The sequence below is a fragment of the Panthera leo genome, chromosome C1 (genome assembly GCF_018350215.1).
Source record: "Panthera leo isolate Ple1 chromosome C1, P.leo_Ple1_pat1.1, whole genome shotgun sequence".
Taxonomy (NCBI): Eukaryota; Metazoa; Chordata; class Mammalia; order Carnivora; family Felidae; genus Panthera; species Panthera leo.
Genome location: NC_056686.1, coordinates 167,983,889 through 168,055,977, shown reverse-complemented (window position 1 = coordinate 168,055,977; position 72,089 = coordinate 167,983,889). Strand labels below are relative to the sequence as shown.

Genomic DNA, 72,089 nt, shown 5'->3' with positions numbered 1-72,089 from the left:
GGTGGGCTTTAGGATTTCAACACGGAGATATGGTAGAGATACAAACATTTAGACTATAGTAACTATATTCCTATTATATTTTTCTTCAACATTCTAGTATTTTCAGAAAAGGCGGATGTTGAAATTTGCATTTTTTACCACTGGACAAACTGAGTCAAAGAGAATCATGGCTTTCCAAAAGCCACAAGGGGGGTTAGCCCCACAAAGAAACCAAGAAGTCATATCTCCCAAATCTTACTGGCCTGCAGTTGGGCAAACTTCTTTCTGTTTCTCTTGTACTAAATAAGTGAAAAACAAATAAACAACAACAACGAAAACAAGTATAATTCCAATAGTACATCAACTCAAAGCTTCTTTAAAAAAAAAGAGCTATAAAAGTACAATGTGATCAGCCATTTTAATTCTGTGTATATATAATCTATAAAAAGCTTATGAAACTAGTTACCAGTCACCTCAACCCTTTCTGTGTGTCCTTATGAAAAAATTCCCAGATGTCACAATTGTCACACCTACTTGTTAAATTGGAGAAATTCTTGAACCACAGTAAGCAGATGCTAGAACAGATGGAAAATTTCTTTTTGGGCTGACAAAAAGAAATTTCCAATTAAGAAATGCCTGGACACTATTTTATCTCCCTTCTAGTTGACTGAACTATGAGATTTCCTTATGTCACCATTTAGAATTTTAAAAAAACTTTCTATTTCCTCCAATATTCTTTATTTCTTCATTATATCCATAAGCATTAGCTTAACATCTGCTCATTTTTATGTCCCCCTCATAAAACTGCTACGGTGCTTTCCAAAAAAGTAGGAAATTAATAAAAGATTTTCATGTGGTGTTTATATTTAATGCTTTTATCCTTATGCACATTGTATCAAATTTGCCTCATACATTTTCTCTCTGTTCCTGTACAACTGTATACAGTATCTATTAAGTGCCTAACACTTGTTTCGTCAGTATGTTATCCCCAAGCTACCCCAAAAGAAGCATTACAAAAAGCAAAATGTTTTCCTTGAACAAATAAGGAAGCAGAGGTCAGCTTTTCTACCAACTATCATCCCAGCCCCCCAGATGCAATCTCCAACCAACAGTTACCTTCCTTAGTATCTTTCTGGAGGAGAGGTGAGCTGGTTGACTCCTGAACCAACCACCTGGCAACTGCTTCTCTGACAGGTACTCTTGCCATGCCCTGATTCTTCTTGTGAGGCCTTTCATGCTTCACTGCTGGCACAACCCCAAGCTCTTTCCTCCCCCGATTTACCACTAATCAGAGGATACAGAGAGCAGCCTTCCTAGAAGGTCTGTGGCATTTCAATGTCCCCAGCCATTTCGATGTGCTTAATTTTGTAGTGCAGTTTTACTTTCACAGCAAAACTGAGCAGAAAATAGGGAGAGTCCTCCTATACCCCCACTCCCACACACGCTTGTTCCACTATCAACACCAGCACCACAGTGGTATGTTTGTTAAAAATCAATGGACCTACAATGACACATTACTCCAAATATATGATTTACATTACACTTCACTCTTGGTGTTATGCATTCAATGGACTTTGACAAATGCATAAGGACATGTATCCACCATTGTAATATCACACAGAATAGTTTCACTGCCCTAAAAATCCCCTGTACTCTGCCTATTCGTCCCTCCCTCTGCCTACCCCTGGAAACCACTGATTGTTTTACCATCTCCATAGTTTTGTCTTTTCCAGAATGTCATATAGTTAAAATCATACAGTATGTAGCCTTTTCAGTTTGGTTTTATTTTCACCTAGTAATATAAATTTAAGGTATTTTCATGGCTTGATGGCTCATTTCTTCTTAGCACTGAAGATTATTCTACTCTCTGGGTGTACCACAGTTTATTTATCCATTTACCTCCCAAAGGGCAACTTGGCTGCTTCCACGTTTGGTTCATGATGAACATTATGAATAAAGCTGCTATAAACATCACTGTACAGGCTTTTTGTGTGGACAAAAGTCTTCAGTTCATCTAAGTAACTACCAAGGAACACATGTGCTAGATCATATGGTAAGAATATATTTAGTTTTGTAAGAAACCACCAAACTGTCTTCCAAAGTGGAAGACCATTTTGCATTCCCACCAACAATGAATGAAAGTTCCTGTTTGTTCCATATTTTGTCCAGTGTTTGGTGTTGCTGGTGTTTTGAATTTGATCCATTCTAATAGGTATGCAGTGGTATCTCACTGTTGTTTTCATTTCTAATTACCTAATGACATATGATGTTGAACATCTTTTTGTATGCTTATTTGCTATCCATATATCTTATTTGGTGAGGTGTCTGTTCAGGCCTCTTGCTCATTTTTTAATCGGGTTGTTTGTTCTATTGCTTTATTGTTTTCAGAGTTCTTTGTATGTTGTGGATACCAGTCTTTTATGAGATGTGTCTTTTGCAAATATTTTCTCCTGGTTTGTCTTCTTGTTCTCTTGACATTGTCTTTTCAGGAAAATTTTTCATTTTAATGAAGCCCAGTTTATCAATTATTTCTTTTATGGATCCTGCCTTTGGAGTTGTATCTAAAAAGTCGTCACCACACTCGAAGTTGTATAGATTTTCTCCTTTGTCATCTTCTAGGAGTTTTATAGTTTTACATTTTTCATTTAGGTCTAGGATTAATTTTGAGTTAACTTTTGTGAAGGATGTAAGGTCTGTGTCTAGATTCATTTTTCTGCATTTGGATGTCCAGCACCCTCAGTCATTTTTTCAATGACTGCACTTCCAGATTCCCTGTGCTTCCCAAATTCCTGTTTTTTTTTTATTGTAAAATAGTTTTCCTATTTTTCATCTCCTCAGTTCTTCCAGAGGGTTTCATTTTTATAACCAAACACACTGATCCAAAGAAGCAAGACACTCCCTTATGACATGTCCTCCATTAGCATGTTAAGGAACATGTGGGTAGGAGGGATGTGCTCACTGACTTTGCCATAATTTTGTTCCAACTACAGATAAAACAGATCCAATGATATCATATAAAAAAAATAAGAAATTATTGTGCTGGCGTATTTCCAATTTTCATCTTGTGCTTTTTCATTCTTATCTTTCTTTCTCCTCTTTTTCAATGTTTTGTGAAATAAAACCACAAAGAGCCTTGATAATTAAATCCTGATTAAAGAATTTAAGAACTGATGGGGCACCTGAGTGGCTCAGTCAGTTGAGCATCTGACTCTTGATTTCAGATCAGGTCATGATCTCATGGGTTCATGAATTTGAGCCTCAAATTGAGCTCCACACTGATGGTGTGCGGCCTGCTTGGGATTGTCCCACTCTCCCTCACACTCTCTCTCTCTCTCTCTCTCTCTCTGTCTCTCTGCCCCTCCCCCACTCTTCCTCTCTCTCTAAATAAATAAATAAATAAACTTAAAAAAAAGAATTTGAGAATGAGATTACTTGCTGTGTTTCATTTACATATATGGCCTCTATATTTTATACTTTATGTATCTGTTTGCCAATATTTAATAAACCCTCTTAATTATCAACTTTCAAATGTTTACTTTTGTATCAGGATTCTGGCATTTCTTAGCATCATGTTTTCTAAGATATATTTTTTATATTATTTTATTTGAGAAAGAGAGAGAGAGAGAGAGAGAGAGAGAGATGGCAAGTGGGGGAGAGGGGCAGAGGGAAAGAGAAAGAGAATCTTACCCAGGCTCCATGTTCAGCACAGAGCTTGTTATGGGGCTTGATCCCACAACCCTGGGATCACGACCTGAACCGAAATCAAGAATCACATGCTCAACAACTGAGCCACCCAGGCGCCCCGTAAGATATATTTGAAATAAGTCAACACACTGTAGGAAATCTTTTAGTAAGTGATAAAGCACCTTCTTCCCACTTGCTTTCCAACTTCAAGAGAGCCACTGTAAAGAACAATTATTACATTTCTTACACAATTCGAGAAAAGATTTGAGGTGCCAACTATTGTGATTCGTTTGCAAGGTATAGTAGAAAAGTTTCTTAAGAAATTATATGTCATTCCTATCCCTGATGACATCATAAAATATATGAGGAAAAATAAAGTAGTGAGTGAGAGTAAGAAGTGCCCACCACATAGGAAGTGAACGCTGGGAAACGTGAGGGAGCGTTACAACAAAGTATCTGTGTAAATAAGGAGTTGACGGTCAGACAGCGGGAAACGTTTTCCTGGGGTTCCACCTGTGTCCGAGCCCATTAATTTTGGGTAAATGAAGTTCCGCTCAAGTTCCTTAGAGTCTTCAGCTTTGAGCTTCTATAAAAATATGCCTTAATTGATTTTGAAGAGTTAGGAATATTTCACAGACACTAACACTTATTATTCATTTGTGTTTCAGCCTTTACTTTCACAGGCCTTATAACAACTTATTGAATAAGTTGTTATAAATATTTATAAAGACACTTCTCATATCCTGGAGTAAATTTGGTGTTCTCCTGCCTTCTATGAAAGCAGGTAAACAGAAACAGAGAGGAATTAAATTAATTTTTTTAAAAAGATAAGAGAAGCTTGAAGATACACAGGCAATCATTCTAAACTATCTTCCCTAGAAACTATTTCCTTTCTACCAAACTTCTGAAAATGAAAGGATTTTCCAGTTAAAAAGGAGGAAATGTCTGAAATCCAACGAGGGCCACATATAAGCATCAACACATAATTTTCCTCTAACAATTTAAACATTAATTGCCAAGGCTCTATAAGACTGGTGATAAATTAAGATTTAATACCAAAGAAAAAGTTAAAAAATAAAACTTTAACCTCATTACAGAGTTAGGCTTTATATATTTATCCTTTTTTCCTCTTTAAATTCTGTTTAACTTTATACGTAATTTGTAGGTTCTCTGCTATTTTTCAATAATGCCTTTGTTTTCCCAAATAAAAGATGTAATGATCTCATGAATTCGCTCTAAATTAAAGTTTTACAGAGACGCCTAGGTGGCTCAGTGAGCATCCAACTTTGGCTCAGATCATGATCTTGCAGTCTGTGAGTTCAAGCCCCGCGTCGGGCCCTGTGCTGACAGTTCAGGGCCTGGAGCCTGCTTCTGATTCTGTGTCTCCCTCTCTCTCTGCCCCACCCCCACTCATGCTCTGTCTCTCTCTCTCAAAAATAAACATTAAAAATAATAATAAAAATAAATAAAGCTTTACAGTAAAACTCGTTACCTCTTTATGTTGTTCGTTGCTTTTCTTCAGAAAACAAGTTTGAAAGTTAAATACCTCCATCACAAGCCAACAAAATATGATCAGTTTTTTTTTTTTTTTTAAACTACTGCCCAATGCTGCATTTGGGGCCTCTTTCGCAAATGTGTGATTACATTTTTATGCAATTGAAGCAATAACAATTTCTCCTCCAAATTACTTTGTATCCCCCAACCAAGTGGGCTTTAGTGTATAAAACAAAAGTTTACTGAGGTTTGAGAAGACTGTCCGAGACTGTCCTATTCAGAGACTTGGCGGATTTAATCTGAAATGAGTGCGTCTCCATTTTTTACTCACTGCAAACAAAGAGCTCCCAGCTTTTTGGTAGCAACAATGAGAAACAATTAAAGACTGGTGAGTCACTGTTCAAATCATCAGCCCAGCTGAGGAATTGGCCATTGACAGCTGGACTGACGGAATATTATGAGTCGTCAAAGGAAGCCCATAAGAACCATATGGAGTGACATACCAACACTTTTAATGTGCCCATCAGAAACTCCCACAGCTGATGGTGTTCACACAGCTGTAGGTTATTAGGAAGGAGCCTTAAATGAATGAGGGAGCCCTCTTTAGGGTCATTCGCTATCATAATAATGTTAACTAAAACCTGCTGGTGGCAAAGCAACTTCATAGGGAGGAACCATATATCACAGTTTTTTGACACCTGACATAAGCTATAGGGAGTTCTATCTTTTGTGTGTTTTGAGAAATTAATTTTATGTCGGAGTTTTATAGTGATCTCCTAGGGCTAATAAATGTAGCTTTTTTACCTGACTTGCAGAGCTCTTAAAATTTCAAAACATGCCTTTATTAAATACATAAAATTTTACTTAAACTACACGTAAAAAAAAAAAAAAAGAGCTAAAAAAATAAACACAAAGAGCCTCTAAATAATTTCTTGAATATCTCAAGTAAATAACCAAATAAATTTTTTGGTCTACAACCAACATGAAAGTTTTGAAATATCATTCTGAGTAGCCAAGGCTCCATTTGAAGGGAAGATATAGGAGTAGGTGCACTTCTCTGAAAATTATTTCTATAATGTTACCGATAACAGGTTAAGGATATATTACTTATTAGTAAAATCAATCACTAAGTAAAGAGTAGTTTTAGGATAAACCCAACCTGTAACTGTCATTCTACAGTGGAGAAGCCAGGTTCTTTGCCCATTTGAATTTCAAGTATGCCAGAGTTTAGAAAATAATGGTAAAATAAGTCTCACATATCATAGTCCAAAAACATTCTGTGACCCTCTCTACCGTTCTTTCAACAAACACTTAGTAAGCACCTGTTATGTGTAGGATCCCAAGATCCCCATAATTAATAACTCTGACTCAATTTAAGAGCTTCTGTTTCTGGACATGGCTAAGAGAAATGAAGTCAAGAATTAGGCTAAACATATTGGCCTCTGCCAATAAGGAAAGCCAGAGAACCACTCATGGCTCATTGTAAGATAATGATCAGATTTTTCTCATACGTATAGATGCTTTACTCAACAAGGTTAATATGGTTGAATCAATAAAGCACTTAATCAAAAAGCACCACGAAGAAACCTATTAACTAAAAGAAAAAGAAAGTTTTTAAGGTTTCCTTTTCCATTATAAGGCTTCTCTATAGACGAATAGCACCTGAATTAGGACCAAGGCTAACAGAAAGCATTACTTTGATGCAATACCATTTTTTCCTCTTTCCTACGCACAGCTGTCACTTCATCCACAGACCACCACATGTGGCATTCACATAGATGAGAAGCTGCAGCCTCAAGCAGGTTTAGCTGCTGACAATCCAACGAGCAAATGTCTAAGAAGCATATTCAGGGGAAACTTGGTGGAAAGTGACTCCCAACTCCAGGACATTCCCTTGATTCCCCTCTTGATTTTTAAGTTTTTCCGTTCTCAAATTTCTGTTTTGTATTATTTTATGACGTGGTCAGGGATGGCCACAGGAGGAGACAGAGGAGGGACTCAGGAAAACAACATTCACTGTACTCACAGGTGGTAGAGACAGGAGGCACGGCAGGGCAGGGCACGGTGTGCAGAGCCACAGGGAAGCTCACCAGGTGGCCAAGAGGCAGAAGACAGGAATGAGGGCAGAGCTTGGGCCTCAGAATTTACTGGGGTTTCTGCAGAAAAAGCAAGCCAGGGCAGATAAATGGTTTGGGATTGGCTTGTTTGAATAATTTCAGCAGTCTGTGGACTATGGAGATGCTTCTCCAGCTGTTCAGGACCCGGCCCTGGGATGAGTAAGGCAAAGAACTGTTATTCCCGGGGTGTAGGAGCCAGATAGAGATGTGGCTCTGGGTTGGATGGTTTGTATATAAAGGCATGCTCTGACTGGGCCCTCTGCTATGCTGTCTCTTAAGAATTCTCTAGTCCCAAGAGGAACAGAGTCTCCCCAGCCAGAAAGATTTTTGTTAAAATGTCAAAACATCATAATATACAGAAGATATATATATATATCCACAGACAGACAGACACACACACACACACACACACACAACACATTGCCTTAGAATGAGCTCAAATAAGGAAGAAAACCCTTACATTAATTTATCTTTACACAAAAACAGTAAATGATGGCCATTTATACATTAGGCTTTTCGGGGTGCTTTAATAAGACTGATATTGATTTCTTCCCCATCCACCTTTTTTAAGCAGCAATTTTTTTCATAATTAAGCAGCAATTATATCATAATTCAGCAGGGGGCGCCTGGGTGGTGCCAGTTGGGTGTCAGGCCCTTGATTTCAGCTCAGGTCATGATCTCATAGTTTGTGGTATGGAGCCACCCATTGGGCTCTGCGCTGATAGCAGACTCTCTCCCTCTCTCTCTGCCCCCCAAAATAAATAAACATTTTTAAAAATAATAATCAGCAGAAAAACCAAATAAAGACTCAGAAGTCCCATGGTCTTAACCTCACTTGTTCTCTCACCTTTGAGCTGTGTTTCCAAACCCCATTTTTCTTTCCTTCCTCGTACACTACATGAAGACTTGGATACGTAATGTTTGTTTCTACCTAAAATGGAGCACAGCATAACAACCAACTCTTTTGACACACACAGGTTGAGCACAAAGTGTTCTCTGGCTGAGACTCAGACTTCTATGGAGAAGACAAGCAAGGAATTTTTGAGGCCCACTTTGGCGAGGCTCCAGGCTCTGGGGAAAATGTGTGAATAAGTGCTCAAGGCTGAAGAGAAAGGGACTAGCTGAAAATGTTCACATCAAAGGATGTAAAGACCCACAAGAAATAGATTATGTCCATTATTTCTGAAGTGATAAAGACTCTGGGAAGATTTGCCTTCTCTATGCTGCATGGCTAGGTGGTCACATATCTTGTTGGCCCCTTTCCCTGCCGGTTTACACCTGTTGTTCCCGGGAGTTTGAAAGTGTCCTGATGCTTTTAATTTAGACTCTAGCTCCACTGTTTTCTAGGAAAACTGGAGCAAGTTTCTTGATGTCAGTTTTATCATGTGTAAGTGGTAACAGTGGTACCTCCCTCATAGGAGGCTTATGAGAACTATATAAATGCCTGTGATGTGCTCAGAATAGCGTCTTGTATTTAGCAAGTACTAAATAATAGTTATGATTTTCTGTCGTGGCATTTTTTTTATGAATCAAGAACTATTATGTGGTGGTTTCTTACATTTTGGAGTCATCATGGGTTATCTGCCTGTAAATGTGAAATAAATATCAGATTTGGTTTCTAGAAAGAATACACATTCCCATGGTCTATAATGTGTAATTTTTTGGCCAGAGGTAAATTAAAAAAATATATTAGTTGATTCTTTTTTTTCAAGTTTTTATTTAAATTCTAGTTGGTTAACATGTTAGTTTCTCTGATTCATCACTTACATACAACCCTCAGGGCTCGTCATATGAGGTGCCCTCCTTGATACCCATCACCCATTTAGCCCATCCCCCACCCACCTCCCTCCATCAACACTCAGTGTGTTCTCTATAGTTAAGAGTCTGTTTTATGCTTTGCCTTTTTTTCCCCACTATGTTCATTTATTTTGCTTCTTAAATTCCATTTATGAGTGAGATCATATGGTATTTGTCTTTGACTTTTTTCACTTAGCATAGTACTCTCTGACTCCATCTACATCATTGCAAATGGCAAGATTTTATTCTTCTTTGTAGCTGAGTAATATTCCAGTGTGTGTGTGTGCGTGTGTGTGTGTGTGTGTAGGTTAATTCTTTTAAATTGGAGTTTTTGTATATAAGTAAATGTAGAGTATGCTATTCAATACGAAGATGTATTTTTCTTTCAATAACTCTCAATTCAGAAAATAGCTTGCAATCAATGTATATAAAAGTGTGGTATTCCCTATTCCATAAATTTGTTTTATAATCATGAGATTTAGAATCATGAAAATAATATTTGGAAATATATACACACACTTATATATATGTATATATTTATATTATATGTGTGTATATATAGCAAATATCACCTTTTCATATGTGTGTGGATATGTGTGTGTAAAGTGGCTTAATTAATAAAGATACTGACACATTTGACCATATTAAAATTAAACAACATTTTAAGAAAGTGATAAAACTAGCCACAAAATGGGAGAAGGTGCTTGTAACACATATAACTGAAGGTGACAGTATCAAGAATATATAAAAGGCATACATATCAACAAGAAAAAAAATAGAAAAAACAGGGGAAAGTCAGGAATAAGTATATCATATACAAGAAACACATTTGGCCAACAAACAGATGAAGTTGGTCGCTGTCATGAAACACCTTGACAATGTATATTAGACCACAGTGCAACATCATCTTTCAAAATATGCAGCCAAAATTAAGAAGCCTGAAAATACTTGGGGCGCCTGGGTGGCTTAGTCGGTTAAGTGTCCCACTTCAGCTCAGGTCATGAACTCATGGTTCGTGAGTTCGAGACCCACATCCAGCTCTGTACTGACAGCTCAGAGCCTGGAGCCTGCTTCAGATTCTGCGTCTCCCTCTCTCTCTGCCCCTCTCCCTCTCATCTGTCTCCCTCTCTCTCAAAAATAAATAAACATTAAAAAAAAAAGAAGTCTGGCAATACCAAGTGTTAGAAAATGAAACTATCTCAGCAGTCTTATGAAAGCAACTTGTAAAGTTGTAGGTCTTGTAGATTTGAACATTTGTATCCCCAAGGCCAGCAAGTGACTTCCAAGGCGCACATGCAGGGTAAATGTTTGCATGTGTGGACCAGGCACCAACACGAGAGAGCTCCTACACCACACTTCAGGGTGGCAAAAGCTTTGAAGATGCCAAATGTCCATTTGCAGGAAAATGGGCTCATTGTGGTGCATGTTCATGTGGTGTATGTTTGTTATAGACTAATTTAAAAGTGAATGAATTACAAATACGACAACATGGATGAATCCTAGTTACATACATGTTGAAAAGAAGCAAAAGTAAACAGAATCAAACAATGGGTTGTATAGATATATGCAGATCTTCATGCTTATGTATTTATGATGAAACTATTTGTTAAAGGGGATAAGTTGGGGTGCCCGGGTGGTGAAGCGTCTGGCTCTTGATTTTGGCTCAGGTCATGATCTCATGGTTACTGAGATCAAGCCGTACGTTGGGCTCTGTGCTGACAGGGCAAACCCTACTTGGGATTCTCTCTCTCCTTCTCTCTTCCCTTACCCCGCTTATGCGTGCATGTGTGCGTGCTCTCTCTCACTCTCAAAAATAAATAAATTTTAAAAATAAACAAAAGGGATAATAAATAAATATGGGATATCGGTTCCCTCTGAGGCAAGCGACGAGGGTCGGAAAAGAGTGTACGGATTAATTTAAGATAAACATAATATTCCGGTTTTGGGCTTAGGTTGTAGGCTCATGGGCATCTTTATGTTATAAAACAAACAAAAGAAGGTCATGCTTATTCAAATGATGATAGTATATCCTGGAGCAAAAAGTATGACTAACTCAATTCCAAGCATCTGGGGTCAAGAAAAGACAGCAATTGGCTTTAAAGGATTAGTGGTGAGTGGGTTATTTGCTTTTACAGACTTCGCTAGCATTTTGTGTCATACTGAGTATCTTACGAGAGTCATTCCACATGTCATTACTTTGCCTTTTTGTAACCAATGTCAAAAGTTAGAGTTTTACAGAATAGGAAAACATGTGCTTTGACATTTTACAGTATCTACTATGGTGATCACTGCTTGGCAGGGTGTGGAGAGCAGAGGTGATGCCTTCAAACCTGTTTGGGTAGCATAAAATAAGACAGAACAAGCAAACAGACTAAAAATAATCTAGAAAAGTCTATTTGTTTTTCTTAATTTTTCTTGCCAGTCACATTTATTTGGCAGATCTTTGGGTGCTGCGGCTGCCATGTGTTCCGTGTTCCCAGTGAGAAGCACAGATCAGGTGGAGGTGAATAACGTCCATTGTCAAATTTGAAAATATGAACGTGGGGGGGTACCTGCGTGGCTTGGTCAGTGAAGCAACTGGCTCTTGATCTCAGCTCAGGTTGTGACTTCACGGTTCGTGAGACTGAGCCCCATGATTGGTTCTGTGGTGACAGTGTAGAGCCACCCTGCTGGGGATTCTCAGTCTCTCTCTCTGCCCCTCCCTGGCTCTCTCTCTCTCTCTCAAAATAAATAAATAACCATTTAAGATACAGGTTTATATTTTCTTCCCCCCCCCCCCCCACGTTTTGGTTTAAATTCCAGTTAGTTAACATAGAGTATAACATTAGTTTCTGGTGTAAAATTTAGTGATCTATCACTTACCATAGAACAACCAGGGCTCGTTACGAAAAGTGCCCTCCTTAATACCCACCTGTAGGTACAATCGGAGAGAAAAATGTATGGCACAAAATGGTTTTAAAAAGACTCAAGGAGAAAGAGCTTTTGAAATTCATTAATCTTCTAATTATTACTCCCTACATTCAGAATAAGATGTTACAGAAAAGCACAGCTTTAGACACATTATGTTTTGTACTTGGTCATTTAAAGTTTAAAATTAAAATTCGCTACTGTGATCAACTGAACTCCTGGCAACAGAACAAAGAATACATAATTTCGAGGTGTCCTAAATGTAATAAAATATCGTAGGCAGATCAATATACTGAAGATAAGAACATAAAACCCTGAATTCGAGCCAACCTAACAAAACCTGTTCATAAACACCTAATTATTTACTCTACATAGAATAATCTTGACTAATTCCAGAAATGAAAAGGCAGCACTTTTCTCAGAACTTTAAGACTATGACAACAGACTTGGCGTTTGATCAAAATCTCCAAATTGGTGATGTCAAAAAGTTCAGCTGAGGAGCACATGTGCATCTGTTTCCTCACATGGTCGCTTCCGCGGCCACGCTTCACGAGTCATCTGTGCTTAGCCAGAGAGCTTTCTATCTAGTTCAAGAGGAGTTGGGAGTGGGGATATAATGAGCAAGAAGGGGGGAAAGACCTGTGTGGCATTCCTTCATTTGTGCAATAAATATTTATTCTGTGTCTTCCACGTGCCACATGCTGTGCCGGTTGCTAGCAAAACCGGCTGAGCAAAAACAGCAAGCCCCCTCCCCCCACGCCCTGCAGCTCACCATCCGGGAGGGGCGGGGGGGGGGGGGGGGGGGGGGGGCTGCAGCCCGGAGAATGGAGATGCAGACTGCGGAGACACGTGGGCTGTGACAGAAGCACCGGGGGCTATAATGCTTGCAGCAGTCTGAACTTTAACAGTCCACAAGCACAGGGGTGCCTGGGTGCCTCAGTCGGTTTAGCGTCTGACTCTGGTTTTGGGTTCGGGTCATGATCTCATGGACATAAGATGGAGCCCCACATAGGATTGATTCTCTCTCTGTGTCTCTCTCTTTCTCCCCCTTGGCATCTCCCTCTCTTTCTCTCCAAAAAAAAAAAAAAAAAAAAAGACAAAGAAAGAGAGAAAGAAAGAAAGAAAGAAAGAAAGAAAGAAGAAAGAAACCCACAAACATAGTCTCAAATCCAAGTGTTCTTGTGTAAGAGTAAACCAATGCCTGCACATTAGGACCACCTAGGATTGTTTATTTATTTATCTATTTATTTATTTGAGAGAGGGAGAGAGAGACTGTGTGAGCTAGCGGGGTCTGGGGGTGGGGCAGAGAGAGGAGGACAGAGGATCTGAAGCAGGCTCCATGCTGACAGCAGCTGTCAGCACAGAGCCAGATGTGGGGCTTGAACTCACGAACCGCAAGATCGTGACCTGAGCTGAAGTCCGAGGCTCAAGTGACTGAGACACCAAGGTGCCCTATCTCCTAGGACCTTTTTAAAATTGCAAAAGCCAGGGTCACCCTCCAGATTGACCTAAATGATAAGCTCTGAGGATGGAACACAGGCATTGGCAAATTTTTAAGTCCCCCCAAGGGATACTAATGTGTCCACAAGTTTGGGAATCGCCAATCTAAAAACAGGAAGATAAACAAAAGCCAACTGGAAATGAGCTCTGCATAATGGACTCGGTATCATTTTCAGACTACGAACTACAAACCCTGTGTAAATGACTGCAACTTCTCTTTTAAGGCCCCAATTGCACAAGGTGGCTGAAGTTTCTCTTACATCTTCCCTTTGTTCTCAATTCACTAGGGCTGGGGATGGGGAGAACGATAAAATACCAAAGCAGCAGAGAGGAGTTGGCAGTGATGAGGTTCCATCTCACCTCCAGCTAACCTCCACCCATGTTGACTCCACTGGGTCCCCTCAACACACATCTTCTCCAGTGTCAGTTTCTGAGACCCTAGTGCGGCTGCTAGGGTCATGCCATCCACAGGGACTCTGGGGCCCCTAGGTCTGCCGCTCCCAGCCTCACCGCTCCTGGCCAAGGCCCAGACATTCTGCTCCACCCCACTTTATACTGATGTTCAAGGGGGCAGGGTCGCCTTTAAAAACAGTGTAGGAAGGAATTACTGGGAATGAAGAGCACTGTTTAATAATATATCAAAATAAATCTTGATTCTTGTTTCTCCCTATCCTCCATTAATTAGGCAAAGAAACTTTTACATTAAAATGTGCTTTGTCTGTATTATCAATATTATCTTCAACCCTCTGCTTCTTGCCTGAACTGTTTTTTAAGCCACTTGTCCATTTGGTCAGGGATGATTTTTTTTTTTAATTTAAAATACAATCCATAAACCTCCTTAATTGAATGCACAAAGCTGCAATACTGTGCAATATTCTGAAAGTTACCAAGCTGGGAGGATGGCTCCATCAGACTGTCCACTTCAGAGAACTCCCAGGATGCCCTCCAGAAACCTCCTGAATCCCAGGTGACTCAGACCTGGTTAATAAGGCAACAGTGTCAATTCCTTAAGAGCAAATTTTTCATAAATGCAGGTTAAGCCCATGTAAAGATGAATACTGGCCAGTTTCCGTCTCACAGTACTTTAGTTCCTGTGTGAATCTCTATTTTGCAAACTCGTATCAGGATTGTGTTTCCAGCATCAGCAAATAATAAATGATTGAAGTGAGAGCCTGTGTCTGTGGTTGGCGAAATTATTGTTGATTTGTGATTTTGTGATATTTAAGCTTTTAATTTCATTAAAAGAGGGAACAATCCACTGGAATATACCAGGATCATTTTTGTTAGGTGAGGAAATATTTAACATGAAACATAATAGCAGTTCAGCGAAACTTTTACCAAGTATGCTTACCACAAGGTAAAAGGTGTTTGCAGATTTGGAAAAATACTAGAAGGAAACAAGAAATCAAATTAGTGATTATGTGTAAGGTAGCAGGGAAATGGGCATTTTTCTTTGAGGTGTCCTTGAATCCTTTAGTGATTATTATAACACTCCATATTTTTAATAGTGTCTTGATGCTTATTATGCTAGATATAAACACAACTACAACTCTGCTCACTAGAATATAGTTTAGGGCGTGTCCAGGCTTGAGTAAAGTTTCTTAAAGTAGACTAAAACTCCCAAACTGTTTATAGTCTGTGGTACGAGAATTATGATAGTCCTAAGCATCAGCATTGTAAAGGACTACTGCTTTCTACACAGGCTTGTCTACATCTGAGAAGTAAGGGTTCAAAATGGTAGGCTTATTTTTAAACCGCAATATGGTGGTAGGGCATGCCAAAGCATTTATCATTCATCAATAAAAATTGTGCTCAGGCTGAGTGCTTTTAAATATGCATGACTAAGTTCCCAGTGTACTCTGTGGCCGTTTATTTGCTATGTGGCAGCTTGCCTGATTGCCTGTTATCTGATCAGAAGCAGTCCAGAACTCGAGGTAGAATAGCAGAGAAAGTTCAGGTTCAGAACACTAATTCTGAAGAGTGAGTGCTACTATATGGTGTCTGAAAGAGGAAATAAAAAGTTCTAGGTGAGAACAAGAATGAGCAAATCCGTTGCCTTTGCCTTTTTACTGAGAAAGGAATGGGAGAATCATCTTGGCTAGGATCAACTTTCCAGGAGCATCACCCTGGCTAGGATCAACTTTCCAGGAGCATCACCCTGGCTAGGATCAACTTTCCATCTCCCAGATCTTCCTGTACAGTGATGCTTTTCCTCCTTGAAATAAGCAGATTCCAGGTCACAATCTGAGCCACAAAAGTGAGTTTTTGCAGACATTGTGGATGTAGTATCTGGGCGGTGAGAGAAAGAAGAGGGTTGGATGGCCCCACCTCCTTTGTTAAGAAGTAGATAGACTGTAAGTTCTGAATGAAATGAAAATACCCAAACACAGACACTCTTTCTTCCCTCTCTTGGCAAATGCAAATCAGACCAAGCTTCAGCTATATTTAGGTGCTATTGACAAAGACTGTGCGATTCCAGAGACGGTCTGACCTCATGCATCTTCTAGTCAAGTAAGAGTATATAAGTGTAAACAGCTAATGTACAAGGGAAAGTTAAGGAATGGGCCACAGAAGAAAGGACTGAAAGTTTGAAAGAAACTAAGGAGGCTGGCCGAGAGGATGAGGAAGAGTTTGGGGGGACATAAAATTTGAGGTGGACTACCATGATAGGTAAGATTTCAATAGACTGGATGTCAAGAAGACGTTCCTGGGAATAAGAACTACAAGAACAAAGGCTAAGAGGTGAGACCATGGAGGTCACAGTGGGAAAAAAGGCAGGGCATAGAACTTAAAGTCTATATAGGGGAGAAAAATATACTACATAGAGAAGGAACACACTTTCAGACCATAAGCTGAATTTAGCTATCTAATGACTTGTTTGACCTGGTCAATATTTAGTTTTCTTTTTTAACTGAAAAGAGAGAGAGTTTTGTTTGAATGAGCTATCAGTATTTAAATAATGGGAAGTTACACATAAAACTCTAAATGTTTGGCTTCTCTTGAAAAAATCTAAAGTTCTGGCAGCAATGCTAGGCCTGTATTTCCACATATCAGTAATTAGTAGAGATGAGAAGCAGACCTCTGAACAGGGCCCAAAGTCTGTTGATGGCCACAGTTCTATCACTTCCTATCGCCTCTGCAAATGTCAGTTACCATTTATTATTATGACTAGGCTGCCTTATTCTTGTTGTCGTTTGTAGTAAAGACACAAGTTTTTCTTAAACCTTGCTTCCCATATGTCTGATGCCTGTAGGGTATTTGAGTTGTTTTTACCTCCAACATAAAGGGAGACATTGAACATCAGCTGGAAGCATTTATTCTTCATTTGGTAGCCAGCAAAACTTTGAAATATTTGGAGGATTTAAGTGGCTGAATGGCCTGTGCCTTAAGAAGCATAATCTAGAAAAGGAAAATGAATTAATGGCAGAGGGAAAATTGAGGTGGAAAAAACAATGAGAGGCCAATTCTTCAGTCAACTAAGAGTAAAGAGGGTTGGAGTTTGGCGGCATGAGTGGGGAAAAAAGACACACGTCAGAGATACTGCAAAGATAGGAGCAAGCAACTACTGAATTGGAAGAAAAGATGAAGAAGGTGCAAGCAATTCAAATGACACTTAGGGGCGCCTGGTTGGTTCAGTTGGTTGAGCACCCAGCTCTTGATTTCAGCTCGGGTCATGATCCCAGGGTTGTGGGATGGAGCCCCACATTGGGCTTCATGCTGAGCATGGAGCCTACTTAAGATTCTCTTTCTTCCTCTCCCTCTGCCCCCGCCCCCTGCACACACACTCTCCAAAAGAAAGAAAGAAAAAAAGAAAGAAAGAAAGAAAGAAAGAAAGAAAGAAAGAAAGAAAGAAAGAAAGAAAAGGAAAATGACAGTGAGATCTGAGACCACAGTAGAATGGTGGTTCCAACAACAGAAATAGAAGTGAATTAAGTAAAATACAGTTAAGTTTAGAGTGGCTGCTATTTTTTGCCAGGGGAAACTATCACTTGCTTTGAGGCATGGTGAGTTTGTGTTGCCTGCTGAACATTCTGGTACAAAAATTCATCAAGAGGTGGAGCCTTTTCTAAAAGTCAATAGAGCAGAGCAGTTAAAAGCATGGGCTTTGGAATTAGATAGAGCTCAGACCCCTCATCTATAAAATGAGGGTAACATAAGACCCAACTTTCCATGAGAAGCTTAACAAGAAAATGTGTAATGTACAATGGCTGCTTAATTAAAAAAAAAAAGTTGTTGGGGCACCTGGGTGACTCAGTCTGTTGGGTGACCAACTCTTAGTTTTGGCTCAAGCCATGATCCCACAGTTATAAGATCTAGCCCCACATCAGGCTCCACCCTTACCATGGCGCCTGCTTGGGATTCTCTCTCCCTCTCTCTCTGCCCCTCCCCTGCTTGCATGTGCACGCTCTCTCTCTAAGATAAGTAAATTAACTTAAAAAATTGTTAAGTATTTGAGCTGAGAATGGGAGCTATGAGAATGGAAGAAGAAGCTAAAGAAAAGACTGTAGAAAGAGAACACGGGTTATGGATGTCACTAAAAAAACAAACAAACAAACAAAAAAAAAAAAACTAGAAATGCAATGATAACTAAGCCAAGCTTTCGGTGATTTGGGATTCAACATAGCTTGACAGTCCCTGGGTGCAGAGTTAGGGACCAGAAGTCTCAGGGAAACAATATACCTGCTCTTAAACTTCCAGGTGGTCTCTCCTTTTTGATTGTTAATCTGTTTGTACATGTATGACTTGAAGACTTATCTCCAGAAGTATCTACTGGCCTCATGTCACATCCCTCCTCGATAGACAGGACTGGTGACAGAGAGGGGAGATGATGGATTGAATAGTACTGCCAGAAATTAAAAGGATTTTGTCAAAAGATCTTACCCTAAGTTACAGATACAGTAGACTCCTGAATTAGTAAATTTAAACTTTTCACTTTTTAACCTCTCACAAAAGTCAGTAATAGTCAGACAAAAGAGAAAACTGGCTAGTGAATAGGCCTAGTGAAGTGTCGCCTTTTATCTCAACATGTCTCTCTTGGCAGATAAATAAGTAAAATAACAAACAAACCATTTCCAACTTCTCTTCCCCAAGATCTTTAACCCTAGAGCTGGCAATAGAAGGAAAGGAGCCAATGAAAGTAGGCTGTGATGAAAGGTTGTCTGTAAGACTGGAATGTTCGATTCAGCAGTGACTTAGTGTCTTGGATTAATACGAACATTTCATATAGAAGCAAGTTCAAGCAGTCGAAGAGCAGTCTTCACCTATACTCCAGCCAGAATAAATGTTGTTTACTTAGCAAGAGAGAAAATTTCATTAGAAGTTGGAAAGGTGGTTAAAATGTGGTAAGTGGCACAAATATTCACTTGTTAATTTAGGAAATCAGGAGATGTCCTGGGTCAAGGGTATACAAATAGTGGTGAAGGTGAAGAGGTTAAACTGAATGACCTCTAGTTTTGAGACCTTCCAGCTCTGACAATTCATGATACTCTATAGAAATAGGTTCTCCAGTATATACTGTGTTAGTTTTCCATTCTTTTTTTTTTTTACACATCTCTAAATTGTATGTTTGGGATGCATAAAAGAGCTTCATCTGCTTCACAGAAAACATTGATTTTTGTTAATTTCCTTCAGTACTAGGTTCCAGAATGACTATAAAATGGAGCCATTAGACGAAGGCAATTTTCCAAGTGAATAGTTGGAATAGGGTAGCCCACAGATCACTTCCCAAAAACAAGATATGTTTCAAAGAATTTCTAACCAAGAGAATCACAAGGGACGTCTCTAAGCTTCTCTTTGCACATAGTTCAGTTAGACCCTTAGCCTCCTATTAGTTCCTCAACAGAGGCCAATATCTACCTGGACTCTGCTCTGCTTGCCAAATTCCCTTATTCAAGCAAGAAGCAGTAGTGCAAAGTTTCAAGGCACTCAAAAGTGCCTCAAATTAGGATATATAATCTAATATTACATATTTTAAGTTTATTTATTTATTGTGTGTGTGTGTGTGTGAGAGAGAGAGAGAGAGAGAGAGCGCAGGAAGGGCAGAGAGAGAGGGAGGGAGACAGAGAGAATCCCAAGCAGGATCTTCACTGTCCATGCAGAGCCCAATGTGGGGCTCAAACTCATGAACTGTGAGACCATGACCTGAGCTGAAACCCAGAGTCAGATGCCTAACCGACTGAGCCACCCAGGCAACTCAATCTAATATTATATATTTAATGGCTCAGTTATGGTTCTTGACCAAACCTTGTTAGAGTGAGGGCGGCACGGGTTATGGGGCCCAGTCTCTACCTTCCTCACACGTATCTGGATTCAGCTGGAACAGACATATACAAAACAAAATCATCAGAACGATTTTTCCTCAAAAGATACACTGATTGTTCTCTGACTGAATTCTGTTCATCTTGATATACTGAAAAGCGATTTGTAGTAAGAAAAAATATATATTTCTCAACAATATTTTTATAATAACTTTTACAATTTTAAGGTTGAAGAATTTATTTTGAAATATTTGACCTAAATCAAAGTTTGACTGATTTTAGACTATGCATTCACAGGGCAAAGCTCTGCTCTTTGTGGCTTTCATTATAAAAACAGTCCCAGTCTGCAAAACTCCAAACTGAAACCATTCTGTATCAGACTCCGAAATCTGTTCCACTTGCTGGATCTGACTGCTAAAACAGAAACGTATTCAAAACACAAAAAACATTTCATCAGCGCAATGTGGGCAAGGACCCCTTAAAGAGATCACAACGCATGCCAAACAGATCACAGTAAGTATGTTCAGATATGTTCAGAATATCAAGAATTTATGAGCGAGTTACAGTATATCTGACAACTTTATGGTGTGTACTTTTCACGAATTCTAGAAGCTCTTCCTTGAATAAAATGATCACAACAAAACTGGATAATCAGAGTTACTCTCAGCCTCTTTACCTGGGTCACACGGTACTTGTCATTATTTTTAGAGTAGCATCTGAAAATACTGATGCTACGAAATAGTCCCTTCAGTGTCAGAAGGTCAGAGCCTTCTAATTTTAATACTAATCAAACTATAAACCCTTTGGAAGCACCCTGACTTCTCTTGCTTCTGTAGCTTATTATATTCATTACTTCACTTCCATCAGGTTCTGGATGACTTGTTTCTATTCTAGGCAGATTCCATGTAAGAATGGTTTAATCATACTAATAAGGATTGGCCTGATTCTCCCATTCCAATGCTCATGTAACTTCCATAAAGCTACAATCCCCTTCAAAGTGCCTTAATCTTGAAAATTCATGTGCTGCCCATATGGGAGTATCTGTACATCTTTAAGATGATTGGAGGTTTTTGCCATTATTATCTTCTCAAAACAAATAGAACAAACAGTGCATGTCAGGCCCATCTTTTTCAGACAAGAAATCTCCATGAAGCACTTAATGGGCCAACTGGAAAATGCTCTAACAATACAGTCTTTCCTGGTTTTTCAATTTACTACAGGTGGATAATCTCTGAAAAACCCAAGACAGTGAACAGATTGAATCACTTTTAATAATTTGAGTCTTGAATGAATTCCAAAGTGCTTAGAGTCAAGCTGTTTTTCCTTTAACTAATACCTCAAATAAAGATTAAATAATTTTTCTTTGAAAATTGGCCCAAAGTACCGGAAAACTGTATGCTTCAGAAAACTACATTCATTATAAAATGAGCATTTGGGCATTATCATTACTCTGATATTTTAATTGGTGTTGCCATAAGTTCTGGGGCAGGGAGTATCTCTTCACATTTTTCTTTGGTATGCTGAAGTTTTCTAAAAGAGATACAATCCTAATAAATTGAGAATTAAAACATAACTGGGAGATTTTAATACATAAGTATTATAATGGGGCTTTGAAAAGAAAAGTGGCAGACTCTCAATACCAAATACACTAAAGGTATTTTTCAATATTTTAATGGGCCTCAGAATTCTAGTTTTGTATAAAGTCTATCACCAGAATCATAAAACTACTCTAAATTTAGTACCAACCAACATTTTAGGCTGAACTTGCCATCAGCTGAAAAGTAAGGTCAGGAAAGCAAATGTATGTATGCATATGCCTTAAAAAAAAAAAAAGATGGCGTAAAGTCCATTCAATTATAATGCATACAACAAATCAAAATATAAAGCTTGACCAGCTAGCATGCGATTTCTGAGATTTAATTTCAGAAAACCTGAAAATAATCTCTTTTCTAAATATGTATATTCTTGTCTTCAAAATTCACTTGTCTTCAAAATTCACTTCAATTTCCATTGTTAATGAGTATGGCCAGAACTACCTTTTACTTCCTTGATTTAAATATGGCAAATGCTAAAGAGAAAGATAGGTTACTGATTCTTGACATAGATGAAATAGCATTAGCAGATTTATCATCATGTATGAAGAAAATATACTTTTTATAGTCATCCTGTGTCAAGAAAAACCTTTCAATCAAGCCATCTCATTCCCCCATATGCACAGGAAACATTTATCGTCATAATCACAAGGGTCAATGAACAGTGTAGAAACCACACTCAGAGGTTAAATGAGCATAGACTTTGCCATCACTTTTAGGCTGACAAATGTGGCCAAACTTACATTGATTCTGGAAGAATATGAGATATTGAGAAGGAGACCTAAAGATAATTTATCCTAGCAGTTGCTTTGGAGTTTGAACATTAGAAAAAAATGAAATAAAATAAAATTTGGCACCTGTGTTGTCTAAAATGCACAGCTACATAAGAAAATCTCATCTTTTTGTAAAAACTTCTGTTTCCCCAGTTGCACTGCTTGAAAGTGAATCTGTGTACCAGAAGGTTGTTCAGGATTATGAAACTTAATGCATTTTACCACAAGCAAATATAAACATTTTCAAGGAAAGCACAAGGCAAGAGACGTGAAAGACCATATGTTTTCAATGCTCTCCATGTCAAAACAATACCAGTCTCCAAGAAATCACTGCTAGTCATATTGAATTATTTTGCCAGATATCTTCCAAAAGTTACTTGGAAGAAAGTGCAGGGCACTCCACATACCGTGTAATAGATAAAAATAGATTTCCCCAGACCAAACATATTACATTCATGAATTATTTTATTGGCCATAATACTTGAGAAGATTCTGCAGTTCTACTGCTCATGGGTTAGTGGCAAGGTAAAAATGAGATAAGAGAAAACCGAGACTTAATTCTTTGGAAAATGTTTCTTAACAAGCTGTGTAAACTCCTTTCAGATAAACTAATGTTCTTAATATACAATAACAAACAGGGCATTTTCCTCTCTCTTGCAGAGGCTAAAATTATTTTTTTTTTCTTCCTGCTGAGAGTCTACAACCTTTAACAGGTTCACGCCTTTCTTACCATGCTCCATTTTGAAGTTCAAATACACATACAGAGGACAAGAACAAATCAACCTGGAAATGGAGGGGCTGAGGTAAAGGTTTTATAACGCCTTCCGGCTCTAACATCCCCTGGGCTACCTTTTAACTGGTATCAAAATACCACTCAGGTGAACGGATAGACAGGCACCGCAAATGAGGTGTTCAGCCAGTCATCCTTCCTCACACCGCTCTAGAAATGGCCTCTTAAATTGCAAACCACTTTCCAGATAATGCTATCAAAAGCTTGGGGAACGAGTCCTCAAGAACAAAATCTCTATTACCAAAGGAGCAAGACATGCCCTAGAAATAGTCACTGATACTGAAGACAGGGAAAGAGGAGGGAAAGCAAAATGGAAGGATTCTTCGCTTGTGATTCTGGTAGGATTGTCCCTTCCAGAATTTCCTTTCTCATCTCTTCATATTTTGAGCACACCCGATTTGCTTCCTAATCCTGCTACTTATTGAAAGTCTACTATGTATCAGACCCTTTGTGAAATGTTTACCATATCTTACCACATCTAATCTTTTCAGCAACCTAATGCACACCTTGACACAGAGAACAGACTAAGTAAATTGCAGGGCCCAGTGAAAAATAAAAAATGTGTGACCCTTGGTTCGATAAAACAGGTACAGAGTGTCATTATAGACACTAAAACCGAAGGACTTCCTTTCATTTGTGGTCTCTGTCTCAGGTGCTTTTGTTTGTTTGTTTTTGTTTTGTTTTGTTTTGTTTTGCTATGCAATGTTAGTTCCCTTGGGCTGAGGCCAGTCAGCACAGCAGCTCACAGAGCCGTGGCCTCACCCATCGTGTGGAGTGTGTGCACATCTACAACATGTGGACACTCATCAGCTGCCACGTGTCCCTTCTTGCCAGTCACTGAACACACACACAGTACCCCAGGTGGGGTCAAGGGTACTGAACCAGGCATCTTCATTATCCTCCCATCCCACAAGCTCAACACCCCAGCCCAAGACAGACAGGTTATACTAGTTACTTGGATCAGGAGTGGGCAAAAGGCTGTTCCCCATGTGTGCAATGCACCAAGGCCCAGCTCTTAGATACTGTGGGATGGGCAAGACCCTCTCCTCAGCTGTGCCCAGGACCCTGCAGAGGGGGGAATATATGGGAGGCCAGAAAGGGTCCAGGGATCAAAGGAGCCAGCAGCTAAGAACCACCTCAGGGTGGCAGGGCATCAACTGGGAGGTCCTCAATTCTTCTCCATTGTCATATCCAATTTCACCTACAGATCACAAAATTAAGATAAAATGACTAAGAATTTTAGGGTGGTGGCCATAGAAGCTTCAATCAAGTGGGAGATCCTGCTGACCACGGAGCCCTTTGCAACTGCACTGGTCACGTGCCCATGAAACCAGCCCTGCTGATGTAGAGAAGACAACCCCTACGTACCTGTTCCTGTCTCTCCCCCAAACTTTCCCTCGCTCTGAGAACCCCAAAGGAAAAAAAAGAATCATTTTTTTGCTCTTATCTCCTTTTTTCTTTTTAAACAAATGAAAAGAGTGATGCAGAGAAAGCTTAAGTGACACCTAAAACCGATGCTCCTCGTGGTGTGTATGTAGTAGACCTGGATCTAAAACCAGGGTCCTTGGCCTCTTCCATTATGTGGAGCTGCTGGGGTAACTAAGAGGGAAAAATGCATAACGAAGGCCTCCTAACAAATACATTGATATCTGACAATGTTACAACCCTACTTATACGATTGACTTTTAGGGAAAAAATAACCAAAATATCCTGACACTTTCAGCAAATGTTTGTGAAGTATTCTCCTTTTGTGTGTTATGGTTTTAATGTGAATGCCAACATTTATTAGAAGAACAAAAGTATCTTTGAAGCTGGCCATCATTAACTTGTTAATTACTCACATATGGTATAATTTACAGATGCCGTCTCACTGATTTATACTTTAGAAAGAAGACATACCTAACTGCAATCCTATTCTTGTGATAGTCTTGAAATGCATTGTAAAATTAATCTTTTAATGGTCTTGACATACACATGTGTGTCATTATATATTATATAAGCCAATGTATTTTAGATAACTTTTGTTTTATTCTTTAATTCATATTAACCAAAACATCAAAAAGTCATTTTACAGAAAATTTGGAATATAAGGAAAAGCAAATAGGTTACCCATGACCTTTCCAGTCTCACACAACCAGTTTTAATTCTGGAGTATGTTTGTCCTAATACTGTTATATAAGCAACAATAGTAGCCATACTGTAGTGCTTTGCTTACATAAAAGGAAAATCTAAAACCAAAGGTAAATGCCCCTACATGATTTTATTATTTACCTAAAGACAGAGACATGGGCTAGATCTTTTAAAAGATACTTTATAACTTTATAATAAAAGTTATTATAACTTTAAAATATAACTTTATAACTATATATATATAACTATATATATATAACTATATATAATATAACTTTATAACTATAACTTTATAATAAAAGATAAATTATAACTACTTTTTTTTAAGTTTACTTATTTAGAGAGACAGAGAGATTGAGAGAACGTGTGTGTGAGTGAGAAGGGGAGGGGCAGAGATAGAGGGAGAGAGAGAATCTCAAGCAGGCTCCACTCTGTCAGTGCAGAGCCCGACATGGGGCTTGATTTCACAATCTTCACAAGATCATGACCTGAGACAGAATCAAGAGTCAGACACTTAACTGAAGGAGCCAACATGGTGCCACCCAGGCACCCCTAGAAGTGAAATTATAATTTCTTAATTTGAAAAATACTAAAGAGAAAAAAAAAGTAAAAATCTCCCAAAGTTCACCTTAGAAGTGAAAGTTTCTCTCTGTTCCACCCACCCAACTCCATCTCCTAGACTTGACTTCAAGTTTGGTATACATCTGGCCCCAAATTTTCCAAACCTAGATAGACACATATCGATGTACATGAATATACACATGAATTTTTATAAAATATGAATCATACTACAAACTGGTCTATAACTTTATTTGTTTATTCAACAGGTTATAACGTGAGCTGGTACTAAAATGTTAAATCACAGGTTTTTTTAAATATTTATTTTGAGGAGAGTGCAAGCAGGGGGGTTGGGGGGGTACAGAGGATCCTAAGTGGGCTCTGCGTTAACAAGCTGACAGCAGCGAGCCTGATGTGGGGCTTGAACTCACAAAATGCTAGATTATGACCTGAGCCGAAGGTGGACGCTCAACCGACTAAGCCACCCAGGTGCCCCCTAAATCACAGTTTTGACCTGCTTATGTTTATTAATGTCTATCTAAATAAGCCTAAAGGGCTAAGATATTTTCAGGTCAGAAAATAACATTTCTCGCACTGACATACCTAGAGGTTTTTTGGTTTTTTTAACATGAAGACTCTTTTATTAACTCATCATCAAAACAAACCTAGTGTATCTTGTTTCTCCTGTAGTTATTAGAACAGTGCCTTGTATAAAATATGCCTTGTAGTTAATGTTTGTTGCTCAAACAAGTGAATGAATGACAGATGTGATTTACTTCAAGTTGTTTCACTAACAGTAGTATGCTTTGCACTCATCAGTCCAGATTCTCATGTAGTCTTTGTCATTAACCAATATTTGACATGACAATTCAAGTTCAGTAAGTGAGAACTACTGAGACAACCAATAGACCCATGTAACAACTAAACTTGAAGCCTTGTTCTCTATCCTGATCATGAACAGGGGACTTGCATTAGGCATTATAGCCTTTAAAAATATCCTCTTACATTTGATCATCTTTAACCCATTTGAGTAGCTCAAGAGAGTAACAAGCTTCTAAAACCTTGACTCTTTTTAATCTCTAGGAATAATTACTCAAATAAACCTTTTTTTGTAAGATTTGAATTTGCAGTCCTATCAAATTACATACATATGTCTTTATTTATTAACGAATACATATATACATGTCTTTGTGTCCATTTTAAGTTCTCTATTCTTTTTTTAAAGTTCACTTATTTTTGAGAAAGAGAGAGAGCATGATCTGGGGAGGGGCAAAGAGAGAGGGAGACACAGAATCTGCAGCAGGCTCCAGGCTCCAAGCTGTCAGCACAGAGCCTAACGCAGGGCTCGAACTCACGAACTATGAGATCATGACCTGAGCAGAAGTTGGATGCTCAACCAACTGAGCCACCCAGGCATCCCTTAAGTTCTCTATTTTTACACAACCCTGACCTTATAAATAGTATTTTCCCTTGTTCAAGTCCCTGTTTTTTTTTCAGGTTTTGCTTATGCAGATTTTCAAATGTACACAAGACAGAATAGTATAATAAACCCATCCTAAAATTTTAACAATAATCTACCAGATGTTTACAATCCCAAAAGTGACATAATTTGTTCCCAGAGAATCAAACAGCAGTTCTTGTCAAGCTCCTTTTCAAGTGCTAGACAAGGCTCTCTGCAAAAGTAAACAGGACAAGAGTCACTTCAAAACAAACGATCCTCAGGAAGTGAAAACCGGAACCACATGTGCACCCTAACTGCAGCTTTCAGTGCAGGACAGGCTTTATGCTTCAGCATGTTGCTCACAAGGTAGAGCAGTAGAACACAGAGTTAGGAGAAGTGACTGCATGTGACGAAGGCTGCTGTGTGCACAGAATTGCCCTGGGCCTTCTGGAATGTGCCGAGAGGGTATGAAGCATGGTCTTCGCCATCAAGGAACTCATACATTTATATGTAGGAAATAATAAGCTATCCAATTATCAGAAGAAATGTATGCATGTAATTTGATAATCCAGAAAGAAATTATTGCGACGGTGTTGAACCATTTATACTCTATGTATGTTTTTTTCAATCTAAGCAAAAAATGTCCTTGTTTTCAAATCACTAAGCAACATATTAGTGATAAACACATAGTTTGGTAGAAAATTCCAAATTTTTTACCTTTAACTATTAACAAAACCATATAAAACTAAAAAAAAAATTTTAAAAAAAATAAAAACTCATGTCATACATATGTTACCAACAATCTTTTTATTTGTTGTAGCCCAGGAGTGATCTTAGCATGCTAATATATGATAGAACAGGTACCTTCTTTTTAGTTGACTTATCTGCAGCAAAGTGTTAAAGAAACTACTCCCTCACCTTACTCTGTTGGTATCAATTCACCCTGGCTTGAGTAGATTAGAAGGTCAGCCCACTGTTGGGAGAAAAGAGAGAAAAATGGAGTGGAATCATGAGATTTACCCCAATCTCTCCTCCACATAATGGAAGTGTGGTCCAAGGACCAAGAGCAGAGGCATTCCCTGAAAGCTTGTTAGATATGCAGTAATGAAGGCCCACTCAGTTCTACTAAAGCAGAATTTACGTTTCTATAAGATCCCCTGCTGATTGATAGCCCATTCAAGTTTGAGAAGTATTGTCTTAAACTTTATCTCTAGGCAGTGACTATGACACCACAATACAACTATCAGTTGAGTTATTTTACCACATTTCTGATAACATGGTCTCTCTCTTGATTAGAGAATCAGGTTTCACATACCTTTTTTGAATGATATATATGTTCACAGATACATTTGATGTAGTAATATTTTGTGTATACATCTTGAGCTAAAAGCCTAGCCCTTTTCCTGCCCCCCACTTTAAAGTTAATACTTACAGTTCAGACCTTTGATTTCTAGAAATCAGAAATATAAGCTAGAAAAGAAAATTATTTTACATTTCTTTAACAATCAAAAGATTCATCCATGATGCTCTGTCTCAGCAAGAGAAAGAGTAAACACTAAAACCAAATATTAGATTGAATAAATGGAAATATTGCCATTAGCATAATCTAACTCAAGACATTTTAAGAACACACACACACACACACACACACACACACACACACACACAATTTCATGGCATCTTTCATAGCCATTTTGTATAGAGAAGATAAGAATTTAAACTTTAAAAGGTTTTAGTTTCTGAATATCTGCAAATTACTTTTAATTGGAGAAGTATGAGAAGGCTAAAGTACTTCCCATTTTATTATATTGGGTCATTTAGAAAACTCTGGCTTTGAAAATTATTTGAAATGTTAATAAAATATTTTTATTTAACTATTCCTACATACATTTGACTTAAGCAACATTATAATACAGATATACAATTTAGCTTTGTCCTTGTATGTGGGTTAGAATACATCTGTCACAAATGTCTTTATGAATCCACAGAGTATTTAACAAATCTCTCCCAATTTACTACTTTTATTTATTTTAAATTTTTTTAATGTTTTATTTATTTTTGAGAGAGAGAGAGTGCAAGTGGGGGAGGGGCAGAGAGAGAGGGAGACACAGAATCTGAAGCAGGCTCCAGGCTCTGAGCTGTCAGCACAGAGCCTGATGCGGGGCTCAAACTCAGAGATCATGAACTGTGAGATCATGATCTGAGCTGAAATCAGATGCTTAACCGACTAAGCCACCCAGGCACCCCTTTACCACTTTTATTTAAACATACATACACACACACACACACACACACACACACACACACACACACAGTCTGATCTCAGTAAACTAACAGTTCCTTTGGAAAACTAATTTGGAGTGGAAATGAGATTAAGTGCAGACCAGAGAAGAGTTTGGCTTGGGTAATGGCTAAAAGGACAGACCCAAATATTGGGTATTTGGTTGACTCTAGGATGGGGTGTCCCTCTTCTTTCTTCTCTCCACATTCTCCACCCCTCTTCCCCCTCCACCATCAGGGCCAGGTCCTATGCTCATCCCTTCACAGATCAAGGACTCCTCTCCTCACCCCTTAGGAAAGGCCAGAAAACATCTTTAGACTGTTCCCAGTAATTTGCCATAGGCAGATTATTAGGGACTATCCTTGAAGACAGAAACACCTAGTGGTCTCAGCTTTAAATTAATTATATCCATGATTTTAACACAGGTCACAAAATAACACGTATGATCTTAGTAGTTATGAGCCTCCCTGGGGGCGCCTGGGTGGCTCAGTCGGTTAAGTGTCCGACTTTGGCTCAGATCATGATCTGGCGGCTTGTGAGTTCAAGCCCCATGGCGGGCTCCGTGCTGACATCCCGGAGCCTGCTTCAAATTCTGTGTCTCCCTGTCTCTTTGCTCCTCCCCTGTTTGTTCTCTCTCTTTCTCTCTCTCTCAAAAATAAACAAAAATTTTAAAAAAAGAAGCTCTCTGAAGCTTTTATTATAAAACACGTCTCCTTAGTATGTTTGATTCATAAACATAAGAGCAATTCAGCATTGTACTTGCCAAAACTTAGGCTGCTTCAGAAAGGGAAGATTCTGGAATTAGGCAGACCCAGGACAAAGAAATGAAACTAAGTTCATCATGGTTCCAGAGGACGTGGGCAGAAGCCTAAGAAAGACCCTCCAGAAGGGCCATGGAGAGGCCCATTTTAGCCTCCATGAACAATGGGACCCAGACCTGGGTCTGGCAGCAGTAGGCAGCAGCAGGCACTGTGATCAGGGATAGTCCTCGAGGACAGCCAGGTGGTAGTATTCTTCTGAAATATTTGTCTTATTTTGGTAAACAATTATATTTTGGGAGTTAGACATTTGAGGCTCTTAGAATAGTGTCTAATAGTTTTTCCTAAGAAACACTTGGCATCTTTGCTCCTTTTGCTTTTCTTATGCCAAAACCCTCTTAAATTTTAAATTCTCTTCTCCAATCTGAGATCATCTTGACAGACCCACAAGCTGTAATGAGACATTTCCTCCTCCTGACAGACCCATGTGTTTTTCATCATAAGCAATGGTATCAAAAAAATCATGTTCTTCAACATTATTTGTGAAGTCAGTGTTTCACTTCCCTTGTTCAACTTTCTGTTCCAAACTCTTGACTTTCAAAAGCAGGAAGAATTTTTTTTTTAATTTCTGCCTATATACTCAAACCATTCTGTTTCTATATTTGAATTAAAATTTACCAGAAACACATTCTACTTCTTTTTCTCAGTGGTATCATTTTCTTCTTGGTGTATTAGTAGAAGCATGTAGAAGTTGGTAGGCGGTAAGAATCTTGACACATCTCGCGATTTGCCATGGACACCACGTCAAAGATCACTACTATTCTGTAGAATGTGGTTCTGCTTCAGCAAAAGGTAAGAGTTCATATTTTATGAGAAAAGCCTTATTTGACTCCGGAAGTAGTTTCTTCTTCAACCTTTCCTCTGTGACATAACACGTGCATTCACTTGCCAATACTTTAACCTTAATATTTGTTTTCCTACACCTCCTCAAACTACTTATTTTGTGTCTGGTTTTTTGTGGGTCTTAATGGTTTGTCTAGGAGCTCTTCATCCTCCCAAATTAGTTAGAGTGAACCCAGTCCACTCCTCAAAACGTTTTTCAACATTTTGTTGTGTTTTTCTCTATCACGTAGTAGCAACATATTTTACATACTCTATCAGGTCGTGTTGTCAAGCTTTCCATATGTCATCAAGCTTTTCTTCTCTCCCAAAGGACTATATTCTCTTCAGAATGTATTAATTTCTTTTTAACCACCACCACAACCAGCATCACCACTACTGGGCCTCACACACTGATGATATCAAATAGAGATCTAGCAGTGTTTACTGAATTACAAAATGAACCAAGACCTATTTCTGTTTTGACCGTAATTCTTTTAACTGCAAATGGATTATAAACTCGTACGGTAGAACACTACTGCAAATTCTTGAGTAACAGGGGGTCCCTTTGAACTCTGTCTCCTTCTTGGGTCCAAAAACTAGCAATCTTCTGTGTAGTTATCAATTAGCACATCGTCATCCACTGAGCCCAAACTCCTTCAATAACCACAATAGCACCCTCATAGTTTTACCAGCAGTGAAACAAAATATTTCACTCACCTCTTCCTGCCATTATGTATATCTCTTATCGCTTCCTGCTTTGGGAACATGAGAGTTTTAGGAATGCCATTTTAAAGCCTTGTCCGGCTATTTTACCATCCCTTGATTCCTCCTGTGAGAAATTTTCTTTTCTTTTTTCGTTTTCTTTTGAGAGAAAGAGAGTGAGTGAGCATGTGCACGCATCCAAGCAGGGAAGGGGCAGAGGGAGAGGGAGTGAGAGAATCCTCAGCAGGCTCCACCCACGGCCCTTCCAGGGGCTCTGTCTCATGACCTTGAGATCACCTGAGCCGAAATCAAGAGTCAGATGCTTAATGGACTGAGCCTGAGCCACCCAGGTGCCCCTTCTGTTAGAAATTCTCTATTTCTAATTTAACAAAATATTAGATTCCAAAGAATAAATAAATTTATACTCTACATTTGCATAATCAAAGTGAAACAGAAAACAAAATTATAAATCCTGTGTAACATTTTGGTCATTTTACCTTGGTTTCCAAATATCTTTAAAAATCTTTTCATAATTGCATAATAACAACAAGGGAAAAAAGATTAACAGATTCTTAAATGGGGACAGAGATATAGCATGTAAAGTGTTACAGTTAGAATTGAAAATCAAACTCCAAGGCAACCATAATTCAATAAATGCTGAATACCAGCAACATACTGTTCACTGAAAGCTACCTGTTATCCATAAATCTTTACAAAAATTATTCATCCTTGAACTTGTAGGACCTAGCATGGTGCCTAGCTTGTAATATGTCAGTTTAGCTGAATTATACACAGTATTGAATCAGGTACTAAGGAGAGCTGTGACAAAAATTAAGGATATTTACTTTTAAGAAATCTGCAATTTAACGTCTGCAATATATAACAAATGTAACATAAGTATTGGAGCTTATATTAATAAGATTGGATACAAAGTTAGTTTCCTTACTGAAAAAGTTCTTAGAACATTTAATACATTCAAGTGCATTAAAAAAGATAGATATAGGGAGCAGAATGAACCAAATTTAGTTTACCGTGAATTTATTTCCCTACACCTCCGAAAGAACACTTATTGATATCTTTCAAGAAAACAGTGGTCCCTAAAAAACCTTTCAGAAAGTGATGAACTAAGATAACGGCACTGACTAAACAAGACATCGTTAAGCAAGAGAAGATTCCTAGACAGAAGTGCTGAATTGAGTTTTGACACGTTTGGAAAAGATGGGGAAAGACATCAGAAGGCAAGACTAACACAGGGTCTTTCACTCCCATGGAGAAGGGTTGCAAAGAATTGAATATAGACTAGCTTAACTGTAGTGGTATCAGTAAACCAAAGCTAACAAGGAAAGAGTATTTAGGTAGAATTTACTAGCGTAGATGAAGAGCAGACCCAACCTTTAAAACAGAGGTTATGCAAAGATGGTGCTTGCAGGTACATTGATATTGATGTGATCATTGGCACACGTTCAAATTATAACAGCATGAAAATGAAGTCTGTTACTTAACCTAAGTAATATTAATCTACTCCCATGTCTCACTACTTCAAAAATAGCTTCCCTTATCTGTTTGAGAGACTAAAGTCCTCTTCCAAAATTGAGGGTCCGCTTGGACAAGTTGAAATGCATTCAAGCTTTTTGTATTTCCTCACTGAAAGGAGGAAATAGGAAGTATGTGGGAGTTGGAGATTGGAAGGACCTAGGGAAAACCAGAGGGAAAAAAACGATAAATAATGTGATGCCCTGGCATCCTTCTGCCAGACAGTTCTAAGGATAGGTTTTGCAGCATATAAGGAAGAAAAGTTGGATTCAGAGCTAAAGCTTCTATTTTCCAGTCAAACTCTGAGATCATGGGCTCTGGCACCTAGATAAAACTTTTAAATGAATATGGAAAAAGAAGCATCCCCACCACTGTTCTGAATAAGACTGGAAACATCTGGTGAGGGCTGCAGAGCAGTGGCCAAGCACCCCTGAGGCCAACAGAGACCAAGGAAGCTGCTTTCCCAGAAAGGCATCAACTGCAGGGGTTGCAATGTGATACCTACTCCAAATGACTTGGTGGCAGCATGGTAGAAAACATGAGTGATTTTTTTTTTCATGTGCACATATGAGACATCATGGAGATTTTAAGAAATAGGTGGTGCTAAGATGTGTAGTCAGGTATATAGAAGAACCATAATTATTTAGCAATAATGTTAATGAGACTTTATTTGAACTTGTAGGTTGGTCAGACTTGGCCATATTTATGTAAGGTAAAAAGATACAGTGTTTTTATATGGTATCAGATGCATACATCTAGATCAGGAATTGCAAACAGTAATGTCTTTGAGAGCTGTGCAATGAACATAAATAGGAGTAGGACACCAGGTATGATGCAATACGTACAAAACAGATAGTATCCAATCCAGCATCACTCTTGCTGGATGTTATGTTTTAAAACACTATTCAGACATAACATGAAAGCTGTATAAAGCTAACAGACCTCTGTTGTTTCAGCTTGCTCTCAATGCTTCTCTTGACCCTTCCATTACTTCCCATGTCTTAGAAATAAAATCTACTTTCATTGGCTTGTCACATAAGAGTCCATCATAATTTGTTCTATCATTTTGTCTTCATTTCTTCGGCCCTCATATATGCTCTAGTGTTCAGCTGAAAATACATGATGAATAAATAAATAATAAATAAATTTCATATCCAAAACACTACTAAAAGCATGGTTGTGGGGCTCCTGGGTGGCCTAGGCAGTTACGCGAACCAACTCTTAATTTCAGCTTATGTCATGATCTCACAATTTGTAGGTTCAAGCCCTGTATCAGGCTCCATGCTGACAGTGCAGAGCCTGCATGGCATTCTCTCTCTCTCTTTCTCTCTGTCCCATCTCTCCCCCCTCACTCTCTCTCAAAATAAATAAAATAAACTTTAATAAATAGATAGCCTGGTTGTGACAAAACTTGCCTAACTTTTCATCAAGAGTCTGAGCCAACATTTCTCCATGAAATGGGCAGAGACTATAGGACAATAACATGAAATAATTAATGTCACAGAAAAAGAATAGTTCTAATTCGTTTGCGGTATGCCATTATTTGGATGAAAGATTTCTGTATACCAAAATTCCTGCTTGCAATTGCTCACAAAGATGCAAAACCTTCCTGGTACCAAAATGGTTCTGCATTCTTTAGTCCTTCCAAAGCTGGAGAAACTGAAGCTTACCCATAGACTAGGCTTGTGAACACATCCCATAATGTTGCCATCATTTCAGCATCACCCTCTTCAAAGGCCCTAAGATCCAGGACACAAAACTTCATTCCTGTAGACCCTCTCCATCCTATCTAAATAGAGATACTGAGGGAAGTCACCACCCACAAATCACCAATTTCAATGAAGGCTTTCCTGCGATGACACTGCTACTCATCTACAGAAATAATTACCGCCAATGTTTCTCTGCTTTGCCTAAATTAATACTATTAATCACTTCTGACCCCTGTCCTTTGGACTACTCTGTATTAGTCATTGAAATAAAATCTGTACGCCATCAAGAAAAGACCATAGATCTGAACACATTCTTCCTGAGGGCTACCCATCACTGTAGTTAATGGATTAGTTGCCCCCCAAGCTCTCTCTCATCAAGATGCTGCAGATAAACTACTCCACTGACATATAGCAAATGTATTTGGTTTGGTTCACTAAGACTCACATGTTTCCACAGTAAAAATTGCTCTTCTGGGTCCCAGCCTAGGATAATTCAAAGTAGGATTTTGAAACCTCATTTCTGGTCACTCTGCTTTCTCTCACAATAATAAAGACTAAAATATAGTATTTTCCTTAAAATCATTTTTTTGTCTAAAAGTATTTTGAGTCTATGGTTATGTTTGAAGAAAGCCAACAATGATGAAAATATAACTATTTACTAATTGAGCCAGGTAACTAAAAAGATGTTATATGTAACTTCTTTAGGATACAAATTGTCTTCAGCAGGAAACTGTTGAGACAACCACTTGGTCAGGCTCATCTTCTCTTTTTGCTGACGAAAAGTAGGCTCAAGAACCTTCCTAGCTCTCTGGTGCAGATGCTGCCTCTTGATAAAGTGTCTTCCTTCTCTGTAACTGCCTTGGGAGACATGCCAGCTACAGATAGTTAGTGCAAGGATGAAATTTCAGACTCTTAGAACTTTAAAAGCACTACCACCTGCAGGATTTGAAAAGGTTACACCATAGTAACCCCTCTGATATGGCATAGCTGATTCCTCTCCCATTTAAAAGGTCATTTCAAATCCTTCATATTTTTATGTCCCATAACCAACATCCATTTTACAAGCCAAGTGCACTAAATCTAAGAACTTCAAAGAATCGCAGGCTTCAGATGGAGTTTGAGGAATTACTGAAAACAAATTCTTGCTTACAAGGAATGCTACACTTAAGCCATCCCAGAAAACTACCCTATTTTTAAAGACTATCACAGAAAGTTTTTCTCAGTTTGCATAAATATCCTATTACAAACCCCTAGAAGTCTTCCTTCACAAGAAGTTCTTAGTCACATATTATCAAAATCTTTCACATCCTAGCTTAAGTACGTTTTCCCCTACTCCAATCCTTTGCTAACTCACCATCTTTCCTACCAACTTCCATTGCTTATTTCAGTTGATGGAATTATTCTCTTTACTTATCAGGTGTCTAAATTGTAGCCATCTATCTTTTATGACTGCCAAGTCATCACTTGACTGATCACCAATCAATTCTTCTTCTACAAACTTCTCTGAATCCATTTGTTTCATCCACATTCCAAGAGTCTCCAAGCTACTCACTATGCTGTCTAGTAAATGGGGTAAAATGGAAAGAATGCTAAACAGAATCCTGGAAACATCTCCAGCATTGGTTCTGCTCAAAATAAATTAATGATCTTGGATAAGTCTTTGCATTTTCTTGAGTAAGTCCTCCTCAATAAAATGAAAGAATTAAATTTATCAGGTTAGTTTACCACTTACTACTCTGTAAGTTTATGATTCCTCAAAACTTGTTAATGGGTTCTCTGTTTTTGTATTCCCCTCATCTGCACACTGTCATGAAATTAAAATTCTCAAGATGCCACCATCTGTTCATGAGGAAACTAAGGTTTAGAGAGAGTAATTTACACCTCCAAGGCCACATACTTCATAAGCGATAGAACCAGGACATGTTTAGGGCCAAGACTAGGATCAGGCAGACAAAGTACACAGGGAACAAAATTTAAAGTAACACTTACTCTCTGGCTAGTGCAAATGCAAAGTTGGCACCTAAAACTCTACCCTGAGTGCCTTATTTGCTATATTTTAAAGAAATATATTCTCTTAGCTCTGGAATTATATGATCATCATGACCTTTAAATTTTATATTACTATTATTTATGCCATATTAGATATGAAAGGACATAAAATTTTGTTCAATAACGCACTTCCACTATTATTCATCTTAAATAAAATAAAGAAACATGCATCCTGTTTTATTTTAAAATAAAAAACTCCAGAAGAGAGCAGGAAGATAGCAATGGACTAGGAGGAGCCTAGGCTCACAAAGCTAGATATCCCAAAAATCAACCTGAAGACTGTCAGAATAAACTCCACAACTAAAGGGAGAGAAGAAGCCACATTCAGGAAAGTAGGAAGATCAGAGACATGGTTTAGGGGAGAAACCAATCATGGGTGCTGTGATGGGGAAGGAGACATAGTCACAGAGAAGGGCAAGAGAGAGAGGAACACACAGGTGAACACACAAGGAAAATGTTTCCCCAAAACCATTGGCTTGGAAAATGAGAGGGGCTGAATTTCTTATGTTGTTACAAGAGGAATCAACAAAAGCAGGCCAACATCAAGACATATAGTAATTAGATTTGCAAAACATAATAATAAAGAAAAATCTTAAAGAAAGCAAGACAAAAGAAGTTATTAACTTACAAAGGAAAAATCCATAAGTTTAGCTGGTGATCTTTCAAAAGAAACTTGGCAAGTTAGAAGGGAGTGGCATGATATATTCAATGCACTGAATGGGAAAAATCTGCAGCCACTAATACTCTATCCAGCAAGGCTATCATTCAGGATAGAAAGAGAATTAAAGAGTCTACCAGACAAACAAAATAAAGGAGTTTGTAACCACTAAAGTAGCCCTGCAGGAAATATTAAAGAGGACGCTTTGAGGGGAAAGCAGAGACAAAAGGGACAGTATAAAGGCAGGAAACACAAAAATAGTAAAAATGAACATTTATGGAGAAGTCAATTAACTCACACACCAAAAAAAAGGGTGTAAAATATAGGGAGCCTGGGTGGCTCAGTCAGTTAAGTGTTCAACTTTGGCTCAGGTCATGATCTCACAGCTAGTGAATTCAGACCCCACATCAGGCTCTGTGCTAACAGCTTGGAGCCTGGAGCTTGCTTTGGATTCTGTGTCTCCCTCTCTCTCTGCCCCTTCACTGCTCCTGCTCTGTCTGTCTCTCTCCAAAAAATAAATAAACATTAAAAATATTTTTTTATAAAAAAGATATAAAATATAATAACAAATACCTAAAACATGTTGATGAGAGGAGAAAAGAATGGGTTGAAACTTGAATAACCATCAACTTAATATAGACTGCTATATGCAGAAGATGTTATATACAAACCTAATAGTAACCATATATCAAAAACTGCTAATAAACATGCAAAAGAGAAAGAGAAAAATCCAAACATATCACTAAAGAAAATCAGCAAAACATTAAAAAACAGAAAGACAAGAATGGATCAGAGAACATCTCCAGTAACAAACACAAAACAAGTAATAACATGGCAATCAATACATGTCTATCAATGATTACTTTGAATTTAAATGGACTAAATGCTCTAATCAAAAGACATAAGGTATCAGAATGGATTAAAAAAATAAGACCCATATATATGCTGCTTACAAGAGACTCATTTTAGACCTAAACACACCTGCAGATTGAAAGTGAGGGGATAGAGAAACATTTATCATGAAAATGGATGGCAGAAGAAAGCTAGAGTATTATATTGGACAAACTAGACTTTAAACAAAGACTATAACAAGAGACAAAGAAGGGCACTATATAATAATAAAGGGGACAACCAACAAGAAGATATAGCTATTTTAAATATTTATTCACCCAAATATGTGAGGACCCAAATACATAAAACAATTAATAATGAACATAAAGGATCTAATTGATAATAACACAATAATAGTAGGGGACTTTAATATCCCACTTACATCAATGGACAGATAATCTAAAGAGCAAATAAACAAGGAAACAATGACTTTGAATGGACCATATGGAGTTAACAGATATATTCAGAACATTCCATCCTAAAACAGCAGAATACACATTCTTTTCAAGTGCACATGGGACATTCTCCAGAATAGATCACATATTAGGCCACAAAACAGACCTCAACAAATTCAAGGAAACTGAAGTCACACCATGCATCTCTTTTGACTACAACACTATGAAATTAGAAGACAAACACAAGAAAAATCTGGAAAGACCACAAATACATGGAGGTTAAATAACATGCTACTAAAAAAATAAATGGGTCAAGAAGGAAATCACAGAAAATAGAAGAACAGATCAATGAAACAGGAGCTGGTTCTTTGAAAAAATTAATAAAATTGATAAACCTCTAGCCAGATTTATCAAAAAGAAAAGAGAAACAATCCAAATAAAGTCACAAATGAGAGAAGAGAAATAACAACCAACACCACAGAAATACAAGCAATTATAAGAGAATATTTATGGGGGCGCCTGGGTGGCTCAGTCGATTAGGTGTCCAAATTCGGCTCAGGTCATGATCTCACAATTCATGAGTTCAAGCCCCACAATGGGCCATCAGGCTCTGTCCTGACAGCTCCAGTCCTGGAGCCTGCTTCAGATTCTGCGTCTGCCTCTCTCTCTGCCCCTCTCCCACTCACACTCTCTCTTTCTCTCAAAAATAAACATTAAAAAAAATTTTAGAAAGGAGAATATTATGAAAAACTATATGCCAACAAATTAGACAACCTAGAAGAAATGGATGAATTCCTAGAGACATATAAATTGTCAAAAATGAAACAGGAATAAATAAAAAACTTGAAAGATCAATAACCAGCAAAGAAATTGGATCAGTAATCAAAAAATTCCCAAGAAACAAAAGTCCAGGACCACATGGCTTCATAGACACATTCTATAACACATTAAAGAAGAGTTAATACCTATTACTCTCAAACTATTCCAAAATATACAAAAGGAAGGAAAACTTCCAAATTCATTCTATGAGGCCAGCATTACCCTGATACCAAAACCAGATAAAGACAGCACTAGAAAAGAGACCTATAGGCCAATAACCACAATGAACATGGATGCAAAAATTCTCCATAAAATACAAGCAAACTGAATCCAACAATGCATTAAAGAATAATTCACCAAGATCAAGGGGATTTATTCTTGGGTTTCGAAGGTAGTTCAATACTCACAAATCAATCAACATGATATATCACATCAAAAAAGAAAGGATAAGAACCATATGATCATTTCAATAGATGCGTAAAAGGCATTGGACAAAGTACATCCATTCATGATACAAATTCTCAACAAAGTAGATTTAGAGGGAACATACCTCAACATAATAAAGGTCATATATGAAAACCCCACAGCTAATAGCCTCCTCAGTGGGAAAACACTGAGAGGTTTTCCTCTACAGTCAGGAACAAGACAGGGCTGTTCACTCTCACCACTTTTACTCAGTGTAGTGCTGGAAGTCCTACCCACAGCAATCAGACAACAAAAAGAAAAAAAGGCATCCAAATCAGCAAGGAAGAAGTAAAACTTTCACTATTTGCAGAGGACATGATACTCTATATGAAACCCCGAAAGACTCCACCAAAACATTGCTACCACTAATAAATGAATTCAGTACAGTCACAGTACACTAAATCAATATACAGAAATCTATTGCATTTCTATATACAAATAATGAAGCAGAAGAGAAAGAAATTAAGAAATTAATCCCATATATAATTGCACCAAAAACAGTAAGATACTAGGAACAAACCTAACCAAAGAGGAGAAAGACCTATATTCTGAAAACTATAAAACACTCATGAAAGAAACTGAAGATGACACAAAAATGGAAAGACATTCCATGATCATTCATTGGAAAAACAAACATTATTAAAATGTCTATACTGTCCAAAGCAATCTACACATTTAATGCAATCCCCATCAAAATACTCACAGCATTTTTCACAGAACTATAACAAACAATTTTAAAATTTATATGTAACCACAAAAGACCCTGAATAGCCACAACAATTTGGAAAAGAAAAACAAAGTTGGAGGCATCACAATTACAGACTTCAAGTTATATTTCAAAGTGGTAGTAATCAAAAAAGTATGGTACTGGCACAAAAACAGACAAAACAGTATAGAAAACCCACAAACGAATCTCTAATTATGTGGCCAATTAATCTTTGACAAAGCAGGGAAGAATATCCAATGGGAAAAAGAGAGTCTTTTCAACAAATAGTGCTGGGAAAACTGGACAGCAACATGGAAAATAATGAAACTGAACCACTTTCCTACACCATACACAAAAATAAATTCAAAATGGATTAATCACTTAAATGTGACACATGAAACCATGAAAATCCTAGAAGAGAGACCAGGCAGTAACTTTTTTGACATTGGCTGTAGCAACTTCTTTCTGGATATGTATCCTGAGACAAGGGAAACAAAAATTAATTATTGAAACTACATCAAAAGAATAAAGCTTTTACACAGTGAAGGAAACAACCAACAAAACTAAAACATACCCAATGGAATGAGAGAAGACATTTGTAAATGATCTGATAAAGGGTTAGTATCCAAAACATATAAAGAGCTTATAAAACAACACCCCAAAAACAAATAATCCAATTTAAAAATGGGCAGAAGTCATAAATAGACATTTTTCCAAAGAAGACATACAAATGGCAAACAAACACATGAAAAGATACTCAATATCACTTACAGTCATGGAAATGCACATCAATACTACAATGAGATATCACCTCACACCTGTCAGAATGGTGAAAATCAACAACACAAGAAACAGCAGGTGTGGCAAGGATGTGGAAAAAGGAGAACGCTTTTGCATTGTTGGTGAAATTGCAAACTGGGGTAGCCACTCCGGGAATATAGTATGGAGGTTCATCAAAAAGTTAAAAATAGAACTACCCTATGATCCAGCAATTTCACTACTACGTATTACCCAAAGAATACAAAAACACTAATTCAAAGGGATACATGTACCATGATGTTTATCCTAGCATTATCTACAGCAGCCAAATTACGGACACAGCCCAAGTGTCCACCAATTGATGAAAGGATAAAGTAGGTGTGTTATATACATACAAGAGAATATTATTCAGCCATAAAAAAAAGAATGAAATCTGGGATGCCTGGGTGGCTCAGTCGATTCAGTGTCCGACTTCTGCTCAGGTCATGATCTCATGGTTCATGAGTTCAGACCTCGTGTCAGGCTCTGTGCTGACGGCTCAGAGCCTGGAGACTGCTTCAGATTCTCTGTCTCCCTCTCTCTCTCTGCCCCTCGCCCACTCACGTTCTGTCTCTCTCTCTCTTAAAAATAAATAAACATTAAAAAAAAAGAATGAAATCTTGCCATTTGCAACAACATGGATGGAGCTAGAGTATTATTATGCTAAGTGAAATAAGTCAGTCAGAGAAAGACAAATGTCATATGGTTTCACTCATATGTGGAGATTAAGAAACAAAACAAATGAGCAAAGGGGAACAAAAGAGAAAGAGAGAGAGAGAAACCAAGAAAAGACTCTTAACTATAGAGAACAAACTGACAGTTACCAGAAGGGAGGTAGGTGCAGAAATGGGTTAAATAGGTGATGGATAATAAGGATTACTTGTGATGAGCACAGGGTTATGGAAGTGTTGAATCACTACACCGTACACCTGAAACTCATATTTTAGTGTGTGTTAACTAACTGGAATTTAAGCAAAAACTTTAAAAATTAAAAATGGCACAGAACTTGAAACAAAATAAATAATAAAGAATTCCAAGATAACTGTATAATATGATTATTCTATATTTCTTCATTTGCCTACAAATAAACAAACATAATTTACACATGGATGTTCACATCATAATTTTGACCATCATACCATCATAAGATGTAAAGCACTAAATTTTGAGACCCTCCTCTGCAACCTTTGAACTAGAAGCAGGCCTATTACTTCTGAGAGGACAATGAAGTTTCTCTTCAAAGACCCAGATGCAGTTGTTTATTTTATAATGTACGATGGTGGCATAAATTCTTGTCAATGAACATGTTGCAGACTGAGATTCAACTCTGCTTACTCCAGGATTCAAGCCTGAGTGGACATATTAGGGAACTGTTAGAACCCTACATCCTAGCCTCAGGGACTAAGAATCTTCTCATTAAACAATCAAAGAGAAAAGATAGTAGAGCTATGCGTGTTTTGTTTAAGAATGGTAGGTCAGTTTCAGAGGAACCGAAGTTTCTAAAATAGCATTCGTTCAATAATCATTTGTTGATCCCTTATTTTGCATCATGTGTCATGAAAGGTGCCAGACATGCAAAGGTAAATAGGACCCGTTGCTGCCCTGAGTACTTCACAGTCTAGAATATTGGGCAGGTTACAGTGTGTCATGTCATCATACGTTTCGTGGGGTTTAGAGGCCAGGCGAATGTGCTGTGACAGCACTAGGGGCAGCTCTCCCCCACACTGAGGCAGTCAAGGATGCTTTCCTATGGGAAGTGACCTCTGATCTGAATCTTGAAAGGGAATCAAGAGTTATCCAGGCAAAAATAAGTATGAAAAGCATCTCCAGCAGAGGAAGCAAAATGTGGCAGAGAGAAAAGACTAGTTTCTACTATTAGGAATGCCCTCTGTGTTGGGGCTATCAATTCACATAATAAGGTAATAATCAGAAAAAATATAATCAGTAAAAAACAAAGAGAACTACCTCTCAGAAATCTCCATAGGTTACCAAGAAGACAGAGTGTCAACTCCATCAGTACCAATTGTCTCTGAAATGACAAGAACACAGTGCCCTGAATATCCTTGAGGGATTAATGGGTATAAATAGTTATCTTAAAGTTTTTAGCTGACATTAATCACAAACATGTAAAGATTTGGCCTTGCCTGAAGACAAGGGTTGGCCTTTGGTAGGTAATCTCAAATTCTGGGAGGTGGTCTCTCCTGATAGGAATGACTTTAGTTACCTTGGGACATCAGGTCATGCTGCATAGTCTAAGGAAGTGATTTAGGTGGGAAAGGGCCGCACCCAATGGTATTTAGGGTGGGGGCTGACCACGTGACTGTGTCTGAACAACCAACAATGCAACCTATGGCTGGGGTGGGGAGGATTTGAGTCATACATACCCAAATGGGCTAAAGACTAGAGATTGAGATCAACCACATGGGCATGCCTTCATGGTGGAGCCCGCAGTAGACACTCTGAACACCATGGCTCAGGTGGGCTTCCCTGGTTTGCAATATTCTATGTATCCGGTCACACACTGATAGCAAGTAAAGCATCCTGACTCCAGAGGGAAAGAACAATGGAAGCTTTGTGCTTGGTGCTTCTTCTAGATTCTGCCCTATGTGCTTCTTTGGCTGATTTTAACCTGTATCTATTCCCCATAATAAGCTGTACCATAAGTTTTCAGTGAGTTCTTGGTGCCTTTCTAGTAAGTTATCAAATCTGAGGGAAACCCCTAAATTTGCAGTTGGTCCTGGAGTTGAGGGTAGTCTCTTGTGGGAACTGTTTCCCCTAGCTTATATTGGACCAAAATTCTCACAAAAGATAAAAGTTATAGCAAGCCAGAGAAGGAGAAAAGAAAATGGGAGACATTGTTTATGGAGAATAAATGAAACATCCACTGAGGACTTCTAAATAATTTAGTAGAAAACTGACAGGGGCTAAAATTCTCTCTGAGTAGGCAATGGTGTGGCTGAAAATTTTTTCTTAAAACTGTTATGATTGTATTTTAACCCTTTATCTAGTATAGCCTGAGAAATACAGGATGCATTTTACTGTGAACATTCTATTTCCTGTCATGGCCAAATAAGCTCCTCTCAGGCAAACGCTTTTGTAGGTAAAACTACAAAACTCTACATAAAATGTAAAATAAAACTACTTGAAGACACTGGAGACTGAAAAAAAATAGGATGATACTGTAGAGGATTCAACACTTAAACTAAGGAAAGGGCATAATGTGCTTCCTATTTTTTTTAATGTTTGTGGGTTTGTTTGGTTTTTTTTATGTTTATTTATGTTTGAGGGAGAGAACATGAGCAGGGGAAGGTCAGAGAGAGAGAAACAGAGAGAGGGAATCCCAAGTAGGCTCTGAGCTGTCAGGGCAGAGGCTGATGTGGATCTTGAACTCATGAACCATGAGATCATGACCTAAGCTGATATCAACAGTCTGACACCCAACCAACTGAACCACTTACACACCCAGGTTTGTGGGTTTTTTAAACCCAAATGTAGGATGGTGCTATGAAGGGCACGTATATGGGATGGCTAGAACTCAGATAGAAAGCCATGGTCTTATGACCTAAACCACAGGCAAAGTTTAGGACAATTACAACTGCTGGAAAATGGGGATGGATTAGGAGATAAAACCCTCATTTTGCACGGGAACAACAATTAAAATGAATGTCTACATCTCAGCAGAAACACTGGGAGCTAAAACACCAACAAACACCTCTCATGAGTTGAAAGGGAAAATAACTGGTCAACCTAGAATTCTATATCTAGTGAAAATATCTTTCAAGAATGAAGTCAAGATATACATACAGGGAGACGCATGCCAATGAAAACCGTGTAAGTACAGAATTATTTGCTGTTTTATCCCTGCTTCTTTCATTCCTATAGAAAATGTGTTTCCTAACTTGCTTCAAAAACTCGAGATTTATAACTGTTCACGTAAAGCACCCTCTACCCTCCACTCAGCATTATAACGTTTACCTGCTGGTTTACCCATTATATCAACATGTTTTTAAACTTTATGGGATTGGGGATATACCTTTTTATATCTTTTCAATGTCTTCCATGGTTGTATCATTGCCTTTATGAATGTGAGACGTGTCATGACCCTCAGCCATCAACAAGAAAGCCGACAATACCTCCCCTAAAGAGTAGGCCAAGAAAGGGTTTGGGATTACATCAATACTTTGAGAGCCTTATGCAAAAGGATATCAGAATGTTGTTTACAGCAATATTAAAACAATTAAACTGTTTGGCACTCAGATGTAAACATAGATCCTTAAATTTATATAAAGTGTTTTGAATTTCTCTGACAAAATAATCATGTAAACAGAGCATATTTAGATAAAATGATCCTAAATATTCCAGATGTCCTAGATGATAAACATCAATATAAACATTGCTGTATCCATTTTTTTCTTTCCGTTTCTTAAACCTACCAAGTTAAAATGTTTCTTGGAGAAACCTGATACAGAGAGATTTTTGTTTTCTCTTTGCACGAATATTAATCTTTCATGAAACAAAATATTGAGTGTTGTTTATGTTTAGAATATTGGTTAAGACTCCTGAAGACTATTTTCCTTTCTTAAACATCTGGTTGTCAAACAAGAAATGTTAACAGACTTCCAAGTTTGAGAAGCCAAATAAGCAGAAATTTTTTCACAATGATGCTCGTTTCAGAGACTCTATATTAGCCTTTCTGGTGGGAGTTCTGATGGGGGAATTGAGAAAGCCATGTGGAAAATTCTACTGTTAACTGCAAAGTTCTCAGCCAAATACTGTTCAGGGAGCTTTGACTTTGTGGCTTGGTTTTAAACATCAACCTTCTCATGTTACATTCACTAGCCTTAACCCTGATATGAACTCTTGAAAACTGAAGAGTCATTTTAAATAAGCATTTTCCCACCACACAAAGTATTCTGTAAGAATTCTGCCATCACAAACCACACACTCCAATTGATGTGTTTGCAAATCTTCCCTCACATTGGTCATTTTCATTCTTCAAAGTCTCACTTGCCCTGAGTTATTCAAGAAATAACCACTCTCTCCTTGTGTGAGAACACCAAATTATTTTTTTCTCATTTTAGAATTTTTAAATCCACGCTCTGTGTTTGAAAGTCAAGTTATACGTTATAAAGTAATTCAGCATGGTTACTGGAATTGTGACAATGCAAGTGAATATATGAATACTCGTAAAGCTGTGTCTTGCTGCTCTGAATGCCCCTCTCTCCTTTTCTATTCTACTGACAATGTATTTTATGCTTACCCAATACCAGCTATGCCAATAAGTTTTTGTATGCATTCCCTGACCTCATACTCACAATTGTAAGATGGTATTATTTTTCCCATTTGAAGTTGAAAAAAACGAAGCATATTTAACTTGTGTTAGTGAGTAAGGGGCAGACCTAAGATCTGAAACATCAAGTGGAGTAGATTCTATTACTTATGCTACACTGTTCTCCTATCATCTCTCTTTTAATAGAATATATTTGAATTACGTGTATATATGTCACAAAACTACATAACTATATATGTTTACATAATTACACATTATAATCATACATTGTAAGTATATGGTTATTTTATATATTATACTTAAATAACATATAATGTATAATTATGTATGTTATAGTGTAAATAATATGAATATGTATTAGAAAATCATATAAAATATACCTAATTCGGGGCGCCTGGGTGGCTCAGTCGGTTGGGCATCTGACTTCGGCTCAGATCATGATCTCACTGTTCGTGAGTTCAAGCCCCACATCAGGCTCTGCGCTGACAGCTCAGAGCCTGGAGCCTGCTTCAGATTCTATGTCTCCCTCTCTCTCTGTTTGCCCCTGCTTGTGCTCTGTCTCTCAAAGGTAAATAAAGATTTTTTAAAAATTTAAAAAATACGTATATATATCTAATTCATGGGGCACCTGGGTGGCTCAGTTGGTTAAGCATCTGACTCTTTGTTTCAGCTCAGGTCATGATCTCACGGTTCGTGGGTTCGAGCCCTGCATCAGATGCTTGGAGCCTGTTTGGGATTCTCTCTCTCTCTCTGCCCCCACCCTACTCGTGCTCACTCACTCTCTCTCTCTCTCTCTCAAAATAAACTTTAAAAAATCATTTAAAAAATAATATATGTAATTCAATACATACATTATATATGCAATACGTATGTGATTATAGCATCAGGGTTCCAAAAAATTTGTAATCTATAAGTATAAAGTCATGAGAACCAAGGTGTTCTGCAGATATAACTGAACAGGAGTCAGTACATTTTAGTCCTATCTCATACTTTGAAAACATCCCTGTTCCAGACCTTTATAGCTCTCAAATTATGATTGCCTCTTCACACAAGCCAGTCCAATAATAGCCCCATAAAATATGCCACTTTAAAAGAATTATGACTATTTCAGCCAGGAGTGGATGTGGCAATAGTTTTTGTTAAAGCAGCTTGTATTCATTACAATGAACAAGACTTTATTTGTAAAACTAGTCATTCTACTGAAGATCATGTGAAGCTATGGTTTGGTGACGTAGAAAGAAAATAACCTGCTGGCAAACGTGTTGCTGTTTTTCTTTATGTTGACAAAAATCTAACAGTATCCACCAGAAGAGTATATGGCAAATGAACATGTGTCTGCCATGATTAGTTGTTTCCTGTGCTATATTGGTTAAGTACTTTTAAAGTAACCCTAGATGCATAATAAACACAGCTTGAATTTTCCTGTGCTTGTGTGGTAAAGATAAAGATTTAATAAATGGCCCTAACACTCATATTTTAGGCATTTGGTTTAGAAATAACAGCATACATTTCCTTTGTGGTCCCTTTAACTCATTTTCAATCTACATCAGTATTTTTGGGCTGGATAAACTTGTTTCTGCCAGATAAAAGTACATAGTCTAATGAAACATAATATTCAAATAAAGGAGACTGAAGGCTATTTTTTACTCAAGAACAAAATTTCAAAGGACCAAGATCAGCTTTAAATGATCATTTGGTTTTTTTATACGCATGCACCAGCGTGGATATCCACATATATGTCTCCATTTTCTGTGACAGCAAAGCAGATTTAAAACGTAAAACTGACAATTTGAAACTTTTATTGGATAAGCTGGTGCTTGGTTTTGTTTTTGCTTTTGTTTTTTTTTTTTTTTTGTTTTTTGTTTTTTTGTTTTTTTGTTTTTTTGTGGGTTTTTTTTGCGCTGAGATCTTAACTTGCCAAAAATAAGCTCTTTATCTTATCTTTACCATTTCTTAATAGTATGGTATATACAGCAATGATTTCAAACAGAAATATTTTCTACTTTGCTTTTTGGTAGAGCAGGCTATTTCACTGCACATAAAAGAAGTGATATGGGCAGCATATAAAGGAGCTAAAACTAATGAGCTCTAGTATTTAAGAAAAAAAAAAGTGTGAAGCCATGTTAGAAGTGGGTGAGAAAAATGTATACAAAGTAACTACAAGGGCAAGCCTGAGAAGTTATGCAGGCATTAGTTTACGAATAGGTGTGAATATAACTTAAAACGCTTGCACGAAAAAAAAAGTGTAAAACAGGGTGTAGAATAAATTAAGTGCATGTTTACAGCTGTGATGCCTAAAAAAAAAAACAAAAAACAAAACAAAAAAAAACCTCTCACCAACCAGACTAAGAATCATGGGGCCTTAAAGATACTGCCTGGTCAGAAATAATGTAATTTCCATAATGATACTAATAGTTGTCTTTGAAAGGCTATAAGACATCTATAAAGACATCTACGCTGAGTTACTGACTAAGGATAGCTTGGAGTTTCCAGCTGGGCAGTTTTGATACTCCTAGAAATCGGCTCTCTTTGACTTACAGTTGAACCACAAAGAATCTCACTATGCATTTCATTCCCAAGAGGTAGAAAGTGTGTCTGAGTGGGAAGACACAAATTAACTTGTCATCTGGAAGGATTGTGGGACATAGAATTTTAAAAGATGGGTAAATACCTGAAATTTTTTAATGCTTTCTTTTCTTCAGTTTAGATTTGCCTTAATTTTTAAAGTAAGCCACAGTTAGACACATTTCCATATAGATTTTAGGTGTTTGCCTTGACATTCTTTTATTCCATGTTAATTAAAATATTTATGATATGTGTTCTTTGTGAAATAAAGATCATGGGATTTGGAATCAGAAAAAGTCAGTTTAGTTTTGACTAAACTCGAACAAATCATTTATTTTGCCTGAGTCTAAGTTTCTTGGGCTATTAAAATCTTAAAAGCATTGAGTAAGTCAGTTGAATGATAATCACTATTTTTTTTAAAAACAGAGTAGGTACTAAGGTAGATGCTTTAAAATTATAATTCATTTAACCCTCATAATTCTCAAGGAAAGGATTATTCGTTTCATTTTTCTGATGAGAACTAAAAGCATAAAGAGGTAACTAATCAGCCTCAGCTCACACAGGTGGTAGGTGTGGGAGCCACAAATTAAATCCAAGCCTGTGTTATCTCAAAGACCGTGTTCTTTTCATTATGGCACCTTACCCCCCTAAAGGATATGACTGTATTTTATAAACTGAGAAGTTTATTCAATGTTATTCTAATTGAATGCAAGGTTAGTGATTAGGATTTTTATCACTTAATATAATCAGTTAACCCTTTGCTTCATATTTTGAGCATGTCATAATACACTGTAGCAATTTCTTCTTTCCACTTTCTATCCTGGTTGACATGTAAACAAAAGCTCAGGAAGAAACCTGTGACAGATATTTTCTCCCCCTTCTGGGCCCACAGCCAGACCACCTTTCCCAGCCTCCAATTCAGTTACAGTAGGCAATGTATTTAAAGTTCCAGGTGATGAACCATGGGCAGAAGTAATGTACAGAGCCTCTGGGGCTGGCCCACAACACTTTCCATTTTTCTTTCTTCCCTTACCAGCTGTTTCAACGCCAAGGTCCCAGAAGGGGACTCCAAAGCCCTTGGGGATGGTAGAGCCATTAGACAAAAGGAATTATGTCCTTAAATAACTACATAAAATAGAGCTGCTTCTACTCCCAGACCATGCCATCCACACTCTGCTCTAACTTGAGTAATCCACCTTTGCTGTCTTAAACCACTCAGATTTGGGAGTAATTCATTACATTTGTTAGTCTGCCCTGACTCATTTAAGAGCATACCTAAGAAATGGTTTATTGAACCTGACCTGTGGCCCATTTAGCTCAGGTGCCTGTCTCACCTTTGCACAGGGGTACATTACATAAGAATAATGAAGTAACAACGGCCGCTACAATTCTATAAAGTACCTACTATGTGCTAAGCTTATACTTAAATGTTAAGTACAAGCCACTGACCTCAGCTTTACATATTTTATTAAATCTTCACCCTATGAGAAGGGCACTATTCATTATTTTCACTTTACAAAAAAAAAAAAAAAGAAGATTCTAATTCAGTTTAAGTCACTTGCTCAAACTCTAATACAATTCATTCTGACTCCTAAACTATAAGTCTGTATCCATTATACAGGAAGGTTTTGTTGTCCTGGATTCCTTAAATAATCTAACCACAATGTATCATTATAAATTTACCTAAACATTTAAGCAATATATGTATAGTTTCAATTTGAAACACCAATATTTAGACCTTTCCAATCTTTACTAATTTCTTTATATGTCTTCCAGCTTCTTGCTTGGAGCTGTAAGAAGTGACCCCTCATTCTCTGCAATTCACTGGCTTTCCTGATGCAAAACCTCCAAAATATAGCTTATCATGTAGTTTTTGAAACTCCATTTTTAAAATAACTTCATAAAAGTATTTTGGTTGACCTCAAAGAGGTTTTCTACTAACTTCCAGGATTTCCTTTTTGGTCATGAAAGAACGTTGAGCCAATTTTTTTGAAAAAAAAAAATCATCTATAAGTTGTCCATTAGATCTGAAATAAAGTTCTAATTATTCTCCGTCAAGACAGACTTACCCTTGTCTGTATCAAAGTTAGTGGCCATTTTCTGCTCACTCTCAGAGCCTGCGGTTTTTTCTCCTCTCAGATTTTACCGGCCAGAAGAGACTGTATCATATATAAACTTGAACATTTCCCTCTGCCTTCTTTACTCCAATACTCAATAAAACAACATCACCGCCACTAATCTGCAATGGACACTAGTGGCAGTGCTTTATCTATGTGGTAAAATAACTGTTCATCATTAGTCAGTTCTTGGTTTTTTTAAAGCCAGTTCCCAACCACTGATGTATGTGGAGGCTGTCTGTGCCCGCACAAAACCAGAGGAATGATGGGGAGAAGGGAGGAGAGAGGAGGAGACTTTGTCATGACCATTGAAATGGGTAATGAGAAAGATATAGAATTTTATATGTTTATCTCATGTAAGTGAGGGCTCTGCATAAATTGGTTTGTTTATAATGAAGAGAACTGTTAGGAACAGGATTCATACTTGCTCTTATGCAACTACTTTTTTTTTTTTTTTTTTTTTTTGCATTGGATAGTTTACGATTCTTTTTGGGCAGTGAAAAAAAAAGGTGTTTATTATCTTACACTCTTCTACCTTAATCTTACCACTCTGTACATTTATCCTTTCTAGCTCTTCACTATAGATACTGGAAACATAAATGATAAAAAGTAAAGACTGGATTACCATATCAATTAAATTAGTGACCTCTAAATAAGTTACCCAAACCAAATTTTGCCTCTAAAAAAGCTCCAGCTGTAATTGTTTTCACCTCTGTGGCCCCCAAGGAGCACAGTGTCCATTTTTCCTTGATTGCAGGTGAAGGCTGGGAGCAAAGCCTCATTACTTCCCTACTACTCTTTTCCCCTCTCCCTGCCCTGCCCCCCATAAGTTTCTCTATCTACAGGGAAGGAAAAAATTATCATACAAAAAGGACTAGTTTTAGACTCTGCTCTTAATTTTCTGAAGATTTTCCATGAGGAGATTCTAGATTGCCCTAGAAAATAAGCATTCTCTCCGTTTCATGTATCATGTCCCTCAATTCCACCCTCTATAGAGATAGCAGGATAACCTCTCTAAGACATAAGGTGCAGGTTTGGGGGCGCCTGGGTGGCTCAGTCCATTGAACATCCAACTCTTGACTTCAGCTCAGGTCATGATTTCACAGTTGGTGGGTTCAAGCCCCCCCACCCCCACCCCAGGCTCTACGTGGACAGTGTGGAGCCTGCTTGGGATTCTCTCTCTGCCCCTCTCCCACTCACTCATTCTCTCTCAAAATAAATAAATAAATAAATACAAATTTAAAAATGTAAGTTGCAGGTTTAAAACTCTAAAATGACTTTCCCCTCCCCCTCCAGAAAAAGTCCCAGCATCTTCACATAGCCACCGTGCTCCTGCACAGTGTCTACTCCCGGCCGACCTGTCCGGTCTTCCCATCTCAGAGATTTTGCATCCCCAGCACAGCACTAACACAAGCAAGCAGTCTGCAGTCGTCACTTCCAGGGCTTGGTTTATACCTCTCTCACCCTCCACTCTGCCTATTGCCCCCACAGTCGCACAATTCCATGTCACCTCCCAGGAATCCTTCCCTGAAACTGTCATCCCCTCCCCTACCTCGGGTTGGCTACACTGACTTTCCCTTGGATGTCATAATAACCTGCACCCAACACCATCACTGCTTTTGCCCCGTTACGTTTTAATTATCTATGTACCTGTCTTCATCATTACACTGTTAGCTGGAGGGCAAAAACTTTGTCTTTTGTTTTTACATCTCAAGTTCCTAGCGGATGTTCCAGCACATAGCAACTGATATTTCACAAATGAAAACATTAAGTGTATTCACAGTAAGCTCATGTGACCACCCAAATTAAGTTCTGACAAACTTCACTGATATGCATGTCTATGGACGTTGCTGCCTCAAATCTGGTCTTCCAGCCTTCTTTTTAACTGAGGACCTCTTTTAACTGTATAGGGTTTTTTGCGGTTTTTTTTTGTTTTTTTTTTTTTTTCATGTCTATAATCCTGCTTCTTTGAAGGTTTTTTTTTTTTTTTTTTTTTTTTTTTGGTACCTTATCAAACATTGTCTGGGTTTTTTCTTATTTTTTTCTCTCTATGTTCTCATACAGTATTTTGGTTACTTGGTAATGGAGTGAAGTGGTTGGCAAAAATTATACTACAACTTATGTGTTTTTTTTAATTATCCTTAACTAGTTGTACATGCTATGACATTTTGATAACAAACTATGATTTAACCAACTTAAATTATTTCAAAGTATGTGCATCTGCACCCATTTTGACCATCTGTAGATTCAAAATTAATATCGGTCTATACAGTAGCTTTACTGATTATTGGTTTCAGATTATGCTAGTCCATGGGTGTTTCAAATTTCTGCATTCTTTTTTTTTTTTTTTAATTTTTTTTTCAACATTTTTTATTTATTTTTGGGACAGAGAGAGAGAGACAGAGCATGAACGGGGGAGGGGCAGAGAGAGAGGGAGACACAGAATCGGAAACAGGCTCCAGGCTCCGAGCCATCAGCCCAGAGCCTGACGCGGGGCTCGAACTCACGGACCGCGAGATCGTGACCTGGCTGAAGTCGGACGCTTAACCGACTGCGCCACCCAGGCGCCCCTCAAATTTCTGCATTCTTGAAGCTGAGGGTTTCGTCAACTTCCTTTCCTCCACCTCAAATTTTCATAACAAATTTTGCTGCAATTAGGACATACCAACAAATATACCTATGGGCAGAACATTTTGATTGTTTATAATGCAGCAGAGTAAAAAGGTACTTGATTTTATGATTAAAGTAAAGCTAAAAATGACTTCTTGTGACAGTTTTTAGCGTCTAAAACTTTTCACCTCCCAAAGTGCAAAGTAAAGACTGTGCATATGTTATGCTACAAGACACACAAAACATACAAATAAACCAGGAAAAACTTTGCCTTCTACATATAGAGTAAGTCTATTTACTCTACAAAGAAATTGACAACAGTGACTTAAAGAAACATGGCTTGTTGGTACACTAGCAATACGCAAACATTAAAGTAAGACATAATGGATATCAAAATGTATTTCCAGTAAAACTTAAATGATTACATCAAGATGTTAATAGTATCTCTCTTTAAGTGGACGAAATATAGGCTTTTTTTCTTCTTCTCGATTTTCTGGATTTTCCAGTTTTCCAAAATAAAGATCTGTTCAAATAGGAAAATTACTTCTGTTCCAAAAAAGAAATAAACAAAGACAGTATCTCTGTCTTTCTATAGCTCACATTTCTAACCATAATCTCTACTAATTTGCAAGTTTTAATGTATTTTCACATTTAAAATGTCATTTGATCCACTCAAGAAAAGAGAGTCCTACAAATGAGAAAAATTAGGCTCAAAACTTAAGGAAACTTTCTTAAGATTGCCCAGCTAGCTATTAAGTGGCAGAGACACTTTTTAAACAAATTCTGATTCTATCTTGAGTATTGACTATTGTGTTGAAAAAGGTAATCATAGACATGTGAAGAAGGTACAGGGGGGAGAGAGCCACAAACCTGGAGAACAGGAGGGGTTATCAGGAGGAAAACCAAGAGCTAACATTCACTCATTGTGGACCACATGCCCCACACTGAGTTAAAAGGGCGGCACAGAGAATGGCCTTTAATCTTCTATGAAGTACTTATTATTACCATCTCAGTTCTACAAAAAGGGAAACAGAAGTACAGAGAGGCCACGAAAGTTGGTCAGTCACGGAGATGTAAGTGGCAGGGCCAGGATTCAAACCCACACATTCTGACTCATTCTGGGTCAACACATTCTGACTCCAGGGCTGCTCCATGCTAGCTAGTGGCATAAGCATAAAATCACCAAAAGACCTAGTCAAGTTTCAGGTTTCCTTGAAAGACCAGAATGATTAGCTATGAATCAGTTTTCAATCAGTTCAGCAACCTATGATCTTTTAAAACTCATCATTTAAAAAAATATTAGTTTTTGTTGCTGTTTAACAGATGAAGGGAAAGCAAAAGATTAAACAGCAAAATGTAACCGTGATTTAACAATCTTTTTAAAACCATGACTGTAGGGCACCTGAATGGCTCAGTCAGTTAAGCATCCGCCTGTGGCCAAGATCATGATCTCATGGTTCCTGATCTGGAGCTCCGCTTGGGATAAAACATGAGCCCCACTTCTCTCTCTCTCTCTCTCTCTCTCTCTCTCTCTCTCTCTCTTTCTGCCCCTCGCTCACTTGTGCCCCACCCCTCACACACACACACACACACACACACACACACACACACACACACACAAACATGATTGTGGGAGAAAAAATGCTTTTATTGCATGAAAATACAAATCAACTGGTTGTATTAGTCATGAAGCAGATTCAACAGCAGAATCGACACTAACAGAATAACCATCTGATTTTCAGGTTACAGCATCACTTCAACCTTCCCCTTTTACTTATAAAGCTAACATCCTGGCTTTGGTTTTCCTCTTACTCAGAGCCCTAGCTGTCACCATTTTAAGTGGGAGAGCAAGGAAATGTGTATATGTATGTGTCTGTGTGTATATTTGCGTGTGTATGTAACAAATATACATCGACAGAAAGAGAGAGAATTTTTAAGGGTCTTGCCTTCTCATACTAAACCCACCAATGGAGTATTTTACTTTGGACTTTACTAGACTTTGCTGAAAATACATTTTCTGACCCATGACGCCTCCTGAGTCAAAAAAGAATTTTTTTTTTAATCTTTGAGTTCTATAAAATTAGATTTGAATTTAACCACTTAGCCATTCCAGATTACAAGTCTGGTTTCCTCCTGGGTATAAACCCTATGAATATAAATCATTATCTATTGCAATCCCACTTGAACATGGTACACTTCATAAAACAAGCACAAGAAGAGTGCAGCTAGATTCTAACGCAAACGCTAAATCTCAGGTTTAATTTCCTTTAGACTTTCTACATGGAATTTAATGAATCAATTATTAAATATTAGCGTCACTCCTGGCATTAGATAATCTACTAGCTTTCCTGACCTAAGTATTACCAATTCACTTCCTTTGTCTGCACTGATTTTCCACAGAGAGAGACCCAAGATAAATTGCCTGGTAGATTTTAAACTCTTTACCTTTAGACATTTCCTTGCAGTTTTGGTTTTTTTTTTAATCCTTGCAAATTTAGACACGACAGAAAACTGTTATTTGCCTCATAATGGCCTCTTCAGTGTGTTTCACAGTCTTTTGTAGAGAATAATGACATAATGATAGTGTTCTCAAACCTATATTTTCTACTTGATAAACTAGCAATTATATGATTAAAGCATTTTTAGAAACTCACATTAAGTATATGATACCCTAGAAACCAGTCCATCATGTAATTACACAGTCAGGAGAGAAATAATTTACATAACTAAAAACCATCTGAAACAGTATTCAGGACCAATATGTGATTTTTCTAGCAGATTAAGTATTTCAAAAATATTAAATAATTTAATTATAATATACCTTTAATGTTAGGATTAAAAATTCTGAATTTTATAAACTGTGTACTTAGTGAAAGGAAACTATGCGAAACTCTGCTGAAAACATGTGCTAATGTGCTGGGTACATTAGGACCAGCATAGAGAAACCTTATGATTTCTCTTCACAGAACACATACTTAGAACAGAGAAGGTTCTGTTCTAAGCAGGCTATGCCTAGGTATTCAAGCTCTATGATGAACATCAACTTTGCCCCGGACTTTTCTTAGATATAGCTTATAGGCAAATTTGATTAGATCTTTGTGATTTTTTTTTTTTTTTGAACATCAGATTACTACACCTACATTGTGTTGAGTTGGAGGAGATATAAACATATTCATACATATCATTTTCTTTAGAAAATAGGAAAGACACTTAATGGATGTCCAAGAGATTCAAACACCATATACCATAACCAAAGGATATAAACACCATCCTTAAAACATCAAGATAATGTCTCTTTTCAGTTTTTTGCTCAGCTTCTGGAAGAACCAGTTACTTTGCTTTTCCCAAATTCACTGAGGAAAACTATAAAAAATTATAGAAGTATATCCTGAGGTCTAGCCCTTCAAAGGGATAATTTCATACACATAATCACAGCAGTGAGAACTACCTCAAAAAGTAAGCATGTGTTATTAAGTAAAAATAAGGGTGCCAAACTCTGTGTATTAAGACACTGTGTGTTTAAGAAAAACAATGTATATTTATATATTTGCATGGGGTTATAAGCATAAAAAATTATTTCTGTTAATGTACACAAGAAACTTATACCTGGGTTACCTTGTTCATGTCCATGGCGGGGAAGGATGTGTGTGAATTAAGCATGTAGGCAGGAAACCAAGCATGACTTTTCCTGTGTATTGTATACTTTATGATTTTCGAATCATTTGAATGCATTATGTACTCGAAAAATATGTCAATCTTAAAAAAAAAAAGAAAAGAAAAAGGAAAAGAATGCAAGAGGTCTTGATCCATGTGTGGAGATAAGAAATATAGACCAAGTGTGTTCTTAACTATGATACCAAGTGAGTTTTAAGAGCAAAAAACAGCAAAATTAGATGCCTCTTGTTACTAGTTTATTCCACCACCACTACCAGCCCTCAGTGAGGTTGGCTTTTATGTTTTCTAACTCAAAAAGAGTTATGTTAACATTTTGTGTTAATAATGATAGCAATAGAATCAGACCACCACAAGGCATTTGGGTATCCATATCTGATGATCAGCAAAATCATAAATACCCTTGACAGTTTCTGAGAGATATGATGAGGAAATCAGCCATGGCCAACAACTAATTGCCACCATCGTATATAAAGCTTACCTTGGCCCTCAGTAATGTAATCGGGATATCCATTCTCAAAGCCTCTGCTATCTAAAGCACTACAAAGGGCTGGAGATAAAAACAAAGACAGTGAGGAAGTACATAAATACCATCACAACATCGCTGATCTGACCAAACTTATGTGCTGTTATCTGTTTTTTCCAGATCTACACTTCCTGAAACATTCGCTTTACAACTGAGTAACCATCCCCTCTGATATTAGGAAACAAGAAAAAAAGAATTGTTAATTTGTCAGTCCTGTGTAAAGAATAATAATGATGGAGATACCATCTGACATTGGCATAAAGCTTCACAGAACTATCGCTTACAGAACCTCACGGCCCCATCATCTCTGGGAATTAGGTAGGCTTGGCATCATTAACTGTACTTCGGGGGGGGGGGGAGGGCGGGGGAGGGAAGAGCCTGTTTCAAGGCTAGCAAGTGGCAGGCCTAGGACCCATCCCAGGTCTTCTGAGCTCATGTTCACTGCCATTATATGCTGTGTGTCTTCTCAGCATCTGGGTTTTCTCCTTCCCCAAAGAGCAAAGGCTTTCCACAGTTGTGGACAGTTTGATACATAATAAAGTTTACGGCTCCATTGAGGAAGGAGGCCAACAACATGCTGTTGTCTAGGTCTCTAGTGAAATTTCTTTATAAAGATCAAAACTGTTAAAAAGGAACTGCAGTATTTTGCAAAATGAAACAAACATCGATTGCAACATTTGAGCTTTCAACTGGGACTTAAGAACATCGTGTCCTGTAATTTTGATTTTAGATAACCAATTGTAACTACTGATACAACTCCTGGCTGACCTTGTCAGTTTACATCTAGGGATGCATGAATGGAAAAAATATTGAATTGTTTCTTTATTCTATTTCTGCCTGCTCGTAAAAATCCCATCTTCCTAGCCACAATGGGAGGCAATGTGGTAGCATAGCAATATAATACACTACAGAAATGAATCAAAACTTGATGGGAAATCTAAATCACATTATACTTTGGGCTATTCAAATAAGAAAAAAAACAACCTTGAAGAAGTCTGTTCTGAGTTTATTTGCACTGCCCTTTGGTATATGCTGGTAGAATTTCATTGCACCCTCTAAGGTCTTCAATGTAGACCTTTAGAGGTGTTGAGTTCAGGCAGGCTACGCTGTTGTCACTAATTTCTTGTGCTAATGTTATACTGAAGAAATTTTTAATTTTTTGGTATAAACAGAGCAAGATAAAAAAGAAAGCTTTTCAAAACTAGACTTTCAGAAAATTAAAGACAATAATTATGACATTAAAAAATGTCACCATTTGTGCCTTGATAATATGACCTATCACAAAAATGCCATTTTAATTGTTTTACCATATATTTAAACATTTTGTGTTGTTTTTCCCAGTAGGGCCAAGCTTAGTTTAAGACCGTTTTTAAAATTTTTTTTAATGTTTATTAATTTTGAGAGAGAGAAAGCACCAGTGGAAGAGGGTCAGAGAGAGAGGGAGACACAGAATCCGAAGCAGACTCGAGTCTCTGAGCTGTCAGCACAGAGCTCAACACAGGACTCAAACTCACTAACTGTGAGATCATGACCTGAGCCGAAGTTGGACGCTCAACTGACTGAGCCACCCAGATGCCCCGAGACCATTTTTTTTACTAGAAATCATGATACTACTGAGCTCTAAGGAAAACGCTATCCATCACACTTCTTTTGCAGTCATAAAATAATTACTAACGCTTACATATAAAGTATATATAACGTAAATATGTGTATGTGTATAACTTGACAGGTAAACTTTTTAAATAAAAAATAAAACACTTTAGTTTTTCTCTTTTCCATAAAACAAATCACGTCTAATGAATTTCACTTAAATTTTACAGATAGATGAAACAAAAGAGAACACAACGCAGCAAAGAATTTCAGTGTATGTTGAACAGCACTCAGGTCCTGTTGATAAAGACACCTATCACAGGAGCAGATAATCCTGGGATTTGGGGGCAGGTACGTGAAAGGCTCTATGATAACGCTGCCGGTGGGTGCTCTTGGGGTCAGAAGATGTGGAGGCCAGCCCTGCCCTCTCCTGACCTAGCCATCCACTCTACGCTTGAGAGCCGAATTCTCACCTTCACATCTTTACAATGGAGATCACCATTCCTGTTTTAGGTGGTATTTGGGGAAAATTAAATTCAGCATCTAAATGAAAATACCTAATATACTGTAAAATGACACATAAATGTAAGATAGCACTATGACTAATAATACCTGAATTTTAATGCGAAAGACCATGCTAAGATTGTAGCGTACAAATTCAAACAATACAAAACGTTGTAAAAGTGAGTAGCAAGAATAAATAGGCTATCATTTTAATTTTTATTTCATATGTTTTAAAAAATATAATACAGATGCTATTTATACTGGGGAAGCAGCAAAACATCTGTACCTATTCTTAAAGATTCATTTACATCTCCTACTCCTGCTTCTCAGGCAAAACACAAAATGTTCATCTCCTACTTGCTAGACAGAACACATAGATGTTAATAGCGTTATTTTTTTTAATGTTTATTTATTTTTGAGAGAGCAAGAGAGAGAGCACAAGCAGGGGAAGGGCAGAGAGAGAGGGAGAGAGAGAGAAGGAGGGAGGGAGAGAGGGAGACACAGAATCTGAAACAGGCTACAGGCTCTCAGGTGTCAGCACAGAGCCCAAAGTGGGGCTCGAACTCACAAACCATGAGATCATGACCTGAGCCACAGTCATAGGCTTAACCGACTGAGCCACCCAGATGCCTCAATAATGTTACATTTAATAAGGCAGTATGGGAGCTGGGGTCTTGAATCCTACAAACCTCCCGAAGTCCGCTAATTTTGTGAGCGTGGGTACATAATGTGTTTCTGTTTCTTCAGTTATGAAAAGCAGTTAACAGTCTTACCAAGGCCTCAGAAGACTTAGGGATATAAATGAGTGATCAAAGGTTTAGAGCTTAGCACACTGTCTGCCACCTAGTAAGAACTAAAACATGTCTGCTGTTTCAATATGATTATATATTTCCTCATATGGGCATTTCAGACATGCCGACTACTTTCCAAATTCTATTTATAAACACCAAGGAGATAGGAATGCAACCCAGATTCACTTTCTTTCATGAGTTGGGGCACTTGCCCTATAAAGTCCATTCAGATGAAATCTAAGCAATCTTGCTTTCAGGTGTAGCTAGTGAACTTGATAACCAAGATCAATTCACCAAAAAAAGTTCTAACACACTCTAATAGTTTAACAACTGTATTTTCTAATCTTTAATTTTTTTTTAACGTTTATTTATTTTTGAGACAGAGAGAGACAGAGCATGAACAGGGGAGGGGCAGAGAGAGAGGGAGACACAGAATCTGAAACAGGCTCCAGGCTCTGAGCTGTCAGCACAGAGCCCGACGCGGGGCTCGAACTCACGGAGTGTGAGATCATGACCTGAGCCGAAGTCGGACGCTTAACTGACCGAGCCACCCAGGTGCCCCTGTATTTTCTAATCTTAAATGATTACAATAGACTTAGTAAAGTTTTTTTTTTTTTTTCAAATTCTTGCCTTGTAGTTTTTATTTCTTCATTTATTTTTTTTTTAATGTTTATTTTTGAGAGCAAGAGAGACAGAGCATGAGCGGGGGAGGGTGAGAGAGAGAGGGAGACACAGAATCTGAAGCAGGCTCCAGGCTCTGAGCTGTCAGCACAGAGCCCGACATAGGGCTCAAACCCACGAGATCATGACCTGAGCCGAAGTCAAATACTCAACTGACTGAGCCACCCAGGTGCCCCCTCTTCACTTATTTAAAAAAAAAAAAAAAAAAAAAAAAAGGTATTTATGGAGCCCCCTATGACATTCTAGGTATTGCATTTGGTGGTGGGATACAAAGTCAAGCAAAAATACCTCTGCTTTCCTATTTTAAGATTGACATGGTGCCCCTGGATGGCTCAGTCAGTTGTGCGTCTGACTTTTGATTTTAGCTCAGGTCGTGATCTCACAGTTCCATGAGTCTGAACCCCACAAAAGGCCCTGTGCCCTGGCCAGTGTAGACTCTCCTTGGGATTCTCTCTCTCTCCTAATCTCTCTGCCCCTCCCTTGCTCGTGCTCTCACGCTCTCAAAATAAACATTTTTTTTTAAAAAGGTGGATATTAATCACAATAACTCCACAAAATGAATATAAAATTACAACTGTAAAATGTACTATACGGGAGGAAAATCTAGCCCTAATGGGAGTAGGTCATTAAAAGGAAATGAACAAATTATGTCAATGGGGAAAGCTTCCCTGAGGAAGTAAGAATTGAGTTAATATCTGAAGAAAGAGTGGACTTAAAAGGATAAGAAGTGTAGAAGTGTAAGCTACTGTGTTACAAGATTTACGATCTGGGTACCAGTAGGAAGGAACTTGGCCCCTTTCGGGCCTAAGGGAAGGCCAGTGAGACTGGACCTCAGAGAAGCAGCAGCCGGCAGGGCATCGATGAGGCTGGTGGACTGAGCCACACCCTGAAAGCGTGGGTAAGACTGTTTTCTTATCCTACCCGCAAAGGAAAACCACTGAAGAATGTTAAGCCTGGGTACGTGAGTGGTTTTGAGAAGAGGAAGAGGTTGACAGGATCCAATATGAATTATGTGTATAATCAGTTTAGCGGGGGTCAGAGTGGTTGTGGAGAAACCGGTTAGGTGACTGCTGCTGGCGTTCAAGAAAGAGAATGTGAAAGCTTAGATTAGGGCAGTTGGGTTGGATGTGCTTATAAGTGATAGAGCAAGAGCTTTGCTTTCCATAATGCATGTATTCTTCTATTTGATTGCACAGGCCTGTTTTTCATGTAAAGACATTTTTCTCTTGAAACGTTCTCTTGAAAGGCTAATGGTGGGTATGCCATTTAGAAATGCCAATTTCCAAATAATCAGAACCACCTCCCTTTGGTGAAAGTCTTGTCCTGTATTTCGGTAAAACATGGACTGAGAATGAACCAAAAGAAATAAGGTCCATTGAAATACTCTTTTTAGTGTGAAAATGCCACTGATTAGCAATCACTTAGGAAAAGTTAGATCAAAGAGCAGTAATATCTTTGAAATGAAGCTGAAAGACAGACAAACACATCCCGGAAAGGAAAAGAGTCAGAGGAAACAGACTCTACTAACAGTAGTAATTCTAAAATAACCAATGGCATCATCTTTAGAATCTCCCCCAAAGACTAGCTGCTGCCTTAGCAAAAGTACCCCCCATATTTTGGCCACTAATCAACCATACCTAATACATAAAAGTGACACACAATAGTCAAGACACCTTATAGTACCACACACCAACTGAATGCAGAAATACACACACATACACACACACACAGCACTGAAATGAAGCCCACACATATCAAAGGATTAAGCAGAAAAGCAAAAAGGATAGCACAAAACATACCTTCATTTTGCAAACCAGACACACAGAAGCATCCATTACAATTGCCTCTAAGACAAATTGTATCTCTCAACTGAGAGGGAGAAAAAAAAAATGAAATCGTTGGCAGCCTAGTTCTCCCTGAGTAGAAGTGAGACATTAATTTAGATCATTGTGCACATTGAAAAGTTATTGCACTGCAGGGATTTCCAATTACATAATGCAGACTCGGAACTCTGTTTGGGTGTCACTTGGCTGCCAGCATCCATGGGTGAGCTGTGTAACACTCCTCTGTCATGTAGCTCATGTGAGAAAAGAATTCTGCAGTTCCAAGAAATGGCACTCATCTTGGAGACCTTCCCAGTTACACAAAAGAACATAATTTCCACATTATCCCCAGGCATACTGTCTAGGATGATAACTCTATGAGAGCTTTATGTGTAAATTATACACACAGTTCTACTAACGAAAGGCATGCAGACTGCCTTTTGGTGGTGGCAGGGCCGAGATGCAAAACCAATTTGTTTTTCAATTTTTTAAAAATGACGCCTGAGCTCTCTAATAATCAAGAGAGACCGTGAGGGTTAGGTGGTAGATAGGGTAATTGCACCATGGTTATGTAACAGATCAGAACTAGAGCTGACAAGCAATGTCGAAAGTGCAGACCTAACAACCACCTCGTAGCTGGCTTATTTCAGTACTTCAGATTTAAGTCCTTCAAACTTTTAATTTCATACTAATCTCAATTTTTCATCAGGAACTGCACTCTTGCATTCTGGTTTAATTTTTCTGAAAAAAAAAATGGAATGAAAGCACACTTACGAAAAAAAGAGGCCGGAAGTTAAAAAAAATAAAAAGATGGATATTTTCATATTTATTGTCTATTTGGTGACAAAATTCCACATGTAGTACACAGTGTGTGCCAGACATGAGATAAACCAGAAGATGAGACTGTGTTCTTTTCCTCTAGCACCTCACACCTCCCTTTCTAAGAAGTCCAAAATATGAAAGCTTCTGTGTACTGCTTACCAGTACCATTTGGAGGACTTATTTTCTTGTACTAAATTCAATCATTTTAAACCAAATGAAGAACAGAGATTAGAAAAGTGAGGCAGGCTTAAGAACATGGAGCATTTGTTGAGAATTTACTATATATACGTAAGCTTTGCACATATTTAAACCTACTGACGGTCTTGCCATTAGATCATTACGTTCGTCATTTTAAAGATGGGGACACTGAAGTTTACACGAGTTAGAACACAAGATCACAGATCTAAGAAGCGTAGTGTGAATTCAAACCAACGTGATCTGATTCCACAGTGCTCTTTTAAGTAGGTGACACACAATGTTACATTAGTTTCAGGTGTGCAACATAGTGAGATGACAAGTTTGTATGTAATGTTGTGTTCACAAGTGTAGCTACGATCTGTCATCATACAACACTATTACAATACCCCTGGCAGTTCTCAAGTTTTGTTTGTTTAAGTTCATTGCTTGATTTGGGAACTTTTTTCCCATCCATTCTCCCTTTTATCTTATCTAGAAGAACTTATGGAGGAAATTAACCAAGCGTTTTTCTGGGTTATTTCATTATTGTTGAATATATAACCATGCTGCTCTCTCAAACTATTCTTCTCTTGCTTTCGGGCTAAAATTAATTTACTCAGCACCTGTCATCTGCCAAGCACTGTGTTACATGCTTTATGAGTAAAGATATGGTCCTTGCCCTATACTTACAGGAAAATCAGAATTAAGGTAATAAATAAAGATCCAGTAAGTGATATGGTAAAAAGAGTGCAGGGTGCTAAGGAAGCAATGGCCAGCAGGGGGCCCAGGTGAGGCTACCTGTAAGAACTGGCATTGGAACTGTTGCCCGAAGCTTGAGGAGTACCTGGACCAGGTTCAATCTTTATGCCTCCCACCTTGACCTATCTCCCAGAATGTGGCTTTTCTCCATACTGCTCAACTAAGTTTGCATTCTCATTGGCCTCCAACCATCACCTAATTTTCCAACAGAAACTAAACAGCTAAACTCTCCTGAACTCTTCCCCCTTTTTTATTTTTGTATTATTTATTATTCTTATTTTATATCTAGCATTTACCTTTATTTTTAGTCTTTCATTCAACATAATTATTTTTTAATATCATTTCTTTAATTTTTTTTTAATTTACATCAAAATTGGTTAGCATATAGGGCAACAATGATTTCAGGAGTAGATTCCTTACTGCCCCTTATCCATTTAGCCCATCCTCCCTCCCACAACCCCTCCAGTAACCCTCAATTTGTTCTCCATATTTAAGAGTCCCTTATGTTTTGTCCCTCTCCCTGTTTTTATATTATTTTTGCTTCCCTTCCCTTATGTTCATCTGTTCTGTGTCTTAAAGTCCTCATATGAGTGAAGTCATATGATATTTGTCTTTCTCTAATTTCGCTTAGCATAATACCCTCCAGTTCCACTCACATAGTTGCAAATGGCAAGATTTCATTCTTTTTGATTTCCAAGTAATACTCCATTATATATATGTACATCTTTTTTATCCATTCATCCATCAATGGACATTTGGGCTCTTTCCATACTTTGGCTATTGTTGATAGTGCTGCTATAAACATTGGAGTGCATGTGCCCCTTTGAAACAGCATACCTGTATCCCTTGGATAAATACCTAGTAGTGCAATTGCTGGGTTATAGGGTAGTTTTATTTCTAATTTTTTGAGGAACCTCCATACTGTTTTCCAGAGTGGCTGCACCAGCTTGCATTCCCACCAGCAATGCAAAAGAGATACTCTTTCTCCACATCCTTGCCAATATCTGTTGCTGCCTGAGTTGTTAAGTTAGCCATTCTGACAGGTGTGAAGTGGTATTTCATTGTGGTTTTGATTTGTATTTCCCTGATGATGAGTGATGTGGAGCATTTTTTCATGTGTCGGTTGGCCATCTGGATGTCTTCTTGGGAGAAGTGTCTATTCATGTCTTTTGCCCATTTCTTCACTGGATGATTTGTTTTTTGGTGTTGAGTTTGATAAGTTCTTTATATATTTGGGATACTAATCCTTTATCTGATATGTCATTTGCAAATATCTTCTCCCATTCTGTTGGTTGCCTTTTAGTTTTGCTGATTGTTTCCTTCTCTGTGCAGAAGCTTTTTATTTTGATGAGGTCCCAGTAGTTCATCTTTGCTTTGGTTTCCCTTGCCTCTGGAGACATGTTGAGTAAGAAGTTGCTGCAGGCAAGGTCAAAGAGGTTTTTGCCTGCTTTCTCCTTGAGGATTCTGATGGCTTCCTGTCTTACATTGAGGTCTTTCATCCATTTTGAGTTTATTTTTATGTATGGTGTAAGAAAGTGGTCCAGGTTCATTCTTCTGCATGTCGCTGTCCAGTTTTCCCAGCACCACTTGCTGAAGAGATGGTCTTTATTCCATTGGATATTCCTTCCTGCTTTGTCAGGATTAGATTAGTTGTCAAGATTAGTTGGCTATATGTTTGTGGGTCCATTTCTGAGTTCTCTATTCTGTTCCATTGATCTGAGTGTATGTTTTTGTGCCATCTTCTCCCTTTTTTAAATACCTGATTTAAACTTTCCTCACCTTTTTTTGTTGATTTCCCATTGCATATATGATATTCTTATATATTTATATATAAAACATGTAATGTGGTATATTAAATTATGTACTATATATGACATTAATGAAAAAATTATAAATTCAGTTAAAATATTTAAAATTGTATCCCTATCTTAAAAAATATTCTGTTATGTTATAGGAATCATTTTTGTATTATATGTGGAATTAACATATGTTAAGATTCTTTTGAAAAGCAAATAGATTACCTATGCTTAGAAATAACGATAAAAAATTACAAAGAATAATAAATACGTATTCATACCCAAAATGCCACTGATCCCCAGATCTTCCTTTTGATTTATCAAGGGACAGAGATATTAGTTTTTTGGATTGGAGCCAGAAGGAAGAGTGGCATTTTTTTCACAATTTCTAAAATTGAGAGAAATGTTACTGTCTCTTCAGATAATAGACTTCATGTAGAAATGCCTATGGCTTTCCAACAGCCCTACTATTCAAAAGTATCAGAAACATGAGTGAAACTCTATACTGAATGGGATAAATCAACAACATCTTTATTTTGTCACAAAGATGAAAACCCAAGTATTTCACGAAGTTAGTTGAAAACAGACTTTGAAGCTGGAATGAATAAATGTATCTGTAGGAGATTACATTTACTGAATTTGCTGTGGAAAATGTAATCATATGATTGAAGTGAGTTAAAATTGCATCAGCTTCCTAAATTTGTCATCTTTGTAGAGTAAAAGAAACACTCAGAATTAAGAATGTTAACAGTTCATTAAAAGGTCATGGATAAGTCTATTTTTAGCACTTTGAGGAACCCCCATACTGTTCTCTAGAGTGACTGCACCAGTTTGCATTCCTGCCAGCAATGCAAGAGGATTCCCCTTTCTCTGCAGCCTCGCCAACACCTGTGGTGTTTCTTGTGTTGTTAATTTTAGCCAATCTGACAGATGTGAGGTACTATCTTATCATGGTTTTGATTTGTATTTCCCTGATGATGAGTGATGTTGAACATCTTTTCATGCATCTGTCAGCTGTCCATTGACTGATGAATGGATAAAGAAGATGTAGGATGTATGTGTGTGTCTGTATACACACACACACACACACACACACACACACACACACACACACAATGGGATATCACTCGGCCAACAAAAAGAATGAAATCCTGCCATTTGCAATAATGTGGGTGGAGCTAGAATATATTACGGTAAGCAAAATAAGTCTATCAGAGAAAGAGAAATATCATATGATTTCATGCATATGTGGAATTTAAGAAAAAAACAGATGAACAGGATGAAAGGGAGGAGAGAAGAAAGAGAAACAAACCATGAAAGACTCTTAACATTAGAGAATTGAGGGTTCATGGAGGGAAGTGGGTGGGAGATGGGTGATGTGTATTAAGGTGGGCACTTGTGATGTGCACCGGGTATTACAGGTAAGTGATGAATCACTGACTTCTATTTCTGAAATCAATACTGCACGTATATTAGTTAATTTTAATTTAAATTTTTTAAAAAGGTCATGGAATATATTCTATATATGAATAAATTTTGTCTTTCTCTCCTTGTCTCCTTCTCTCCTAGTAAGGTAGGAGTTGATGAGGGAGTGATAGGACTGTAATGGCCCAGCATGACACATGGTACTGTGGTGTTAGAGCCCAAAAGGGATTAGGAAGTTGATTAGGAAGTTGATTAGTTGATTAGGAGAGATGGTGGGCAGAAGCCTGGAGCATAGTTGGAACCTGAGCAGGATAAGGAAGGTACCTATTTAGGAAGCAGTGGTACTGAGGCATGGAGGTGGGAAGTTTTACATACAGGGGAGGTCATATTAGTATAGGGAACCTATACTCACTATACATATGATTTCTTTATGGAAAGGGGGAACACTGAAATGAACTTCATGGTATTGGATCAGGATTGTAGTATCAGTGTAAATTCAAGGTTTTCATTACTCATTAACAGATATAATAATACAAAATAAGTGTAAATTTATGTATGCATATATTCCCTAACACTGTCTACCAGGAGAACCTGGGAGCATTGACACTCCAGCAACAATAAACACATCTAACACCCAGATGATGGTTTCTAAATACCATCCTTTAAAACAAGAAACAGAGACACTTGGAGAAAAAGCCAGGGCAGAAAAAGTACAGCCATGTGCCTTCTTGTGCCAGAAAGTAAGAAACTCCTCAGTGAATTAAGGAACATGCTAATAATACACAGAAGCCAGAATAAACTCCCACTGGCGAATCTGGGACAAAATAAGCATCAAAATAAGTAATGATATTAGCAAATGATAAGTCATTGGATAAAACAGGAATCCATGAATTCATACTAATAAAAATAAATAAGTGATTAAATGGGGAGAATAGAAGGATTTTTCTTACAGTAGACTACAATTAATAAATGCAGAATGAATGATAGAATTCAAAAATCACCATTTGTCAACCATCACAATAATTCAGTCAAGAAACATGAATAAATGTTAAAACAAGGGGAGTGAAAGTTTGATAAGAAATGAGATATTTGCATGGTTTCAAATTATCTCCATACAAATAGTGATTAAATTATGAAGGGAAATGAGTAACTTTACAACGGAGAAACCTAACAAACATAACCTTAACCAACAGATCAAAGTTCCATCACCAGTACTGAGATAAATAAAGTGAAGCAGCGGGCTATGTTCCTGGAACAGGGTACAAAATACATAACATCCCTTCTGTAATATTCACACCACAATTGCAAAATCTAAATCTAATATTGAGGAAACTGGAAACATACTTAAACTGAAGAACAGTCTACAAAATAGCTGACCAGTGTCTGGGTTACAAAAGCAAGGAAACACTAAGGAACTGTGCCAGACAGAAACTTTAAGAATCACAGCATTGCAATGTCACATTATCCTAAACTGGATCCTTTTGAGACAATGGGTGAAACTTCAATAGGTTCTGTGGATTAAATGGTAGTAATGTATCAGTGTTAATTTCTTGACTTTGGTGGTGGTACTGTGGCAATGCGGAAGAATATCCTTGTTAATCGACATTATACACTAAACTATTTGGGGGTGATGTGGCAACTTGGTGTCATCTTACTCTCAGAAAAGTTCTTTGTATTGGACTTGTTACTTCTCAGTAAAACTGATGTTATTTCAAAATAAACTTATATACATATTTGTGTGTGTGTGTGTGTGTGCGTGTGTGTGTGCGCGCGCACGCACATTACACACACAGGAAATACGTGAAAGTCAATTTTCAACCAGTCTTTTTTTTCTCTCACAAATTTTTTCACTTAACATGTGCAAAATGTGTAACTTTCTCTCTATAGTAGAAAACCAGCATTAATTTTTGTCATTTGCTAAGGATGTTTTCAGTTCTGAAGCAAAGCTTTATCCACAAAAGAATCCCATACAAGTAACACTAATGTAGAAATATACGGATATTCTTACTCTTTTATCTGGCATCTACTTTTCCATATGGCACAAATGGGCATTTCTTCCATTTGAGCAGGGAAGGACAGCTGCTGAAAACTGAGGGGAAGCTTCACAGTGCGAGAAAAAGAGGAATTTTCCTAAGGACAAAACTGCTAATTGGCTCTGGAGGTCATGCATAATGATCAAATAGAAAGAGAGCCCCCCAATGTGCTTTAAAGTGATGGGTAAGCCAAAACACTCCAGAAAAGAGCTATCTGCATGGATTTTGTTTTTGTCAATAAGAACCTTCTAAATGACACTAACATTTAAAATCAAAGGGCCCATATTCATATTCTTGCCATTTTTTCTTAAACTGACTTCACTTGAGCTTTGGCCAGAACCATTTTACCCAAATTGCTGTTTCTAAGACCACCAAGGACCCACATATTGCCATACACACTGGTTATGTTCATTTTCTTCTCACTTATTCTGTCAGCAAAATTTTACAGTAGTGATCACCTCTTCCTCCTTTCTTCACCTTGCTTTCATGTCAACACTAATCTTCTTCCAAACTCACATCTATGGAATGATGTGCAATCTTGGAATACCCCAGAGGAGGGACCTTAGACATCTTCTCTATTCATATATTTCTTAAGTGATCTCATCCATCCCCTTAATGCAATCTATAGCTCTTAATGCAATCTATTGAGGCTGGACCCCTCCCCTGGTTCCAAATTCCAACTAAGAAATTGTCCACTTAATACCTACTAAATATTGAATAGAGGTAACATGTCTACGCTCCTGACTCTCCCTTCTAAGAGCTGCTTTTCTGTCTTCTTATCTCTATTAATGGCAAATCCACCTTGCTAGCTGATCAGAACAGAAACTCTTGGAGCCATTCTTGACTTTCTTTCATACCCATATCAAATCTAATGCAAACCCTGTCAGCTCCAGCTTCAAAATATATTCAGAATCCCACTGCATTTGACCACCTTCACTGTCACCTTCCTGGTTCAAGCCACCTTCATTTTGCCAAGAATACTAAAATGGTCTTTTAAGTAGTCTCACTGCTTTATCCTTTGCCCCTGTAGTCTATTTTCAACACAGAAGCCAAAATGATCCTTTAAAATTCATCATATTATATTATTGTTCTGGCGAAAGCCTTCCAATGGCATCTTATTTCAAAGAGTAAAAGCCAAAGTACTTACAATGCTGTATAAAGTCCACACCATCTACCATTCTGTACTTTTTTTCTTTAACTTCACCTTATAGTTCCTTCCACTTGGTCACTCTACTCTAGCCCC

General features: G+C 37.8%; 1 long non-coding RNA gene across 1 annotated transcript; it reads left to right on the top strand.

The window, feature by feature from the left end:
* The first annotated feature begins 30,455 nt into the window (after window positions 1-30,455).
* On the top strand, window positions 30,456-60,958 carry LOC122226319. Its single transcript, XR_006205586.1, has 3 exons — window positions 30,456-30,910; window positions 58,566-58,763; window positions 60,266-60,958. It is a non-coding gene; the product is annotated as an uncharacterized LOC122226319 (long non-coding RNA).
* The last annotated feature ends 11,131 nt before the right edge of the window (window positions 60,959-72,089 follow it).